The 69,721-nt window shown below is 44.2% G+C and overlaps 1 pseudogene; it reads left to right on the forward strand.

The window, feature by feature from the left end:
• Positions 1-42,156: 42,156 nt before the first annotated feature.
• Positions 42,157-42,622, forward strand: LOC103274060 (annotated as a pseudogene).
• Positions 42,623-69,721: the final 27,099 nt, after the last annotated feature.

A 69,721-nucleotide genomic window follows, 5' to 3' on the forward strand; every position in this document is an offset into this window, starting at 1 on the left:
CACTCACCTCAGCCTCTCAAAGGTGCGGGATTACAGGCTGAGCCACCGAGCCCGGCTGGTTCCTCTTTCTAGGGAAGCAGCTCAGGTCCACCTGCGAAGGCCCTCTGTATCACCCTCCAGTGCTCACACTCAGCATGCAGACCTCCAGCATATGAACGGTACCTGCCTAGGGTCTAGGGTCACCCATGTGTGCCTGGGACCATCCTTGATGAGGTTGAGGGGATAAAGAGCCACAAATCAGGTCTCGCCATCCCAAAGAGGAATGGGTTGAGCAAGCCACTTTATCCTTTCACCGTTGTCACTGCTGGAAGGACCTTGGAGATGAGCAGAGCAACCCTCCCATTTTATGGATGACAGACCTGAGGCCCAGAGGGATGCGTAGAGTTGTAGCAAGAATTAAGGTCTCCTGGTGGAGAACCCAGCTCTCCAAGTGCCAGTCTCAGCTCAGAATCGATGTGACCATGTTCCTAGCAGTACTTCCTTCTCGACAACATGGAAAGGAAGGGGAAGAAAGATAAAATGATGTGATGGAAGGGGCTTCTGAGCCAGGCAGACCTGGCCAGTTCTGCTGCTTTCCAATTGTGCCAACTATGCCTCAGTTCCCTTACCTACAAAATGAGGCTAGTAATGTCTACCTCAAGGGCCAGACTAAATGAAATGAGATGCCTAAGCTGCCCAGAAGAGACTCACCATTACAGCAGGTGCTTCACAGATGCTGTGTCCCACCTGCCCTTCTCCTTCTAGATCAGGAGTCCCAGTGGGGACAGCACTCAGAGCTGGACGCCTCTCATATATAGTGTTAGGTGATGCATCCAAGGCTCGTTGTATTCCCCGATGTACATGGAGCTGACTAACTTCAGGAGGAAATACTTTTAACATGTATACAAATGGGATTCCAACTCCTAAGAGCACACTAGGAGATAGTGGGAGGGGGAATCCACATTTTGAAGCAGGAGAGGCCTGAGGCCACATCAGACACCCCCCAGAAATGTCCAGAACTCCATGAGGAAGGAGGGAACCTTTAAAGAGTTACTGTGTTCAAGCAGAGAGAGGCTAATAAAGTAGTGAGATCCAGGAGTTCCAATTAATGGGTCTCAGGGATCCCTCAAGTTGCTGAGACCAGCAACCACCACCTATGCACTCTGCCATGAGGAAGCCCAAAGAGGTCCCTAAGAACAGGCGGGGGATGCGCTCAAAAATGTTCTGGTTCAAAGGGCAGGCAGTCGACCATCACCATCACCAAAGTCACATCCCTGTTAGCTTCTGACACCTGGCAGGCTCTCCTGAGTGTGGGCTGATACTCCCACCTTGCCTGTTCTCACCTGGCCCTGGTGTCTTTCAAAAACAAGGTGCAGCTGTCAGTGGTTCCCAACGCACAGGCGCTGTCCTTCTGAGTCAGCCATGAGCCCTTACAGAGCTGCTTCCGACTCTCCAGGCACCTTACCCAGAATACCCACCCTCCTTCCCCTTACCCAACCATTCTCAGCCCTGTCTCAGTTCCCCACTTTGTCCTGGACACACTTGTCACATCATCCTGCAATGAGGACAAAGGGTGCTGTGATTCAGGCAATTTACTCCACACAGCTCCCTAATAGTGGACATCTGTGACTTCATTGACCTTTGAGGAGATTGGGGAATGCCCTTTCTTCAGGGATAGTTGAAATCATGGGAGGCCTGGATTCAGCATAGATCACAGTGGTAGAGTAGTTAGAGCAGGCTGTGAGGCCAGACCGCTTTCCAGTCCTGGTTCTGCCACTTACCTGTTTACACAGGTTGTTATACTTCTCTAAGCCTCAGTTTTCTCACCTGTAAAATGGCTAGAACAGCAATCCCTTCTATGGAGGAGTGAATGAGAGGGCTCTAGTAAAGAACTCAGCACCTTTACATGGCACACAGAAAGCCCTCGGTAAACATATAAAGTAGTGGCAGCTGTTCCAGATAATCCCAATATTCTTTTTATCTAGTCCCTCATACAACTGACCTGCAAGATTACAATGGCTTCTTAGCCTGACTCCCTCCAAACACGACTGGGGGGTTTAAACAATAGAAAGCTATTTCTCACAAGTCTGAAATCAGGGTGCCAGCATGGTTGACTTCTGGTGAGGACTCTCTTCCTGGCTTGCAGATGGCCGTCTTCTCACTAGCCTCACAATGGGGAGGGGGAGAAAAGGCTTTCCGGTGTCTTTTCTTATTAAGCCACTGATCCCATCATGAGGGCTCCACTCTCATGACTTCATCGAACCTAACTACTTCCCAAAGGTCCCATCTTCAAATACCATCACATCCGGGGTAAGGACTTCAACATATGAAGTGGGGAGGGGAGACCCTTGACTGAATCCTACCACTTCAGAAATCCTCAGTGTCTACCACATCACCCATGGAAAACCCCCACACTTCTTGGCGTGATATCCCAGCCCTGTGTGATGAGGCCCCACTCCCCAGTTTGTTCTGCCCTGCCTCCTCCTCCTCCACGTGCATTTCATCCTTTCCTACCCTCACTCCTACTGACTCTCAGCTTCAAAGCTCCTTTGTTCCTAGAGACATCCTCTCCTCTCTCAGTGCTCTCCTTTGAGAAGCTCTTCCCACCCCATCCATGGGAGCCTATCACACCTCTGGAGTCCTTCCACGCTGGCCTTGACCTCTCTCCCACAGTAGGCCTCTCCCTGGGACTCGTGGCTCAGGCCTGTCTCTGGAAACAGTGAGCCTTGTGGAAGGAAGTGGTGCTTGCGTGCCCCATGCACATACGGCATTGGAGAGTGCCCCATACAGCATTGGAGAGTGTTGTTGGATCAATGGATGGAATCATTCGGTAACTGTCTAATTATTCCACACATGTGCGAGTCTCCACCCTCTATGTTTCAGACTCAGCACTGTAGTCAAACAGAAAAGGAGGAAGAGAGTTCGGGTGTGCACATTCCTTTGTTGAGAGCAGCATTTTAGGGGCAACCAGAAGGCCGGAATTTCCCCTTCCACCCCTGTATCCTCCACACCCACCAGCAGGACATGCTGCAGAGCCCTCACTGCTTTCCATGAGAAACCCTCACACCAAGCACTCTTCTCTCTTTGCAGTTTTTCTGATGGTTTATGGGGAAGGGAAGGCCGCGACACATAGCTCACACATTTCCCTGGGAAACTCCATCCGTGCAGACCCGCCACCTGGTGGCTCTTCCACAACCCTCCTGACCTGTGTGCTTCCTGGCATTTCCAGCACTTGGTGCTTCCCACGACTGCCTTGTCCTGAGCAACGATCTTCCCAGAAGCTCCTGCCTCTGACCCTATGTACCCAAACCATCACTCTGCTGCTCTAAGGACTCTGGTGACAGAAACACCCTCCGGAGATCCCAGTGGAGGATTCAGAGAACATCTGAAAACGTGGCCCGCAAGGCCAAGCACTGAGATACAGGGTTAGCTGTAAAGACTGTGTGTGTGTGTGTGCTTACACACATTTTTAAAAAGTTTTAAACAAAAGGGGGACATAAGCACAACACCCTTCAGGTGTCATTCCAGCATGAGCCTGCTCCCCTCTACTGGGCCCCATACTCCTGCTCCCTCCTTGCCTCTTGGGCTCAAACATCTCTCCTTCCAAGACCAGCCTTGCCCAACCAGTCCCCACACACCCTTCCCTTCTTCATAGGGGCTCTCAGGCGTCTCAGGACTGCCAGGCCGCAGAGCCCCATAGTAAAAATAACTAACAAAGAGACCGCCTACAGCAGCCATAAATATTCTTCCAAATATCACAGGAAGAATCACCCCTGAGGCTCCCTGGAATCCAACGTGGGCGACTGCTCTCCTGAAGCAATTTCACTTGAGCTTCTGGTTTCTGGATTCTGTCTGGATGACCTTTTATATTCTGGGCTGGTGCACCTAGATCTCAAATCCCCTTGGGAAAGTGGGACTGAAGGAATGAGGAAGAAGGTGAGGAGGAGCCATGGTGGAGACCAGTTCCATGAAAGCCAGTAGAGTTTTCTTTTTTTTTTTTTTATGAGTTGGAGTCTCAGTCTGTCGCCCAGGCTGGACAGCAGTGGCACACTCCCGGCCACCCCAGCGTCAACCTGCTGGGCTCCAGCGATTCTTCTGCCTCAATCTTCCAAGTAGCCAGAACTACAGGCACTCACTACCATGCATGGCTAATTTTTTTTTTCATTTTTGATTTATTGTAGAGACAAGGTCTTACCAAGTTGCCTGGACTGGTCTTGAGCCCGCAGACTTAGGCAATCCGCATGCCTCAGCCTCCCTAAGTGCTGGGATTACAGGCTGAGCCACCGAGCCCAGTCCCAGTAGAGCTTTCATCTCACCAGGCCCCTGACCTTGCTATCTGCCTGCATCGTGAGGGAAGACTTTCCTCAGAGCAAGTCCAAACCAGGGTGTCCTTCAGTTGTTTTCTCTCTGTGTCCTGCTCTTCACACTGTCCCCTTTCTCCTGCTGCATCTTCCTCTCCTTTTTATGAATTAAGAGAATAATCCTCCATTTTGCTATCATCAAAATGAACTGTGGCCACATAATAGTGGGAAAGGTTTTGTTTGTTTTCATAATAGTGTTCTTTAAAACTTTTTCTTTTTTTCTATCTTTTCTTTCTTTTCCTAGAGATGGGAATCTTGCTCTGTTGCCCAGACTGGAGTGCGGAGTGCAGTGGCACCATCATAGCTCACTGCAGCCTCAAAATTCTGGCCTTAAGCGATCCTCTCACCCTGACCTCCTGAGTAGCTGGGATTACAGAGGCATGCCACCGCTCCCAGTTAAAATTTTTGAATGAAAAATAACTGACATAGAGAAAAGTATATAGATCACAGATGTTCAGCTCAATGAGTTTTAACAAAGTGAACAGACTTGTAAGACAAGTGCCCAGATCAACAAATAGTCCTTGGATGGGTAGCTCTCAGCCGTCTTGCCTCTTCTAAGCACACTCACTCAAGGGGGAGTGACCTCCTGACTTCTAACACCACAGATTCGTTGTGGCTGTCTTTGTACTATACTTGAAGAGAATCACACAGTATGATTTCCTTTGCTAGCACTATGCTTGTGAGTTTCACCCATCCTGTTTCTTACAGCTGTGGTTCTTTGCCCTAACTGTTGTATAGTATTCCATTGTGAAACGAGGGTAGCTTTTTTTAATCCACCCTCCCACTCATGAATATGTGGGTGGTTTCACTTCGGGCTATTGTAAATAATGCTGCTATGCTGGGAAGACTTTGGAAGGGCTCTGAGTCCCCAGAAAACTGTTTCCTCCCAGCAAGGGGGAAAAACAATGAGAGAGGGCAAGGAGACTGGTAAAGGGATCTGGGAAGGGCTGACCCATTTGGTGACACAGGATCATCCTGCCACAATCCATCTCTCTCCTAAGAGAGAGCCCCAAATCCCCGGTGTGTTACACTTACTTTTTTGGATTACACTTACTTTTTTGGATTAACTGAATGACCCAATGCAACAGCTAATATTTGGCGAAGGCAGGAGTTAGACTGAGATCTATCTGAGCACAGACAGACTCTTCCCATTTTCTCTCTTGTATTGAGAGACACGTATCCCCAAGGTCATTATTAAAATGAGCCTAGGAGTGGGTAGCACCCATTAAAACCCCAACATAGATTCCTTTAGAAAAGGGAGCTCAAAAGACTGGGTCTGTATTGATGTGATTGGGGGAGTAGGAGAAGGGCTAGAACTGGGACCAGGAGAGAATGAAGCCTCCTGGGAGCAAAGAAAAGGCAGTGAAGCCAGGGGTGGTGACTCACGCCTGTAATCCCAACTCATTGGGAGGCAGATGAGGGAGGATTTCTTGAGGCCAGGAAGTTCGAGACCAGAATGGGCAGCATAGAAAGACCTTGTCTCTACAAAAATTAGCTGGGCATGGTGGTACACACCTGTAGTCCCGGCTACTTGGGAGACTTAGGCAGCAGGATCGGGAGGATCTCTTGAGCCCAGGAGTTCAAGGCTGCAGTGAGCAATGATCATGCCACTCCCTGGGTGAGAGTGAGAACCTGTATCTATGGGGAAAAAAAAAAGCAATGGAGGCCCCTGGATAAAAGGTGGAGTAAAGGGAAGCAGAGCTGATGGGATGCTGTGTAGACTTGGACGTAGGTGATGGCCTGTTTCCCAAACTCCCACCCATGCAGTATCACCAGCATGATTTTTGTTATATTCTAGTGCCATCTGCACTACTGTTGACTCTGTTTTTCTAAAAATAAATAACTTTTAAAAGAAAACCAGTATACCTCTACTCTAAATCCCTACCAGAATCACTTGCCATAAATAGAATGTAACTGTAGAAAATAAATACAATGAGAACAACAGCATGTTGTTAAATTCTAGTTAAGTAGTTGTCTGCCAAAAAACACAAGCCTGAGGCCTCTTTTCTTTCTTTCTTTCTTTCTTTTTTTTTTTTTTTTTGAGTTAGAGTCTCACTCTGTTGCCCAGGCTGGAGTGCAGTGACACACTCATGGCCACCACAGCCCCAACCTGCTGGGCTCAGGCGATCCTTCCACCTCAGCCTTCCAAGTAACTGAAACTACAGGCATGCGCCACCACACCCTGCTAATTTTTTGATTTACTGTAGAGATGAGATCTCGCCAAGTTGCCCAGACTGGTCTCGAATCCCTGGCCTCAGGCAATCCTCTCACCTTCGCCTCCCTGGGATTACAGGGAGGGATTACATGCTGGAATTACAGGCATGAGCCACCACACCTGGCTATTTTCTCTCAATTAAAGAGAGAGACTAACATGATAAATGATTTCTTGATACAATTAGAAAGATTAGAAAACAATGTAAAAGGGAATACCTTTCTCCCCCTTTATTTTATGTCGGGTGGATGCACCACATAAAATGACCTCCACATCACCAGTGGAACATGTCATTGCATAAAGAAATTCTCCCACAGAGCACCAGGTTTTGTCTTGCTTTTGTAAAAAGAGCCCAAAGCTCCACCCCAGGGAAGCTGTGAGAAATGGGACTTGTGGTTGAAAAGCAAATCTGGAGTATTTCTAAGGAGGTATCAAGGAGGACCCTCGGGGATCCGAAGAAACAGCCAACATCTCCCATCCTTCTAGTTAGCCTTTCTAGGATCTAAGGAGAAAGAAAGGGCCATGCAAAGATTGAAGACAGGAAAGGGAGCTCTAGCATGTTCTGCTAAGAGATTTTGTTTTCGGTTGCTCTCTCTCTCTCCCCCCACCCCATCTCCCCACAGCACCCTCCTACTATCCAACTACTACCTTCTCCCCACCTCTGGTTGTAGCCTACCTACTAACATGTACAAAATAGTTAAATAGGAAGGACCGGTGTAGCTACAGTTAAGGAAGATGGCTAATCCTGGGAAAAACAGAACCTAGAAGTCAGAATCAGATGTAAGATTTGACACTCTAAAATTTAGAAGCTTCTTTCTGTAGAGCAAAAAGTACAATTAAACAACATTTGAAAACAAAAAGCAGACACTTCTCAAAGAAAAACATCCGAGCAGCCAACAGACACATGAAGAAATGTTCAACCTCACTAATCATCAGGGAGATGCAAATCAAAACCACACTGAGATACCACCTAACACCAGTCAGAATGGCAATTATCAATAACTCAAAAAATAACAGTTGCTGGAGAGGGTGTGGCGAAAAGGGAACACTTCTACACTGCTGGTGGGAGTGCAAACTAGTGCAACCTCTATGGAAAACAGTATGGCGATTCCTAAAAGCTCTAAATATTGACCTCCCATATGACACTGCAATCCACCTACTGGGAATATACCCTGAAGAACTCAGATTGCTCTATAGGAAAGATACCTGCACATGTATGTTTATCACAGCATTGTTCACAATAGCAAAAACTTGGAAGCAATCATGCTGTCCATCAAAAGAGGACTGGATTAAAAAAAATGTGGTACATATACATGATGGAATACTACGCAGCCATGAAAAAGAATAAAATCATGAATTTCGCAGCAACTGGATGGAACTAGAGTCTATAATACTGAGTGACCTCTCACAGAAACAAAGATCTGAGTATCACATGTTCTCACTCATATAGTGACCTTGAACATCCAACGTAATACTATAAGAAAATGACTGACAGTGGTGGGAAACTATGGGGGGGAGGGGAAGGGAGATGGGATTAACAGTATTAAGTGTCTGTCTGGGGATGGGGAGACACTTCTTACCACAAGGGTGCCCGAACGAAGCATATTTGTATACCTAACCCTTAACTGTACCCCACAATATTATAATTAAAAATATTGATTTAAAAAAAAGAGAAAACAAAAAGCAGTTGGAAAATATTTGCAATATAGGTAACGGTTCAGAGGTTAGTGTCCCTACCATACAAAAAGAGCTTCAACAAGTCTATATGAATACAAACAGCTCAACAGGAAAAAAAAATGTTCAAAAGACATGGACAAGAAACTTCCAGAAAAATAAATGCCTTTCAAGTGGTTAATACAGGCTGGACACAGTAGCTCACACTTGTAATCCCAGCACTTTGGGAAGCCAAGGCAGGAGGATTGCTTGAGTCCAAGAGATTGAGACCAGTCTGGTCAACATAGAAAGACTTCAATTCTAAAAAAATTAAAAAAATTAACCAGGTGTGGTGGAGCATGCCTGTAGTATCAGCTACTCGGAAGGCCAAGATCAGAAGACCACTTGAACCCAGGAGTTTAGGGCTGTGATGAGCCATGATCATGCCAATGCACTCCAACCCGGATGACAAAGTAAGACCCCAACTCAAAAAACATAAAGGTTAATACACATGTAAAAAGGTAATCAGTCTCTCTGGTTATTAGAGAAATTTAACTTAAAACAAGATGCAGCCAGGCTCGGTGGCTCAGGTAATCAGTCTCTCTGGTTATTAGAGAAATTTAACTTAAAACAAAATGCAGCCAGGCTCGGTGGCTCAGGCTCGGTGGCTCCGGCGAAAGGATCGCCAGAGCCCAGCAGGTAGAGGCTGAGGTGGCCGGGAGCGTGCCACTGCACTCCGGTCTGGGTGACAGAGTGAGACTCCAACTCAAAACAAAAAAAAAAAAATTAAAACAAGATGCTATGTTAGACCTCTCATATTGGGAATATGTAAAGGCCTGGTAATATTTAGTGCTGAAAATGTTTGAAGAAAAGAGCACTTTTGTACATTGTGCTTTGTTTGAATGTTTTTGGAAGACAATCTGATCGAGTCTATTAACAATTCAAATATCTATGCCTTTTGACCCAGAAATTCGCTTTTAGGAGTCTACCCTTTGGGAATATACACATTCAAGCATATCTGTACATAGATACTTGTTGCAATGTTACCGATAATAGTGCACAGTTAGAGACTTCCTTAATGTCTACCAATAGAGGAATGCTAATGTACAACACAGAGTATTCATGTTATGGGATACTGAGCATTCTATCAAGGAATGAGCTGGGACTGTATTGAATACGGATATTGCTGAGTGAAAACAACAAAGTTGCAGAACATTATGCATAAACTCATATATACCCAAAATGAGATCCAAGCACTTAAAGAATGGTAAACTAAATGTGTTTTATTTAATAATCAACAGTTACATTGTTACTATTCTTTGACCTGTTTACCTTTGCATATTCACACTGTTCCAGCATTTACAATGCCAGCTGAAGCATTATTTGAACATCCCTTTTGAAATTGCCTTTAAATGGCCTGTTATGTCAGATTTGATAACTTTGATGGTATCAGATCCTCTCCTTTTATGGTTTGTTTCAATCTGGAAAATAGCCAAAAGCCCCACAGTAGCAAGATGATCATAAACTCAGTTTGTTATATTTTTATCTCCCCAAATTGCCAGGTGGTAAGTGATGTTCTGATCTGTATTGAACTCAAAAGGCAAACTTTTCAAAAAACATTAACAGGATAGTCCAATCCCAATGAAGCTCATCGTGCCCTCGAGTGTGATAACCATGAAGACTCGGGATGCTGATGCAGAAAGCTCTCATAATAAGCCAGGCCTCTAGACACCCTCTGTCTCACACATCCGTCAGTGGTGGCCCTGTTGGACAATCTATTCTAGCTGACCTCACACACATAAGAAAAGATGGAGAAAGCACATTGAAATGCCTCCTAGTAGGGGTTTCATTTGAGGCTTGGGAGTAGAAGGAGAGAGGGGCTTGATAGGGACTGTGATTTCATGTAAAAACTTTTATATTGTTTGCATTTTTCTTTTTTTTTTGAGTTGGAATCACTCTGTCGACAAAGCTGGAGTACAGTGGTACGCTCACGGCCACCTCAGTGTTGTTCCACTGGGCTCAGGCGATCCTTCTGCCTCAGCCTTCCAAGTAATCAGAACTAAGGTGCACACTACCACATCCAGTTGATTTTTTATTTATTTATTGTAGAGATGAGGTCTCGCAAAGTTGCCCAGTTTGGTCTCGAACCCGTGGACTCAGACAGTCCTCTCACTTTGGCCTCCCAAAGTGCTGGGATTATAGGCTTGAGCCACCATGCCCGGCCTTGTTTGCATTTTTCAATCACCGTATACCAACTCAATTAAAAACATTTTCCCTAGTTGAACAGCCACTACCACAAAGAGTGACTCACTACTTGAAAGGCTGAGGCAGAAGAATTGCCTAAACACAGCAGGTCAAGGCTGCGGTGGCCGTGAGCATGACACTGCACTCCAGCCTGGGTGACAGAGTGAGACTCCAACTCAAACAAACAAACAAACAAAAAAGAATGACTCAACAAGCACAATGGTAACCATGTTTTGCCTAGTGGAAGATCTGCATTCTGCTTTGACTCAATATGGAAGTTGCTCTTTTTACCAAAGAAACAAGAACAAAGGCCCCACCACCACCACATTCTAGGTATAGCATGGAGTTTAAATTAACGAGGTGTAGGAACAAAACTGCAATGTCACAAATAAAGAAAGGGAAGTCACTGAGAAGTCATAAGTAGTTAGTAGCAAGCAGTTAGCAAAAAGCACATTGAAAGATGCAAGCCGGGGGTGGTGGCTCACGCCTGTAATCCCAGCACTTTGGAAGGCTGAGGTGAGAGTACTGCTTGAGCCCAGGGGTTCAAGACCAGCCTGGACAAAATGGCAAGACCTCATCGCCACAATAAATTAAAAAATCAGCTGAGTGTGATGGTACGTGCCTGTATCTCCAGTTACTTGAAAGGCTGAAGCAGAAGGATCACCTGGGCCTAGCAGATTGCCAGTAGCCGAGTATGCCCCTGCACTCCAACCTGGGTGACAGAATGAGACTCCAACTCAAAAAAGAAAGAAAGAAGATGCAATCTCTTTTAAATGCCAATGATGAAGGCTGCTTTTTTTTAAAGTCAAGATCTCTCTCTGCTGCCCAGGCTGGAGTACAGTGGTCCTCTCACGGCTACCGCAGCCTCAACCTGCTGGGCTCAGGTGATCCTTCCACTGTAGTCTCCTCAGTAGCTGGGACTACAGGTATGCGCCACCACACTCGGCTAATTTTTTATTTATTGTAGAGACAAGGTCTCGCTATGTTGCCCAGGCTGGTCTTGAACTCCTGGGCTCAAGTAATCCTCTTGCCTCGGCCTCCCAAAGTGCTGGGATTACAGGTATGAGCCACTGCACCCGGCTGAGGCTGCTTTTAAAAAGAACTTCAAGCAAATAAAAGTAAATTGTTTCTAAATGCTTTAGAAAGTTTTCTCCATTATTCTTTACATTCATTCCTTTTTTGCTTTTACATGGTATTTATCACAATTTAAAAATTTTCTTATCATTTGTCCACTTATTTTTTGTTACCTCGCCTGTGGAATATAGATCCACAGGAATAGGGACCATATCTGTCAATCACACTTTCCAGCAAATAATAATAGGTGTTCAATTAATTTGTTGGATGAATGAAAATAAGAAATATTCCTTTATACCCTGATATAAGGAAATAACAACGTCAGGAAAAACTGTTGTGTGGCAAAAATAGAATAGAAACTCATTTGGGATATTTTTAAAAGCCCTGCAGTACATAAGAGAAATTTGTACTAGAGATTAGAGAGAATATGCTAATGGTTCTTACCAGTTCCTTAGTGAAGAAAATCTGCAGATTAATACCTTTGTCTTACTGCCCAAGTTAATACCTAAAACTCAGAAATTGTTGTACATACGTATGTTGAGGCTAGTTGTAATATATAGCATATCGATTTTTAAAATCCATAATGTGAGTTGGATGTTTGGAAAAAGCGTGGGTTTGAGGTCACACCAGCCTGGGTGTGAACCTCAGCACCACTTCTAATTCAAACAAACTGTGGGGAAACATTTATGAGACAATTGGGGAGATTTGAAGACAGGTAAAAAGTGGATGATGTTAAGGGGTTGTTCATTTGGATAGGTGCTGATAACATTATTGGTTTGTTTATGTATCGATGGATGCATTTATTTGTTTATTTATTATTTATTTATTTTGAGTCAGAGTCTCATTCTGTGGCCCAGGCTGGAGTGCAATGTCACACTCATGGCCACCACAGCCTCGACCTGCTGAGCTCAGGCAATCCTTCCACCCCAGCCTTTCAAGTAGCTGGAACTAGAGGTGTGAACCACCAGACCCAGCTAATTTTTTTATTTACTGTAGAAATGAGGTCTCACCAAGTTGCCGAGGCTGGTCTCAAACCCCTGGACTCAGACAAGCCTCTCACCTCCGCCTCCCAAAGTGCTGGGATTACAGGTATGAGCCACTGTGTCCAACTGATAACAGTATTTAAAAAGAGACAGGGTATGGTGGCTCACAACTGTAATTCCAGTACTTTGGGAGGCCAAGATGGGAGGAATTGTTTGAGCTCAGAAGCTGGAGACCAGCCTGGGCAACATAGCAAAACCTCGTCTCTACAAAATATTAAAAAATTAGCCAGGCATGGTGGCGTGAGCCTGTAGTCCCAGCTAGTTGGGATGCTAAGGTGGAAGGATCACCTGAGCCAAGGAGATTGAGGCTGCCGTGAGCTGTGATCATCATGATCATGCCACTGCACTCCAGCCTGGGTGACAGAATGAGATCTTGACTCAAGAACTAAATAACTAAATAAATAAAGCCCTTGTCTATGGAGACACATTCATTGTGAATAGGATGATATGGTGTCTGGGGTTTACATTAGAACAATCGGAGTCGGGGCTGGATGGAAGGATGAGTTTAAAAAGACTGGCCATGAGTTGATGGTTGTTGAATCTGGGTGTTGGCTGTACAGGAGCTCACCATTCTTTTCTTTCTACTTTTGTATAAATTTGAAAACTTTTCATAATCAAAAGTTAAGAAACTAACTGGTATGTATGTTTAGGTTAGGATAACATTATTTGAGTGACACAAATAGTAAGTTTCAAACCTTCTTTGGACTTCAGTTTCCTCATCTATAACATCGGGATAATAGTAACAACTACCTTGTAGATTGGTAGGAGGTTTCGATAATGAAAATAGACATAAAACTGAAAACGGTGAGTGGCATGTGGTAAGAGCTCATAAACATTAGTGATTGTTGATATTAATTTTCAGCATGAGGGAGAACATAAACAAAGTCTAGACACATCAGCACCAAAATGTTAACAATCCAAGCGGAGGGGTTATAAGTGGTTTTCATGTTATTTCTTTTGGGGGACCGTATTTTCTGAAATTTTAAAACGGTATTAGTAACAACACATAGGGTACCTGATCCTAAACCAGGAGAAGTGAGGACCCAAACTTCACCTGCACGTGCATTACTTATGTACCTAATCCTGACCTGTACCCCACACCTTGATAATAAAATAAAGTTAAAAAAATAAAAAAAAACAAGATAGAATACTGCCCCAAATTCCATTATGAATTTAAATTACCTATCTAATGAAAGTTGAATAGACATGAGATTGAATTACTCATTAGCAGAAGGCTAGGGAGGATCTAGGGAGGGAGGGAGGCCAGGCCCAGTGGTGAGGACAAGGCTGGGAAGTGTCTGAGAGCCCTGAGCCCTTCGGAAAGAGACCTCAAAAGCCCTTGGGGAGAGCATACCCCACACAGCTTTCTTTCTGCTTACTAGTTCTTTTCTTCTGCTGTGAAGGGTCTATCCTTGTCTGGCCTATCCACTCTGAATATCTTGTCTTAGGAGAAAGTACCCTTACAGTCTTAATGGTCCAAGGACAGCTCCCAAGCCCATATCTTCTGCTTGTGACCACACTGTCTCCCAGCTGCCTATGCAGCAGTTGCAACTTGGTATTTCCGTTTTCACCTTAAATCTCAATACATCTATAATGACATGAATCTGCTCTCCTCCCCACTGGGACACTTATTACTGTCTTTCCAATTCCTCCAGGCCTCCAGTCTCCAGAGTAAAGTCCTCCCGTCCTTCCATCCTCAGATTGATGCTCTTTGACCACATCTATATAGTATCCCAGGAAGTGCCAGGCACTGGGGTTAGTGATGACAATATGTTAGCTATGCACTCAGGAGTCAAGCGCTCCTGCCAATCTTCCTGCTTGGAATGCCCTTTGATTATTTTCTCCTCAATGCACTCCCATTCACCCTACAGCGCCTAGTTAAATGTTACTTCTATTGTGACAATTTTCCCAATTTCTTTGTCTGAGGCCTCAGCTTAGCAATTGTTGCCTTGTATTATGATTACTTTCTGAGGAAGAGGCGTCTAATAGTCCCCCAAGATTTATTATCCCTTTTCTGCCATAACTATAGACTCCCTAGCCAGGTGAAGTAGCTCACGCCTGTAGTCCCGGCACTTTGGGGAGCGGAGGTGAGAGCATAACCCAGGGATTCAAGACCCCAGGGATTCAAGACCAGCCTGAGGCGAGACCTCATATCTACAGTAAATCAAAAAAATTAGCTGGGCATGGTGACTTGTGCCTGTAGTTCCAGCTACGTAGAAGGCTGAGGTGAAAGGGTGGCCTAAGCCCTGAAGGTCGAGGCTGCAGTGGCCATGAGCATGCCACTGCACTCCAGTCTGAGCAACAGAGTGAGACTCCAAATCAAAATTAAAAAGAAAAAAGATTCCCTAAATTTTAGCCCAAGAAGCGACCCCCAAGAATAAAGACTACATTTCCCAGCATCCCTTGCAGCTGTGGGCATGTGACCAAATTCCACCCAACGGGATATGAAAGAAAGTGAGTCATACAACTTGTAGGGAGACTCTTTGAAGGGAGAGTTATGATCCTCTTACCACTCTTTCCATGCTTCTTGGTAAACCATGTTGGTTCAAGCACATGAGGACTCCCAGTGGAGGAAAGCCACCACACCACACCTGGAGTACTTACCTCCTGTCTGTTAAGTAAACATTTTTATTTAAGCCACTGCTATTCTGTGTCTTCATAACATGTAGCTAATCTTATTTCTTAAATGATATACTTGGCTACCTCTGATCCTCACACTTCAAGGTTGTATAGTTCTTGAAGGTATTACATACACATCCTTAGAGTCTCCAAATAATAGGATGAAGAGTACGAGGCAGAAGAAGTAATTGTCTGAGAATTTTTCAAAACTGACAAAAATCCTCAAGTCATAGATTCACGAAGCTGCAGGAACTAAAGCAGGATAAATACAGAGAAAACTTCAATACATGCATTACAAGAAAACTGCTGAAAACCAAGACAAAGAGAAAAATCAGCCAGAAAAAAAAAAAAAAGAAAGAAAAGACACATTAGTATGCCCAGTGCTTGGCACAGAGAAGGTTCTTGAGGAATGTTTTTTGAATGGATAAATGGTGGCTTACATGAGTGTTTTATAGACTACAGTTGTGTTGTTGCCCAGCATGCTGTGGTAGATTGCTCTGGAATGGGTATCAGGAGAACTGAGTTCTAATTCCAGCTCTGCTTTAATTAGCAGTGTGAAATTAGACAAGCCATTTCTCCCCTCCAGACTTCTGTTTCCTTGCTATAAAATGAGGAAGCCAGATTTCTGCTCTTGATAATGACGGGATAGCTTATTGAAGACCAACCCTCCCACTGAGATTATTTGTTTCAAACTATATGATACAAAAGACTGAATACACACACAAAAAAGTTAAAAGGCATTGGAGAGATGACTTGGCAGTCAAGATTCAAAAAGACAGGACCTCAGAGAGAGAAGGGAACCAGACTGAAGTGAGTTTAACAATCTGCCAGCATTTTCCCCACAATGCACCTGCTGCTTCATAACAGTTCAGGGTGAGTGGGTAAGAAGTCAAGCAGAAAATGGTGCCTCAGAGTTTAGGAAGCTCATCGTAGCTTTCAGCAGCTGAGCAGGATTGAGGAGACAAAAATTGAAATGTGTTGTAAAACACTTCCTTTGCCCTGGGTGCAATAAAAATACTAACTAATAGTGAAATCTAGCAAGTCATGGATGTCTGTTGTAATCTCTGAGGTAACCACTAAAAGAAGAGTAAAAGAATGTATGGCTAACAAGCCAATAGAGGAGAAAAGGGAGTGGTAAACATACTTAATTTGTCCATAATTCATGGAGACAGAATGCAGATTTGTGGTTACCGGGGGCAAGGGAAAAGGAAAAATGAGGAGTGATGATTTAATGGGTATGGGGTTTCCTTTTGGAGTAATGAAACTGTTCTGAAACTAGACAGAGGTGCTGGTTGTATAACATTGTGACGTGTCACTGGTCTGTTCACTTTTAGATGGTTAATTTTATGTTGGATAAATTTCACCTCGATAAAAATATTAAAATTTTAAAAGTAATTGATTTATTCAAAAGAAGACAAGAAAGAAAAGGGAATACAGAATTCCAATCTGTTCTAAGTTAGAAAAAAGAAAATAGTAAAAAGACAGTAGAATTAAGTAGTAAAAGATGGTAGAATTAAACTCAACATATCAATGATTATATTAAACATAAATTGTCCCAACATATCAATCACAAGACAGAAATTATCATAAAACCTAACTATATACTTCTTATAAAAAGCACACTCAAATATTAGGGTATAGGAAGGTCTAGTAAAGGAAGGAAAACGATGTATCACATAAACACAAATCTAAGGAAAACTCTGGAGCTAAATGAATATCAGGCAAGTAGACTTAGGCAAGAAACATGACTAGATTCAAAGAGAAACAACTCATGATGATGAAAATTTAATCCACCAGGAAGCCATAATAATTCTAAATTTGACTGTACATATCTATAGAATTTCAAAAATATGAAGCAAAACTTGATAGAATTAAAGAGAAATAAACAATCGAGTCATAGTAGAAGATTTAATATGCTTTTCTCAGTAGTTAGTAGAAAAAGTAGGAAAAAAAATCACAAACAGTATCTAAGATTTAAACACTGTAACACACAAACTTGACCTAATTAATTGTTTTTTTGAGTCGGAATCTCACTCTGTTACCCAGGCTGGAGCGCAGTAGCGTGCTCACCGCCACCACAGCCTCAACCTGCTGGGCTTGGGCTGTCCTTCCACCTCAGCCTTCCAAATAGCTGGAACTACAAGCATGCACCGCCACACCCAGCTTATTTTTTGATTTATTGTAGAGACAAGGTCTCATTATGTTGCCCAGACTGGTCGTGAACCCCTGAGCTCAGGCAATCCTCTTGCCTCAGCCTCCCAAAGTGCTGGGATTACAAGCATGAGCCACCAAGCCCAGCGGGACCTAATTAACTTATAAAGAACTTTGCACTCCATGACTGTAGGATACACACTTTCCCCAAACTTTTCAATTTACCAAAATTGGGCATACATGGGGCCACAAGCAAGTCCCAGCACATTTCAAATAATTGAAATCATATAGCATATATGCTCTGACCACAGTCAAATGAAGCTAGAATCAATAACAAACGTAGCAAGATAAGTTTGAGAGCTATTGTACAAAATGGTGACTACAGTTAATAATATATTATATTCTTGGAAATTGCTGAAAGTAGATTTTAAGTGTTCTTACCTCAAAAAAATGATAAGAATGTGAGGTAATTCATGTGTTAATTAGCTCAATTTAGCCATTCCACAATGTAGACATTTTTCAAAACATCATGCTGTATATGACAAATATATATACATTTTTGTCGATTAAAAAACCAATTTTTAAACATGGGCAAAAGATGTAAACAGACATTTATCCAATGAAGATATATAAGTGGCCAATAAGCACATGAAACAATGCTCACCATCATTTGTCATTAGGGAAATGCAAATCAAAACCACAATAAATGCTGAGGCAGGAGAATTGTTTGAGCCCAGGAATTTGAGACCAGCCTAGGCAACATAGTAAGATCTTGTCTCAAAAAAAAAGCCAACCAAAAAACACTTCATACCTACTAGGATGGCTATACTAAAAAATAGAGAATAAGTTGCAAGGATGTGGAGAAATTGGAACTCTCATGCATCGCTACTAGGAATGGAGATTGGTGCAGCTGGTATGGAAAATAGATTGGTAGTTCCTCAAAAAACTAAACATAGAATTTGCATATGACCCAGCAATTTTATTCCTAGGTATATATGTTCTCCAAGCAATTGAAAGCGGGGACTGGAACAGATACTTGTATGACGATATTCATTGCAGCACTATTCACAATAACCAAAAAGATGGAACAACTCAAGTGTCCACTGACAGATGAACGGATAAACAAAAATGTGGCATATTTATACAATGGAATATTATTCACCCATAAAAAGGAATGAAGTTCTGATACAATGTTACAACATGGATGAATTTTAAAACATTATGCTGAGTGACAGGATAAATAATGGTATGATTCCACTTATTTGAGGTGCCTAGAATAGGCGATTTCGTAAAGCCAGAAGGTAGAATAGACGGTACCAGGGGTTGAAGGGAGGGGGAAATGGGGAATTATTGTTTAATGGTTACAGAGTTTCTGTTAGGGGTGATGAAAAGGTTTTGGAAATAGCAGTGATGGCGGTACAACAAAGTGAATATGACTAACACTATTGAGTTGTATACCTTAAGATGGCTCAAATGGAAAATTTTGCTATACGAATTCTACCACTATTCTTAAAAATTAATGTAACATACCAAAAACATTTACCTGTACATTTCAAATGAGTGATTTATAAAGCGTGTGAGTTATATCTTAATAAATCTGTTTTTGTTGTTGTTGTTGTTGTTGTTGTTGTTGCTTTCTCAGCCTCCTGAATAGCTGGGACTACAGATGTGTACCACCATGCCTGGCTAATTAATTTTTTTGTAGTCACAAGGCCTCATTATGTTGCCTAGGCTAGTCTCGAACTCCTGGGCTCAAGCAATCCTCCGACCTTGGCTTCCCATAGTGCTGGGATTACAGGCATGAGCCACTGCATCTGGCCTAAATCTGTTTTTTTTTTTATAAAAAGAGAATCCCCAGCTGTTTAAAAATGAAGCCACACTCTTCTAAAAGAAGAGCCCAAACAGATGTTCTCCAGGGTCCCTTCAAGATCTGATGGCCTCTGTGTCTGAGAGCCTCATCTGCCAAGTTTCCACTTCCCACCGAGCAGTGCAGGCTTTGTGGCAGTCTTTTCCTCACATCTTCTGAGGCTAATGGGATTGTCAGCCTTTGTCTCATTCTTTCTAAGATGGAGAGAAACAAATTCCCCGGGCAGAGTAGAACAAGCTCCCACTTGCCTTCCCTCCTCCTTCGGTCTCCCAGAGTTCTGCAGGGGACATTCATGTTCCCAGTAGCCATTTTCCCCATCTTGGAGACTCTGTCGCATTACCAGAGAAACATCCACAGACCTCCCAGATTCCCTTGAGGGCCTGCAAGTCCAGTGACAGTAGCCACTCTGTTTCTGAGACTGCTCACAGGAGGGGCTGTGGCAGCAACACGGAAAGTGGTACCTGGACTGCATACAGACTCCTTAAACAGAACCCAGAGAGACAGGGAGACCAGTAGGGGGGACATCATTCTGCCCTGAACACCCTGAGCTGGGCCACTTGTGGTTGGCTTGGTTGGGCTCCTCAAAGTGGCTTAAAGTAAGCCATGTACGGCTGGTATCCTCTGACTAGAGGGGTAGGTAGAGTGATATAGACCCACTCGCAGCCTGACAAAGCTCTCTTAAGTCACCCTATCTGGCCTCTCCACCTGCTTATTTTCTGGGAAAGACCAAGTACGTCTTTGTACTATGGCAAACATGACTGAGAGCATTGTTTTAACAGGCATCCAGATCTCATTCATCCAGCATACATTTATTAAGCTCCTACTATATATGCCAGGTACTCTGGAGCTGCAAGGAGGGATCTTAAGGATCAAAACTAAGAGAATTAAGCTTTAAGGTGTTGGACAAAGTGTTTTCAGGGGTAGCCACTGGAGCTGTCCGACGGATGGCTCTGAAGTCTAACATCTTCCTGAAACCAGAGCCTGGGCTATGGTCAATCCCAGAGCCTAGAGGGGTTCAGATCTTACAGCTCCACAGCGACACTTAAGGAGTGGCCTTCCTTCAACACTGTCCCCAGTACCCAGGACCCTTGCATCCTCAATTACAGGATGCAGACATTTCTGGAGAGCCCATCAGAGTGGACAAGGACATGGGAATATGTGCACTTGGTAGCAGTATGTCAGAGATGCTAGTACGCACTCATGTGCTTGGCATTGTGACAGAGCCCCCTGGTCCCAGGGGCTGTGCTGAAGCCTGGGGAGGGCTCCCATGCCACCCTCAGGCAGCACTGTGCTTGCATTTTCACAAGTAGACAAAATGAGAAGAGGTGGGTCCTGCGGGAGAATGGAGAAGGTTGGTACTTAGAGGGATAGCTATAGGGACGCTGGGGGATAAGGATGGGGGGAATGTAGGTGAGTCCAAATGGCCTGCCTGGAACAGCCAGGGCAGACTTGTGGGTCTCCCTGAAGGGTCTGCTGGCAGCTCCAGTGTCTGGTGACACTCAGGCCGTTGACCCCACACAGCTGCCCTGCCACAGTTCTCTTCCTAAGCCTTTGTCTCTCAAAGTACACTCTGGCACACTCTGGCACACTGTGGCTCGGAGCTCAGAGATGCAGGCCTGCATAGATTAGAGTTGGTCTGACTCCTCGGCTCTGGAGACAGGCTGCCTTCCAGGCCACACAAAGCTGATACACAGCCCTGTTGCCCAGGCAAGGTGGCTGACAGCCAGCTGAAAGCAGGCCTCTCAGGCATCACCGGCTCCCACGTGAGTAAGCTTTTCCTCCTCTTTTTCCCTGCCCTCCACCTGTCAGGTTTCCCTTGGAGCTAAGAGAAACAAACACGCATGTGCACACACACTCAGGCACACACACCAGATGTGGAGCTGAGCCCTGACCACCAGCTGGCAGCTCTGGGTATTGCCCACATGGTAGTGCTCACTTCTGTGTGGCTTCCCTGAAGCCCAAGAAGCACATGGCATTGGGGTCCAGGAGGAGCCACAACATCCCCTCCTCAAGTTTGGTCTGGGGGCGCCCCCAGAGACAAATGGCCAGTCCACACAGAGGCAGAGGAAAATGCTGTGCTCTGGTCCCTGCAGAATATCTGAACATTATTCCCTTCCCTGACAAGACTTGGAAAAACCTGGCTTCTCAGTGCCAGCCTGTGTCCCTGGAATAAAGAGTAAGCATCAGTAATCTAAAACAGATAAAGGAAGAAGGATGGCTGCTCTATGGGAAGAAATCCTTTGGACGCAGTCAAAGGGACAGGAAATAAACATTTGGCTAAATCCTTGTCATTGCATTTTCACATACAATCTGAACAACCAGTGAGGTGGATAGTAGTGCAGGTTTACAGAAAGGTAAACTGAGGCCCACAGGGGCTAGTTGTGCAAGTTGCCCAAAGTCACAACTCTGCTGAGGGGTGGGGCTGAAATTTGAACTCAAGTTTCCTGGGCAGGCAGAAAACAAAGACTTGAAAGCCAAGCTGGTGGTTTGGAAAAGATGATACATATAAAGAGCAGGGTCAAGTGGATAAGAAACAAAACATTCGCGTTTATTTTAAAAGCTTGAATGTTTTTAAAAAATGTGCATACAGGCTTTGTGGCATTTCTGGTAATTTTTTAAAATAATGGATCCCTCCCCTCTGAGCAAATCCATCTCTGGTCTGAGTCTGAAGACCTGAGCCCATAACAGGATTGCCGTGTCACTGTGGATGCGTAGCTTAATCCTTTGGAAAGAGTCAGACTGGAGATGGCTCAGAAGCGAGTTGGCCTAACGAGGAAACCAGAGGCTGAATGACAAATGCGAGGACCGCGGATGTGGAAGGGCAGATGGAAACGAGTAGACAGCTGGGAAGGGGTGAGGGCCAGTGGCAGCAGGCAAGCAGTGAGGACGGCCGAGCCCAGCCACCTGGGAGACAGCGGAGGAACAGTCAGACAGAGAGGCCTACGGACAGGGGAGGGCACCGGCTTAGAGTCTCCTCGCTCCTGGGAGTCCTCCACTGCCCCTAACAGCTCTGGGAGCACAGGAGGCATTTGGTGACGAGGTAGGAAAAGAGCAGAGAGGAAATGGAATCTTCTGCTCCAGCGAAGGTAGAGTCTAGGAGGTTCCTGAAAGGCTGGTTTCTGTGGCGTCTGGCGTCCAGCACAGTTGCTGGCGCAGAGTAGACGCTCAATATCTACTTATTGGATGAATTGATGAGTCAGGGAAGCTCATTTCTGACCCAACTCTGCTTCTCCGTGGATCCAATCAATCAGTTTAGCCTCTCTGATCTCATTTTCATCATCTGTAAATTGAAGAGCTTGGGCTGGATGAGATCCAGCTCAAGTGCTCTATGGCCTCAGGGCTGAGGGCCTCCTGGCCAGAGCACACCCTACACAGTCCCGACCTCTCTCCTGAAGGAGAGAGTGGGGTCAGCGCCAATAGATCAGAGAATCTGTGGACCTGAGGCCAGCCCAGGGGTCAGGAATCTTCTTGGAGTAAGAGGCAAGTCACCTCTTCCTGTGGAGGCTGGAACACAGAAGAAAATGTGTTCTCTCTCTCTCTCTCTCCCCCTCTGTCTCTCTCTCTCTCTCTCTCTCTCTCTCACACACACACACACACACACACACACACACACACACACACACACACACACACCATTCCAGCCTTCCTCTCCCAGCCCTCCCCCTAACCAGCTCAGTCTGACATATCAGCTCAGAAAAGTCTAATCCCTGGCCCCCCAATTCCTCCAAGACTCCCCTGCATGTGACCCTGTGATACATCAGATGTGAGCTCCCTTTCCCACCTTCTCCTTCTGCATCCCCCCTGTATCTGTGCCCGGCACACATCAAGCCTCCCATGGCACCAGAGGGGAAGGTAACAGGCTCCAGTCTTCACCCCTTGCTCTGGCACACACAAGTCAGTTGGCTTTGGACAGTCATCTAACCATCTGACTGCAGTTCCTTATCTGTGAAACTGGGGGATAAGGCCTACCCACAGGCTTTGTGCAAGAATTAAGTGAGACAGTGAATGTAAAGACCCTGAACACTGCCTGGATTCAATAATAGAAAGTCCCTTTCTCAGCTCAGCTCTCCACAGTCTCCATCCCGGCCCATTTTAGGAAGCAAAGATCACCTTTTTATCTCCATGCTAGCACAATTCTCGAAAATTCTCCTGCCCTTCCAGTCAAGCAAGTCTTCAATAACTTTTCCTTGACTCAAATATCCTCAGGCCCCACATGCCCCAGCCTAGCTCCCTCTGAGTCTGGGAAATCTGTGCTCATTAATACAAGAGCTATGACCCCCCTCAAAAGAGAACCTCAGGATAATGAGAGAATGCACTAAGAACCAACCTTGAAGCAACAGGTAGAAGATGGACAGCATCTGCTGACTTCTGCACAACTCACACCTTGGCGATAGCAGGAAGATGTCTGCTGAGTATGCCTCAAGAAGACCATCCTTGCCCTCGTGTGAAGCTGGTATGGCATGTTACCAAAGGGAGTGTATGAGTATGCCTCTCAGACCCACCCCAGACGTTCCACTACAGCTTGGAACACCCGTAGGATCATCAACCTTTGTGTTAGGTTGGACAGGACCCTCAGGCCAGGATTCAAGTGCAAGTAGTTTATTTGCAAGGTGACCCAAGGCAACATGGATAGGGACATGGGAAACGAGATAGGATGGGGAAAGAAATCAATAAAAGGTATTATCAAGCAAGTCATACAGGGACAACTGACACCTGATCCTACCATGGAGAACAAGGAGATGGTAGAGTTATCAGAGTCTCAGAGTTAACCTAACCTAGGGGTTTGGTTAATTGGTTGGAGGCTGCCTCTAGGAGGCATGCGGCCAAGGGTGTTCCCATGCCCGGAAAGCAGCCCTGGGGCAGAGAGTCACAATTGTCTGCAGTAGTGCACACTTTCAGGTGTGTACAATGAGCATGGGATGTGGGCTGGGGGCCAGCAACTGTGCTCCCTTGCTGGGGGTGCTCCCAGCTCACCATGAGCCCCTCAGGTTGTCAATCCAGTAACCCAGGAAATATGACATGGAACGCAGAATCCTGGAGTGCAGTCATAAGTCCTCCAGAACCTGGAAAGGATTTCACTTCCTGGGCATGAACTAATTTACATCCTAGTTTATAGATCGTTTCTTGTGAGTTTGGTGATTAGATTCTATAGAAACTGGTGAATAATGGTTATTTATCTGGACTGCTTAGCTATACCAGGCTTTCAACACATATTATCTCACATCATCAGGACACCCGAAAAGAAGGTTTTATTATTTCTAGGTTAGGGACAGAAAAACTAAGAGTTAGAGACAAAAACCTGACCAAACTCCCTTAACTACTAAGAAGAGTAATCAGCATTCAGGTGTATATGGAACAGGGGTCTTTGTGAGATTTGTACCTTGCAGTCTAGTTCCTCCTCCACTCCTAGGGGCTCTGATAACTTAAACTTCTGAATCTGCAAATATGGGGTTAGGCTCTGGACCCAGGGCAACCTCACCAGATGTAGATATGAGAGAGCCAACAGGTAATTAACCCCAATCTCTCATGCCCACTCTATGCTCATTCTCACCCTTTAAAACAAAACCCAGTCAGGCACGGTGGCACATGCCTGTAATTCCAGCACTTTGTGAGATCTTGTCTCTACAGGAAAATTAAAAATTAGCCAGGCTTGGTTGTGCTTCTGTAGTCCCAGCTACTCAGAAGGCTGAGACAGAAGGATTGCTTGAGCCCAGAATGTCAAGGCTACAGCGAGCTGTGATCATGCCAGTGCACTCCAGTTGAGTAACAGAGTAAGAACCAACTCAAAAGAAAAAAGCAAACTTTTGAAAATTTTTTAAAATTAAAAGAAAAAATTCCCACTGGGTCTTCAGTAATTGTCCCTAACTCACCTGGGTCCTCAGTGTCAACAAGACCCTCTTCTCTTAACGTTAAAGAAAAAATTATCCTGATACTTGTTAAAATGACAAGGAAGACTTTATTCAGGATTATTGTGACAGAGGTACTGCAACAAGGGAGCGAGATCAGGTTCAACTCCAATGCAAGGACAAGTGGGAATTGAAAGCCAGGAGCAGAATGGGAAGGCTGGTGGATATGGAAAATTGCTAAGAGGAGACATCAGGATAGGCAGTTTCTTGCAAAACCAACTAAACAGGATTCTTGCTGAAGGCAGATGAGGGGGATCAGATATCAAGGATGGGGGAGTCTCTTTAAGCTGACTTAGCGGGATTCTTACTAAAACTGGACTCAGCAAAGAAAGACAAAGACACAGAAGCCCAAGGTCAAGGCCTTGTGGAGAAGAGGCTCAAAGGAGCCTCACTAAAACTGTTGAGGAGAGAGACTTTGTCACCTGCCGCAATGGTCCAGATAACAGATATGAAGTCAGTCACTAGGGAAGGCAAGGACCTTTGTTTCGCCAATAAGGAACCGATAGGTTAAGCATCTTTTCTGAAGTCAGATAGACAGCCAATGATAGAGCTGGGATTTGAACCCAGAAAGCCTGACTTCAAACCCATAGCCTTAACCACCACATGACACAGCTTCCCATCTTGTTCATTCTTTAATGGATTTCATGCTTAATTATTCCTCCCACTGCCAATCTGGGGATACAGAGACCCACAGAGGTGGGGCCCTCATACAAGCCTGCTTTCCAACATGCTGTTGCTTCACATGCTGGCTAGTTATTTCGGGGCCTCTAAAGTGAAGCCATTGTAATGGACGCTCCAAAATGTGATTGGACCAACAAAAACATTGGTACACAAAAGAAGAAACCAGAGCAGATTTCTGCATTCGTTCTATTTTTGTTGTGTTCGGCTTTTGTTTAATAATAAGGGGGAGGAGACCGAGCTTGAGCACTCATCCGCGGCAAGAATTTTTTATTATCAGGAGCTGGAAAACAACATGAGTTTTAATTTCTCTCAATTTTATTTCAGTTTTGCCAGTGGACATCTGCGCATGTGGACTTGGAAGCCATAACACACAGCTAATACTTTCCAATAATTTTCTTTTGATAATCCCTCTGACAATGTGAAGAAAAGGGCCTGAACACGGATTAAACATCACATGACAATCCTTTCCCAAATCCATGTGGCAAACTGCTGCTTTTGTTTTTCTACCAAGATAATAGGAGGGGAAAAGCAATCTGACAGAGTAGAAAAGCAGCAGACTAGGCATCAAGGAACTCGAGCTGTTCTCCTGGCTTTGCCACCTACTATCCAGCTGTGTGACCCGGGGCAGGTGACTTTACCTCTCTGGGTTTCTATTTCCACACTGGGAAATGAGAAGCTTAGACAGCACAATCACCAAAGTCCCTCTCAGCTCTGGAATTTCCTGAGTCTCTGGTATACAACAATGCCAAATGGCCTTCATAGTGTCAGTATGTCAGCTTTGGACTTAGTTTGCGTTAACTAAGGCTCACTGACTAACATGGGGGAGGGATCCACAAGTAATTGTGCACATTTAAGGGCATTTTTTTAAAAAGCAGCAATTTATATCAGAACTCTCAAATGACAGGTGGCATAAGCGAGGGCATCAGACTGAGCAAGGAGACATTAGGGAGCAGTGGGGACAGCAGTGAACCGAGAACTCACAGGCTCTCTGAAGATGGCGGCTACTCCTTAGCACCATCCAGTGACCATCATGTGAAAATGCAGGCCCACTGTGACCAGAGACTGATTTTTCAAGAGTAGAAGTTCAGATTCTTATGTGAGATTTCCCAATTTTCAAAACACAGCTGGGGCCAAAGAAAACATACTCAGGGGCCCTAGTTAAAAATCTTGAGTAGCATTTACCGGGTCTCTCTGCCATTCTCTTTTCTCCAGGAGCACCCTGTACTTCCTGTCAGGCAGAACATCAATTCTGTTTGTTCACCTATCTTCCCACTGGCCCAGGGCATCCTGAGGGTCATGGTTTATATCAGAATTGAGAAGCACATTGTCAGTAGTCAATAAAACAAAGGACTTTTGCTACTTACAATTAAAGCCTCACTGTGTCGGTCTGCTCAGACTCCCATAACAAAATGCCGCAGACTGCATGGCTTCAACAACAGAAATATATTTCTCATGGTTCTGGAGACTGGAAAATCTGGGTCCAACGAGGTTTAGCTTTTGATGAGGGCTCTCTTTCTGGCTTACAGAGGGCTTCCTTCTTGCTGCATCTTCACATGGCCTTTCCTTGGTGCCAAAGAGAGGGAGGGGAGGGAGATGGTAGGGGGAGAGGGAGGGGAGGAGGAGGGGATGGGAAGGAGAGGTCTCTTTTTAAATGGACATTAATTCCACTGAATCAGGGTCCCAACCTTATGACCTATTTAGCTTTAATTATCTCCTTAGAGACCCCCATTTCCAAACAGAGCTGCACTGGGCGTTAGGGCTTCAACATATGCATCTGGAAACACTCAGTACACAACACTCACCTAATTCTAATTCATCATAATTTATCAAAGAGGTGGGGGAGGAAGAGGACAAGGAGCTGGGTTTAGAGCTCAAGGGAGACAGGAGGCTCGGAGCCTCTAAGCCCAGGCTTGTTTCAGCCTCTCTCCTCAAGAGACAGCCCTCATTTCTCATCTTGATGATGTTTCTTGCTCCTCCATTACCCACTGAGCGGAGCAATGGCCTGTTACCAGAACCAGGACCCTGAGCTTTCCTCTAAGCCGATATGCATGCAAAACTGACTGGGCCACCACATGCATCGTCTCTCTTCAACAGTCCCAGGTAGGGGAAGTGACAGGTCCAAGGTCACACTTGTAGTAAGTAGCGAAGCCCAGGTTCAAACCCTTGCCGCACCCCCTGAATATCACTGCCTTCCCACCACCATCCTCGCCTCCAGGTGTCCTGTTCCTGACCTAGAACTTTCAGATGCTAGGAGCCAGCAACTGAACCCCAACTAACTGATGCCTATTAGGAATCAACCCTCACATTCCCCAGACTTCACCCTTCTAAGGAAGATGTTTCAGGCCCCAGCGGATCATCATTTCCCCCTCAGAGTCAGTCTTAGCCCACTCCAAGTAGGTAGTGATTCATAGGGCGTGACTCCTAGGCTCCCAGCAAAGACCCCTCACTCAGAAATGGTCTCCTAAAACTCTGATTTCTGATATCTGAAATTCCACTTCTTCGGCACTTCTTCAGCTTCCTAAGTCAAACCCTGGTAATGAAACCTGATTGATATCAGAATCATTCAGGAAGTGCTTTTATTTATTTATTTATTTATTTATTTATTTATTTATTTATTATTTTTTGAGTTGGAGTCTCACTCTGTCACCCAGACTGGAGTGCAGTGGCCGCCCCTGGCCACTGCAGCCTCGACCTGCTGGGCTCTGGCGATCCTTCTGCCTCAGCCTTCCAAGTAGCTGGAGCTACAGGCACGCACTACCACACCTGGCTGATTTTTTAATTTATTGTAGAGATGAGGTCCACCAAATTGCCCGGGCGGGTCTCGAACCCGTGGGCTCAGGCAATCCACTCACCTCAGCCTCCCAAAGCGTGGGATTACAGACTGAGTCACCGAGCCCGGCTATTTATTTATTTTTTGAATCTGAGTCTCACTCTGTCCCCCAGGCAGGAGTGCAGAGGCACGCTCATGGCCCCTCCAGCAATGACCTGCTGGACTCTGGCAGACTTAGGCAGAAGGATTGCTTGAGCCCAGCAGTTTGAGACTGTGTTGAACTGTGACCGTGCCACTGCACACCAGTCTGGGTGACAGAGTGAGACTCCAACCCTTAAAAAAAATGCTCAAGCTCCCTGGTACACGGAAATGCCAGAAAACTAACCATGGGCTTTCATTTTCCAGTCAGGTTGGCAGAAATTCATGGATGATAGCACCTACTACTGGTAGGAAGCAGGAGAGGGTATACTTGTATACTTCCACTGCTGGTGGAAATGAAGATTGCTACCACATTTTGGAAAGCCATCTGGCATTAGCAATTAGAATTAAACAAACATCCTGTCAACCTGGCAATTCCATTCCAGGGAATCTCTCTCATGGAATAAAAGCAGTGTGCATGGCTAGATATGTCCTGGGATAGTTATTGCAACATTATTCTTAGTGACAAAAATAGAACATCAAGGGGGAATCATTTAATGAATCTGATTATCACAATTATGGAATTTTTGCAGTTTTTTTTTTAAAGTGACTAAGAAGTATTCCCATGAGATATTATTAAATGAGAAACTCAAGAGTCAGAGAAATGTATATGATTCCTTTTTTTAAACAATGGTAAGTCAAGGGCTAATCTCTCTTGCCTTTTAAAACTTCTTTCTTCGTCATCACTATCAATCTACGCATGTCTCTATATCTATGTATGATTGATGACCATAGAGAGAGGTTGCTAACATAGGTGACCTGGACCAAGGAGTTTGTAGGTGAAAGGGAACAGAGGAGGAACAGGAAGGTAACCCCTCATACTGCATTTATTTTATTATTTATTTATTGAAAATTTGTTTTGGGTTGGCATGTCACTCTGTTGTTCAGGCTAGGGTGCAGTGGCATGCTCAGGCTACCGCAGCCTTGACCTGCTGGGCTCAGGTGATCCTTCCGCCTCAGCCTTCCAGGTAGCTGGAACTACAGGCACACCACCATGCCTGGCTAGTTATTTTATTTATTGTAAAGACAAGGTCTCGCTAAGTCACCCAGGCTGGCTTGAACCCCTGGGCTCAGGCAATCCTCTCACCTCGACCTCCCAAAGTGCTGGGATTACAGGCTTGAGCCACCACGCCCGGCTAGGCCTAGCATTTTTTAATGTTCATTAGTCATTTGGATTTGTGCTTCTGTAAACGGTCTGTCTTTATTTGCCCATTTTTAATTGGATTGCTTGCCTTTTTGTTAACGGGTTGTAAGATGTTAATTCTTTAAGGTAGAAGTAGGCTAGTGGTTCGCCTAACCTGTTTCTTCATACTTCTAGGGGCAGCCAGACCACATATCTCAGTCTTCTTTGTGCATTAGTATATCAATAGACTGAGTTCTAGCCAATGATGTATAGGTAGAAGTGGTGTATTTTACTTCTGGGTCTGGGCCACAAAATTGCCCACTGGGAGCCTCCCTATTCATTTCCCTTCCACAACAACCTTGGAAGCCACATATTAAAGATGGTGCATAAAATGCAAGGAGCCTGGATTCCCAAATCACTGCCTGGAGGAAAGCTGCCGGCCAAACAGGATCCTCCATCGTGGACTTCATATGAGTGAGAAATTCAGTTCTATCGTGCTAAGCTGTAGAACGTGAGGGGTTTATATGTACAACAGTTAGAGCCGCCCTAACTAACACACCTACCAACTGCTATATGTGTTACAACTGTTTCCACCAAACTATCATTAGTGTATTGGTTGTACTTGCAATAAAATTTAAATTGCAAAATATTTATATTTTCTTGTCCTCCTGCATTTTATAGCCTCTATATTTTGCACCTAAAATGGTTTCTTGGGAGCTTCTTAGAAGTCCAGATTCTGAGATCCACACTGGAAATCCTGCTATAGGCAGCCTGGAGTGGAGTCAGGAAATCTAGATCTTTTTAAAGCTCCCTGCCTGGGTCATCCTGCTACATTCCCAGGAGAGTGTTGCTTAGGTCATTCGAATGGCAGCCCTTACCATGATGTAAGTGACTCTGGGGTAACAACCTTCCCTGACTCCTAGGAGTAGATTCCTAGAGTCTAAACTGCAAAGAGCCTAAACTGAACTGTGTTATCCTGTCATTGTGAGAAGGTCCTGAGTTCAAATCCAGACTCTTCCACTTCCTAGGGTACACCATTGGGCAAGTGATAATTTCTCTGGGCCTCCTTACCCCTCTCCCACTAAATGGAAGTAATAATAATTTTTACATTGTGATAATAAACACTTACTTAACATTCAGGGTCAAGGCAAAGATAAAGGTATGTGTAAAAATATTTAATCCTAAACCTGATACATAGAAATGGCCCAAGAAACTATTAATTACTAACATAACCCTGTACTATTTAACTAAATATAATCTAAATACATATTAATAAAAGTACAACCTTGCTTAATTTACAATTTTGCCTGTGGATAGGTCTGTGGGACACCATCAGACTCTAAGTCCTTTCCGTTAAAGAAATGTAAATTAGAGACATTCATTATGCTAGAGACACAAATATAGATATAGATTTTTTATTAGAAAATATAGTTTATTTAGAAAGTAAATTAGAGAGAGAGAGAAAGAGGAGATTCACCTCCCCAAGGTAGGGGAAGGGGCCAAAGCCAGAAAACATAACGACAGCCATAGCTCAGAGCACATGACCTTACCAGAGCCTAGTAAGGCAATGGCGGCAATGGTCTGGCAATGGACGGTATAGATATAGTAAAAGAGCAGATAGCCTTACAAGTTTAGAAAAATTAGGAAACTTCTCTGAATTTCTCAAAGTTTGCTTAGTTTTACGTGTGTTGTATTAGAGTGTTTGTGCGTATGTGTGAGATGTGTGGTGTGTTGGCATATTTGTGGTGTGAGACAGTGTGTGTAAAAAACCATCCGGCTAAGTGTAAGGACTATGAGCTCTTCAGAAAAGCTTTGGATGCTGTGACAACGCCTCATGAATAATTACTCAGGGTGATTCCCGACTAAACCACAGAAAAGCAACTGCCAGCATTAATTTAGGAAAATGAACTTTATTGAGGGCCTACCTGGTGCCAGACACTGTGTGAAGAGTGTTATTTGCTGTCTCATTGAATCCCTAACTAAGCCTATGAAATTATATGTTATTGTTCCCACCTACACGATGAGAAAACTGAAGCTCTGAGAGGCTAAGTCACCCACAGTTACAAAACTATGAAAGGGTAGAGTCAGAATGGGCATCCAGATACAAGGTTTCCTTTTTTTTATTGTAAAGATGTGGGGTACAATTCAGGGTTAGTATACAAATATTCACTATGCAGGCACCCTTGTTGATGAGATGCGCCCCCACTGCCCTGGCAGAATCCCACTACTGCCAATCTCACCTCCCACTACTGATAATCCTTTTCTTATAGTATTATGATAATTGTTCAATGTCCACTTATGAGTGAGAACATGTGATACTCATTTCTTTGTTTCTGTGATAGATCACTCAATATTATCGACTCTAAGTCCATCCAAGTTGCTGCGAAGTTCATAATTTTGTCCTTCTTTGTGGCTGAGTAATATTCCATTCAAATACAAGGTTTCTTATGGGGATGATGAAATGTTCTACAATTAGATTATGGTGATGTTTGTGCCACTCTGTGAATATGCAAAAAAGTCACTGAATAATACTTCAAACAGGTGAACTTTATGGTATGTAAATAATATCAATAAAGCTGCTTTAGGCCAGGTGTAGTGGCTCATGCCTGTAATTCCAACACATTAGGAGGCAGAGGTGACAGAATTGCCTGAGCCCAGGGGTTCAATACCAGCCTGGTCAACTTGGTCAGATCTCATCTCTACAATAAATAAAAAAAAATTAGCTGGGCATGGTTGTGTGCACCTATAGTCCCACCTACTTGGAAGGCTGAGGTGGGGGGATCGTGAGTCCAGCAGGTTGAGGCTGCCATAGCAAAAAAAGCTGCTTTAAAAAATGTGCAGCCAGGTCTAGCTGACTCTAAAACCAGACTTGTGTAAAATGCTTCTGGTTTAAAAAGTACTCTTAAATGCATTACCTTATTTATGTCCAGCCCCTGCCAGCTACCCACATAACCCCAAGGTTGTGGGAACCCCTCTCCCTCCTAAGCAGAGGGAAGAGATGGGTAAACAAAGCCAAAACTCATGTATGGCCTCTCAAGCCAAATAATCTGCAAAACCACAGGGTCTAGAGGTGGTTGTCAGAGTCAGGAATCAGAGACAGGAACGTATGGGAGTGGGTGCTTTTCCACACTCACCAAACCTCCATAAAAACTCCTTCAGCTATTTACAGTACAGGCTTGCTAGCCTTTGTTTAAAACCCAAATATGTTCTTGTGGATCCTGGTACAATCACTCAGCATCTCACCTTTGCCTTTAGGGTTACACAAGAAGCCTTTAGCACAGACCCCAAATCCCTCAAGACCCTCCACTGCCCCATCAACCCTACACTCTAGCAACACCAGAGGCTGCACTGTCCCCTAACTACCACTGATGTTCATGGCCTCATGGTTCTGCCTTCATTGGTCTTATCCCCTGGAAAGATCTTTCTCAGTAGCAGAGTTAATTTTAACATCTTCTATGTGGGTCCCCTCTACCCTCTCTTCCCCACAGCGCCACCTCCTAGTTCTCCACTTACATTTTCTTCATATCCTTATTTTAGCATTCTTCACACTACGTTGTCACCATTTGCTTCTTGCCATCTTCCCTTCTCTCCACAGCCCTGTCACTACTGATCACACAGCCTATTACCCACTTAGTCACTCCATTGAGGTGCAAAGGCCCTGCTGAGGATTGAATTATCCACCCCCCAAAAAGATATCTTGCAGTCCTAACCCCTGATACCTGTGAATGTGACCTTAATTGGAAATGGGCTCTTTGTGAATGTCACTAGTTAAGAGGAAATCATACTCATTAGGGTGGAACCCAAATGCAATATGACTGATGTCCTTATAAAATGAGGAGGAGACACAGACACACAGGGAGAGTGCTGCTTAATGATAGAGGCAGAGATTGGAGTGATGCGGCTACAAGTCAAGGAATGCCAAGAGCCTTCAGAGGAAGCATGACCCTGCCAACACCTTGATTTCAAACTTCTGATCTCCAGAACTGTGAGAGAACAGATTTATATTGTTTTAAGCCACCTCATTTGCTTTGTTACAGCAGCCCTAGCAAACTAATACAAACACCTTATCCCTACCAAGATCAAATCTGATTTCATGACCTTATCATCCAAACCACCCTCTTTCACTACTTTTAGTACAACTTCCATCCTACTGCATCAGCCAGAAACCCACAAGCAGTGCAGGCAACTTCCTCTCCCTCCTATCCCCATTTATTACAGGGTCTCATTGATTTTGTCTTCTAAATATCTCCAGAACCCACCTCCTTCTGTCCAGCTCTACCACACCAATCTAGTTGATCATCTTGCACTTGGATTACTGTCCTCCTGCACACATTCTTGTCCTGGTCAGTCTTTCTCCACATGGCAGCCACAATGACATTATTAAAAATGAACTCTGATTATGGGTTCTCATCCTGCTTAAAATACTGCATGGGTTTCCACTGCTCTTTGGAAAAAAAAAAATTCATTTCTCCAGGCACAGTGGGTACCACCCTCCCTCCTACTCTGAGTTCTAGCCACAATGTGACCTCTTTGGGGTTGTTTTAATTTACCACACAGCCTCCCACTATACAACACTGTATAAATTATTTCTTTGTCAAAAAGCTTTTTACACTATCCAGGCTCCCACTTAAATAGTTACCTCTTAATCTTCCTTGAGATCCAGCTTGGTCCTCGATTCTTCAGAAAAGACTTTTCTGACTTGATCAGGTAATTCTCCCTAACCACTGCTCCCCTGACTCTATATCCCTTTTCCATGGTATTGGTTAAGGGTATTCAGTCAGGATTAAATTAAGCTGCATTTAACAGACACATCTACAGTGGTTTAAGCAAGATAGAAATTTATATTCCTCTCATGTAATCAGAAGTCCAGGTGTCCGAAACCCACGGCTGGTATGGCAGCTCTATTTCAGGGACCTGGGCTCTTTCTTACTCCCCATCCCCCATCCTAACCAGAGGTTTCCAAAGTTACCTACGGCTCAAGGCCTGCAGAAGTCCCAACCATCATATTAGCATTCTAAGCACCAAGAAGGAAGATCGGCCGAAAGAATATCCTCTCCTTCCTTTAAAGAGACTTTCTGGAAACGGCATGTGACATTTTCATTGTTACATTCTTCTGGCTCATTGGCCAGAACTTAGTCACATGACCATACCTAGCTGCAAGGTATGCTGGGAATGTGTTATTCACCCAGATGACAATATGGCCAACTAAAAAGTAGAATTGTGTTACTGAAAAGGAAAGTGAACATTATGAGGCAATTATTGTGGTTATTATTAGACAGTATTTGGTTCATTTGGGGCTTTATGTCTATCTCCTCAACTAGACTGTAAAAAACACATGCGCAAACTGCATATTTTTGCTCAGAATTATATGCATAGGCCTTAACAAATATGTATTGGATGGATGAGTGAATGGATGAGTAACCCTAATCAAGTAATTCCTCTGTTTCCCCATTTGAAAAATGAACATAATAATAGTATCTATCTCAGAGAGTTGTGAGAATTAAATTAAATAATGGATGCAAGATGCTTTGCATAAAACCTGAAACTTGGAAAGCACTCTATAAATGTTAACTATTATGATTAATCCCCATTGAGCTGAACTCCCTGGAGGCAGGGTCTGTCTGAATAATCAGCATTTAGGTGCTTAGTAAATGGTTGTTGAATGAATAAGTGAATTAATAAATAAGATAAATTGGGCAGGATTATAATTATAAACATTTTACAAATAAGAAAACTGAAACTGAGGGGGTAAGTTAGTTAATAAATGAGATCACTACTGATTATGATTCTACCACACGTTAATAAAAAATGCAGAAGCAAGAAGACAAAGTTCAAAAGCAGTGAGCAGATTCTGGAAAGATGGCAGCAGCAGTGGCAGGCTGGGAATCTTTCTGAACCCTCACATAAAAATAGAGCAATTAGATAACAAAACTGAAACCTATAAACAACATTTCCAGAAAAACTAGGTAACAAGGGATCCCTGTGAAGCCCAAAACACAAGAAGATGGAACAAGTCACCAACAACCTCAGATCTGTGTGTTACTGATGGAAACAGAAGGAAGAATCAGAGCTTCTGATAGACCTGAGAAAAAAGAGAACCCCCAGATAGCCAACAGATGTTCACTGGGAAGCCTGGTAGAACAAAACCTGAAAGAAACTGTGTCCAATCGGGGGTTAGGTTAAGGATTGAAGGGACTGGAGCAGCCTAGCCCCTGGGAACTTTTAAACCTGACATGGCAATGTTCCCTTCGAGGTCAAAATGACTCAGTTACACGCTGAAAAGAAACTGCTTATCAAAGAATAAAAATAAAGCAAGGCACAGACAAAAGAGTTGAAGAGTAAACTCAGGTAGAAGCAGGGAAGTGAACACAGCCAGTACATCTCAGAGAGTGAGTTTTATATGTTTTAAGACCACCTGAAATCAATGAATAGAAAAGCTATCTGAACCAATCTTTTCCTCAAAGTTCAGACAAACCTAAATTTATATACAAATGAGCAAAAGACAAATAACAAAGCCAAATCCCATCCACAGTTACAAAAAAAAGAATAAGCAGAATAACAATCTTTTAGAAAACAAAAGCATACAAGAAAAATATGCTAAAAAATACAAACTCTTATACACTATTTCAAAACAAGCTTAGAGACATTAAGAAAATGATACAAGATGTAGATGGACCGGGCATGGTGGCTCACACCTGTCATTGCAGCACTTTGGGAGGCAGAGGCAAGAGGATTGCAAGAACCCAGGGTTTCAAGACCAGCCTGGGCAACTTGGCCAGACCTCATCTCTTCAATTAAAAAAAAATTAACTGGGTATGGAGGCATTCACTTGTGGTTCCGGCTCCTTGGAAGCTGAGGTAGAACAATTGCCTGAACCCAGTGTGCCACTGCACTCAAGCCTGGGCAGCAGAATGAGACTCCAACTCAAAGAAAAAAAAGAAAGAAAACGATATAAGATACAAAGGGAGCTAGGCTTGGTGGCTCAGCCTGTAATCCCGCGCCTTGGGAGGCCGAGGTGAGTGAATTGTTCAAGACCCGCCTGGGCAACTTGACGAGCCCTCATCTCTACAATACATCAAAAATTAGCCGGGCGTGGTAGCGTGCACCCATAGTTCCAGCTACTTGGAAGGCTGAGGCGGAAGGATCGCTGGAGCCCAGCAGGTCGAGGCTACCGTGGCCGGGAATGGGCCACTGCGCTCCAGTCTGGGCGACAGAGTGAGACTCCAACTCAAAAAAAAAAAAAAAGATACAAAGGGATAACACAATTAAGAATTTTAATACTTAGAAATAAAGTGAAAGAACTAAGAGAATCTTAAACATAATAAAAGGAAAACGTTTTATATTTATATAAACACATTTTTTACATCTAAGATATATTTTTATATATCCAAGTAGCACAAGAGCAAAATAGACACAATAAGCCCTCACAAAAATAGAAGGTGAAAAGAATAATTTTTTTTTGAGTCACAGTCTTACTCTGTCACCCAGACTGGAGTACAATGGCATGATTATGGCTCACTGCAGCCTCAAACTCCTAGGTGCAAGTGATCCACCTGCCGCCGTCTCCTGAGTAGCTGAGACTACAGGCGTGCATCACCATGCTTGGATAATTTTTTTATTTTTTGTAGAGACGAGGTCTCTCTATGTTCCTCAGACTGGTCTTGACCTCCTAGGCTCAAGCAAGCCTCTAACCTCAGCCTCCCAAATTGCTGGGATTATAGGCATGAGTCACTATGCCCACCAAAGAATAACTTCTTTTAAAATTTTAAAGTGAAGAGACAAAAAAGATTTGTGAGAAAAGAACATATATTGAATCTGTCAAATAAGATCCAACAAATTGATAATAGACATGTCTAAAGATGAAACTAAAGCAAGAAAACGGAATAAATGCTAAAAACTATAATTCAAAAAATTGTCCAAAAATTAAAATAATTGAAATTATGTATTGAGAAAGTATACATATAGATCTAGAATGACCAAGACCAAGACATACCTTAGTAAAATTACTGGACTCTAACATAAAAAAGAAAAAATAAAATACTTTGGTATCTAGGCAAAAAGAGCAGATGACTTATAAGGGAAAGAAAATTTAATTATGATCAATCTTTTTAACATTTTATTCCAGAAGAAGATGGAGTATCTTTGCAACCTTATTGCTAGTCCAAAACTAACCTAAAATAAAAATTTATTTAAACATTTTGAAAACCGGTTTTAATTTGAATTGGGAATGTCAAAAGACATCACAAGGTGTTTTATCTTGAAATAAATGTGTGTGTATTTTTTTCCTAACTCTGCCTACTAAAAAGATTTGAATAATGACCCATTGACCAATCTAATCCCAAGATTGTGGCCTAGAAATATAATTTCTAATAAAAAATAATGAGTATTTTTTTGAGAAATGGCAGGTTTTAATTCTGGTACAGAAAATACATACAATAAGCCTGATACACCTTGTCATGCCAGATAGCAAGGAAACTATAAAAGACTATGAAGTTCAAGACACAGCAACCAGGAACCAACTTGGAAAGATACCCTTTTGCCAAATATGGGACATTTTGAGCTTCGATAAGGATAAAAATTACAATGGATTGAAACCAATCAAACATAGTTCATAATTACATTAAGAAAAAAATTAGTCATCTTCAGTAGATGATGGAGAACCTATTGGTTATTTTGAAAACTGAGTACATAAGATTGAAACATTTGTCCTGCCTTTCTTATGTGAACTGTACCACTAAGTATCCTAATAGTAGATGAGGGGCAGTCTCTTTTTATAAAATTATTCCAGTAAATGAATGAAAATAAAATGACAGAATCTCACCATCTTGCAACCCCCCCCAATGAATTAATGAATCTAGGCATTGAACGTCAATGGCAGCTAATATATCAGAAAGGAGTTAAAAACAGATATTGTGCGCCTCCTAATGAAAGAACATATATCACTACCAATCCAGGTAAAGGTGTCAAATATGAGTTTGATCAATCCTCTGGATACAGCTGCCAATTTGGATGAAATATACAGGATGGAGAAACATATTGAACTTTACCGCAAAAACACAATTAGCAAATCAAGACTGAAAAACTCTGTAAATCAAATAGATCAGATTCTTCAAAATATAAACTGCAAGAAGCAGGAGATAGAAGAGAATCTGCAATTTAAAAGATGTTTAAAAGACATATCAGAGTTTTTTAAAGAGCAAAATTAAACTTTAGTGTCTAGGGATGCACAATTGGGGTAATAAAACTGTAAAGATATGCAAGAAAGTGATTACCATAGAAGTCAAGATCATGGTTACTTTTGGAGGGATGGAGGAGGTTGTCACTGGGACAGGACATAATGGAAGGACTTCTAGGGTAGCTGGCAGAATTCTATTTATTCACCTTGGTGGTTAGAAGAATGTTGCCTTATTACAATCCTCTAAGCTATGATTTGTTTTGTGTGTTTTTTTCCTATGTGTGCTTTGCTTTACAATAAAAGAGTTGAAATGAGTAAAGAAATGTTTTTCCAGTAAAAAGCATTTCAATCTTCAACTAAGAAAGATGCCAGAAGAAAATATTAAAGGGCAGAAAATACCCACTATAATCAAAGAAATAAATGAATTTTTTTCCTAATCTGAAGGCACATTCAACAAGGCTATGGAAAGGATACATAGGCTGCTATGTAAGAGTAATCCTTACAGAACACATTTTCTAGAAGGCCTTTTGACTAAGAAGGTTGAGAGCTTAAGCCATTGCCAAGGAGGTGCTCTGATCAACATCAAGTGGAGCCAGGAAATGTTCTGTTTCCTGGTAAAGAGGAGGTGGTCGCCTGACATAGACAAAGTCACCCTGTGAGTCAGGGAACCCAAGTTCCCATTTTAGCCCAGCCACCGCCTCCCTGTGTGACCCTGGGTGAGTCACCTATACTCAGTCTCTTTATCAGCAGAATGGGGAGTAGGTGTTGAATGAGATAATCTAGAGTCTCTTCTGGCTCTATCTTTATATAATTTTATGATTCTCAAGCAGGGTCTCTCAGAGTGTGATCTATCAACCACTGTATTAGAATCACTGGCTGATCAAAAAGACAGATTTTTTTGGCCCATCTCAGGCCGAATCAGACTCTCTGGGTATGGAGCCCTGGAATCTGATTCCCCCCCCCCCCCGCCCCGCAAGGATCCCATGTGTATCTTTTACATGCTAGTTTGAGAGCCACTGTGCTAAGATATTGTTCAGGTGGAAGGAGGGGGAGGAGAGGGGGAGGCTGGAGCTCAGGACATGCTACTCCAAAATACCGCACCTTGGCATTGGAGAAAACAGCAGAAGCAGGAAGGTGTCTCTGACCTTGTTCCACTCTTTTCCTGTGAAACAGGTCATTTAAAAAATTATCTGATCTTCTAAAAGTAGAAGAAGCTTCATTCCAGAGGTATCCTCTCTATACCTGAAGAAAAGAAACGTCACACAGAAAGACAGAGAAGCAGCTGAAGAAACCGACCTTGCTAAATTCCCCCCCGGTTTATTACAAGCAGACCTTACCTTTTCGTCCTCCAATCATACTTTTGCATGGCTGTCCATAAAAATATATGGTTTCTCCCGTGCCTTTGGGAAGCTGAGGTGAGTGGATTGCCTGAGCCCGCGGGTTCGAGAGCCGCCTGGGCAGCTTGGCGAGACCTCATCTCCACAATAAAATCAAAAAATTAGCCGGGCATGGTAGCGCGTGCCTGTAGTTCCGGCTACTTGGAAGGCTGAGGTGGAAGGATCGCCGGCCACTGCACTCCTGTCTGGGCGACAGAGTGAGACTCCAACTCAAAAAAAAAAAAAATTGTTATGCTTTTCCCTTATTAATCTGTCTTTTGTTATAAGATTCCCAGCCACGAACTTAGCAATGGGTAAGAAAAGAAATCTCCTCTTCTCTGCAAGAAAAAAACCTCAGATCTCTTAAACTCCTCTTTTGCTAAGCACCATGCTAAGAACTTTGACTTTACATCTATATGTGAATGGTTATATTATTAGATTATATATCTCATTTAATCTTTAGAGCTACCTAGTAAAGAAGGTGGTCTCCTGTCTTACAGATGAGGAGAGGGAGTCTCAGAGTTTTGGTTATTGAGCTAGTAGGTGATGGACTCATCTGAAAAAGTTAAGAAAGGTGGGAAGGAGTCAAGTTCACTGAGAAAATGTTCCAGGTTTGGAAAGATCCTAGTGGAGCGGCACTGTTCTACTTTCAGCACAGGCACACTTTTAAAAACAAACTTTCTGCCTTTCCTTTCATATTGTAGAGAGAAGGGTGGAGTAACAGGAAGAGATGATGTGGAGAGAGAGGAGCAAAGTAAGATCTTTCATTTGATTAACTTGGAAAATTGTAGAAGATACTTAAACACTTGAAGTTTCTGGTGTGGAGAAATGAGCAGCCCAAAGAGATCATAAAGCCAAGTAACCTGAAGCTGGGGAACAAAACAGCCAAGAATAGCTTTGACTCCTGGAGGTGAAGGAGGAATGTATAAGAAAGCAATATATGAGTACATTGCTTTCTTTAAAAGTTACTGTAAAATACAATCTTTAATTATAGGGATTATTTAATGTATTTTAAGTGTCTTACTAAAGAAGAATTTTCGTAAATAAGGTCTGAAGGTGTCATGACTGGAAGCAGATCTCAAGCAGAATGTGCCTTAGAGTACAGATCCCGTGTCTGAGGAGCAACGGCCCATGTCCAGCATGTCCAATACATGGAAAAAGAAGATGATAACTTTCTTTTTTTTTTTTTTTTTTTGAGTTGGAGTCTCACTCAGTAACCCAGACTGGAGTGCAGTGGCCACTCCCGGCCACCACAGCCTCGACCTGCTGGGCTCTGGTGATGCTTCCGCCTCAGCCTTCCAAGGTGCTGGAACTACAGGCGCATGCTACCACTCCCAGCTAATTTTTTATTTATTGTAGAGATGAGGTCTCATCAAGTTGCCTAGGCGGGTCTCGAACCCTCGGGCTCAGGCAATCCACTCACCTCAGCCTCCCAAAGCGCTGGGATTACAGGCTGAGCCACCGAGCCCGGCGATGATAACTTTCTTAAAGGTGGAATCTGCGAACAAAGTGAGCAAAATTCTCCAATGGCACAACCATGAGAGAAAGAAGAAGAATCTGCTTCCCAGTACTGTTCGAATTTTTTAAAGTAAATCAAAGAATTGGAAAGGGCTGCAGTGCGGATAGCGCCTGGCTCTCTGGACAGGGAGAATCAGAGCCCAAGAGAGCCTGTGTGCTTTGTGGTGCCAGAGTTGCTGTATCCTTATCCAGCTCTGTATACTATAATGGGTGGCCTTCTGAAGGCACAGTACAGCAACTCCTATGTGGAACTGAGCCAGTACCAGGACCAGCATTTCCGGGGTAAACAATGAAAAACAAGAAAAATTACTGAAGAAAAGTTGTATATTTTATGTTGGAAATCTTTCCTTTTATACAACTGAAGAACTAACTATGAACTTTTCAACAAAAGTGGTGACATAAAGAAAATCATTATGGGTCTGGAAAGTGAAGAAAACAGCATGTGGATCCTGTTTTATGGAATACTACTCAACAGCAGAAGCAGAAAATGCCATGTGGTACATAAATGGAACTCATCTGGATGACCAGATCATTTGCATGGATGGGGATGCAGACTTTACGGAGGTCAGACAGTACGGATGTGGGCAATCTGGCAGCCAGGTACAAGAGGAATATCAGCAGGCCTATGATGCTGGGAGAGGAGGCTGTGGAACACTGGCACAAAACCAGTGAGTTGTGAGAGCTCCACCAGTGAAAAACACCCCTTTGGCCTGTTGAATTTGTTGAAAAAACATCCAAACTCTGCAAAGCAGCCTCCCCCCTTTTTTAAAATTTTAAAGATGCAGGGTACAAGTCAGGATTGGGTACATAAGCAGTTTACATACAGGTGAAGTCTGGGCCTCCCATTGAATCTCACTTCACCTGGATTAGGATAAGACACCTAAAACAACTTTTTTTTTTTAAACCAAATTTTGATCGATGTCTCTACTGAACCAGAAACGCTTTCATTGTTTTCCACTGAAAATCATTAAAGGATGAAACAATAATTTTTAAAAGTCAGGGTGTGAGATGTGGTTTAGTCAAATGGGGTAGCTACTAAGATCATGCAAGGTTGTGGCAGCCTATCAGCATCAGCCACTAGACACTGTGGGGGAGGTACTCCTGCCCTCAAGGAGTTTGTCAAGCCTGAGGGAGGCCATCACACACAGGAAAAGTGACCAACAAGAAGAGATGGCCAAATGACAACTACAGGGCAAGCTGCACAAGAAGTGCCATAGGAATAGAGGAATGAGACACCCTCGTGGCCTAGAGCTTCCAGCGAAAAGACTTTTCAAGAAGAGAGACTTGTAAGCCATGGGGGGAGGGGGGCAGAGGGAGCAAAGACCCAGAGTCAACACATCACAAGGCATGGGGAGAGAGTGAGTGGGTCAGTTTCGTTGGAAGGGAAGGTGTTCCTACAAGGGATATCAGGTTGCAAAGAGCCAAACCAGGATGGACACAAATGACAAGACTAAGTAAAGAGTTTGCAAGCTACCTTATAGGCAATAGGGAGTTACTGAAGGATTATGAAGAATCTAACCATTATAAATCTCAGATCTACATGTCCAATCTCTATACAATAAAAATGTGCAGCCAAAATTAACCCCCAAATTTTTGTCTTTTACTTCCATCTTCCAATTCATATCTCCCAGCAATTTTTAATTCCTTTGCTGTCTCCCTCTTCCTCCGAACGTATTACTCCTGTTATCTATTATCTGCTAATATGCTAATCTATTATCTGCTAATATGACTAATTGCCTTTTCTACTTCTTTATTTCCTTCTCTCTCACTGTCCTTTATTATAAAAATTAACTTCAGTTTTCTGGCTAAGTTGTTCCCCTTCCACCCCAGCCTCTCTTTTCCAATATTTCTACATCCCAGAAGTCCTGGAAACTTTCAGATAAATGAAAATGCTCCTAATTGTGGAGATGGAGAAGGGAAAGGCAGAGATGGGACCCAGAGAGCAAAGGTTTAAATATGAAGACAACATTCTCCTCATCAGAAGGAGAGATGGGAATATTCAAGTCTAAATATATTTGATTGCATCACTGTAAGATAAGGAAGAAGTGGAGTATTAGGAAAATGTCTACAATTACTGATCTGACCCAGAGAAGTTGAGTATTCCCAAAGATCCTGTCTGCTTTGATCCACACAGAGAGACTCCCACACAGATACTTACAAAACCATGTCAGGTAGATGAAATATGACACAGCATTTGATATTGAGAGGCCAGTAAATGGATGGACACGTTCAGAGAGAGGAGGGCACGTGAGGGAGACAGTGGTGAACTGATAGATTGTGTGTCATCAGGGCTGGCATGAAAGATGGTGAGTGATCAGCAACACTGACAAAGAAAGAGAAATTTCTGTGATTTTTCTCAAAGTTAATGAGTCACGAGTCGTCCATTTCCAAGTCAACCATTTCCAAATGTTTTAAGCTGTGTGTCTAGGTCTTCTGAGAGGAATTAAAGCAAAAGAGTTTATGTTTGTATTCTCATTAAAATTTTTTTAATTTTAGATATAATTTCAGACTTACAGAAAAGCTGCAAGAATAGCCAGTTATTTTGTAGAATGTCCCAAATTTGGACTTGTCTGATGTTTCATCATCATTAGATTCAGATTATGCCCTTTTGGCAGGAACGCCAGCCACGGAGTGATGCCATCGAGTTCTCCTCAATGCCTCATATCAGGAGGCAGTGTATTTTCATTTGAAAATAAATTATATGGAGAGTTTGTTCTGAGAATGATTCGGCAGAAATTATGTTTAGATATAAAAATGAGAACAAACAGCTCCTAAAGGAACCATGGTAGGAACAACTAAACAATAGAGTTATTTTCCAAAATGACACCAGAGTCTGGGGCTGTTTGTTTGTTGCAAAATGTTTCTGTGTGTCTAGTGCTGAGTGCATGCAACCCCAGTTAGTGGTTTAAAACTTTAAAAATCATGTCTTATAAGGAAGAGAACTTTGTATTAAGATTGTAATGCTATATCCATAAAGTGAAATGTTATGCAGCCATTAAAACAGTGATATCTAATCATACAAATAGTCATGAAAAGATGTGCAGAATAAGGTTTTAAAAGCAGGGTGGGTAGCAGTAGGCAAAATCTCATTCTTGTAACAAAACCACAAGAGAGAGAAATAAAGAAAAAGACGTATATTGAGAGAGAGATCTGGAAAGATAGATAACAGTGGTTATTTCTGGGATGTGGGGTTATGGATAAATTTCACTGTCATTTGTCTATATTTCTGAATAATTAGAATTTTAATAAGTATCATTACTCATAATCAACACAAGCAATAATGCAGCTTCCGTTTTTAAAAAAGAAATCTGCTTGTCAAATGAGTTGGCAGCTGTGCGGCATCTCCTCAGAAGCACCCCCTCTCACACACCCCTTCTTCTTCTGTCTCCTGCCAGACGCCCTCACCATCTACATTCTAAAGAGAAAGGGAACTCCCTCCATTTTCCTGCCTTACACCTCACAATTTCTCCACACTACTCTCAACATTGCCTGCTGCCCTCCTCTAAAAGGAAGGGGCTTCCTTCCCTTTCCCAGACCCCTTTGCTCTTGTGTCTCTATCTCCCTCTTATCCCGATGATGTCCTCTCTACAGAGGTTCAGGACACTCTCCCCTGAAACTCTTCCCAGTTCCCTCCCCATCCATCCAAACTTCCCAGAGAGACATCAGCCTTGTTGCCTTCATCTCCTTAGTAAGCCTTGAGGTTGGTTTCTACTCCCCACCCGTAACACTCTGCTATTAAATCCAGGTCAGATCCAATGCTGGCTTTTCCTTTCATTTTCCAGAGGACTCCTCTGAAGGATCTGACATCTTCAATGGTCTTCTAGAAACACCCTCTTCCTCAGCTTCTGGGACATGCCCAACCTCTCTCTCCTTTCTGATCGCTCATCTCCAAACCCAAATGGGTTATTCTCCAAGACTCCGCCCTGGTCTTCTGCTCTCCACTTTTACACCCTTTCCCTCCAAGCCTCCAAGCTTCCAAGCTTCTGCTTTCAGCATTTAGCATCTAGTTTTTTCTATCACACAGGATAGATAGATAGTATTTCCATTTCTTCTGCCACTTAACTGGTAAGTCCAAGAGATTCTACCATTAAATGCTTTTATTTTGTCCAGCTTTATTGAGGTATAATTGACAAAGAAATTTACAGTCTAGTCCTTTTCCCACCCCACAGTCTCTCTCTGCCCTGGTTCAGGTGATCATTTGCTTGAATTATGACGAAGCTGCCTCCTGGGTCCAATCACTTGCCTTTGCAAACTACCTCTCAAGCTTGTTGTTGAAATTTCCTTCCTGAAACATGGGTCTGACCATGTCATTCCTTTGCTCAAAACCAACATTTAGATGTCCCACAGGATGCTTGTCCCGTGAAGATGTTAATAGCTGATAGGGCAACATTTTTAAAAAGCAGAAGTCAATGCCCACAAAAGTTTGACCTACTGATAAACATTGGGTTTATCCAACAAGTTTCATTACAACAAAACTCATCAGAGTCCTTTGTATACTAATGGACACGTCCCAAGAAAGAGTCTGTAAGTGTATTATTTCTCAAATCTATTTGACTTCAGAATTTTTTTAATTTTCACAGAACATTCACACTCTAGGAAAAGTCCTAGATGGCACAGGGCCACAAAATGGAAGGAGCCTGGGTCCCTGAGTCGCTGCTTGGAGCTGAGCTTCCCAGGAGAGCAGACCTACCAGAAACACCTGTGATGGACTATTGGTTGGGTGAGAAATAAACTTTTATTGTACTCAGCTGCTGAAACTTCAGGGTTGTTTGTTTTTTTACAATAGGTAGCCTAAGCTGCCTAATTCAGAACGCATACAAGTTATTTGCTAAAGAACAAATTTTTTGTTTTTAGCCTGAAGAGTTTTTGTCACAAACAATAATGGTCACATGAATCAAAGCCTTTTTTTTTTTTTTTTTTTTTGTCAAAGTCTCACTCTGTCACCCAGGCTGGAGTGCAGTGGCACACTCATGGCCACCACAGTCTTAACCTGCTGGGCTCAGTTGATCCTTCCACCTCAGCCTTCCAACTAGCTGGAACTACAGACCTGCATCACCACACCCAGCTGATTTTTTTTTAATTGCAGAGATAAGGTCTCACCAAGTTGTCCAAGTTGGTTTCGAACACGTGGGCTCAGGCAGTCTTCTCACCTTGGTCTCCCAAAGTGCTGGGATTATAGGTGTGAGCCACTGTACCCAGCCAATAAAAGCCTTTTAAGGTACTGTGATAAGGCGTTGCAAAAAATATCTCAGTTAATTCTCTGACCACCCAGTAAAATAAGTACTATCATTGCCCCATTTCATAGATGAAGGGGGAAAAAAAGCTTGTAGAGGTTGATAACTTACAGATAGAAGATTCAGGATTTGAATGTAGATCATTTGACTTTTGGGTCCTTGATCCTAATCACATCAAGGTCCTGTCTCCTAAGCACAGTTTTGAGTCAGGAACACGGGAGTTCAGGGGCAATTGGTTAGTTGCTAACAAGACATCTGTGTGACTTCCAGTCTTTTCACTTAGACCAGTGGCTCTCAACCAGGGTTGATTTTGCTCCCCCAGAGCACATTTGGCAATATCTGAAGACAATTTCAGCTGTCACAACTGGGAAGGTGCTACCGGTATCTAGTTAGTAAAGGCGAAAGATGAGACACTAGACAATGTAAAGGGTAGCCCCCACAATAAAGAAGTGTCTGCCCCAAAATGCCACAGTGCCAAGGTTGAGAAATTTTATATGTTTTATTAACAGAGCCCAGAATAAATCCACACTCTTGTTTGGAATAAAAAGCATACTTTAAAACTCTGCTTTGTGCTTTAATACCCAAAGAGCAGGAAAGACCACAGCCAACAAGCAGCATTTGGTGCCCAGAGATATTGTGGCCATTTTTGGAGGGAATCCAGCCTGAAGAAGACTTTACCACGGATAAAGAATTTGGTTTGGCAGGAACCTTAGGAACAATATATGGTGACAATAGACATTCCTCTGGAAAGAATGCCAAACCTTTTTTGGTTTCCTAGTAACGTAATTTTCCTGAGATTTCTCCCATATTTAAATCTGCAGCATCCTTACCTATTTTAAATCAAGGCCACAAAAGAAAATTTTTATAAAAAGATGACATAATAGAATCTGATCTTCTCTGGGAGGGAAGGAAACCTAACAGACATCTGGTCCATCCCCTTGCCTGCCCCTCCCTGTTTCAACAGTTTCATTTCCAGAATGTTCTCTCAAAAAGTTCTCTCTTTAAGGGACAGAAATCTGCTTCTCTGAACTCTCTGTTTGCTGTTCCTAATCCAACCCACTGAGGGAGGGTGGGAGGAGGGATGGGGAGATGGCTACAGAAAGGAGGGACAAAGAGTGCTCTTCGGTGAAAGCTCACTGAGTCCCAGGTGCTGTGCTCACTGCTTTAATGCACCTCATTTCTAATTCTCCGACAGTCTCTCATAGCAACCTCAGGTAGCAATCAAGCAGCCTCCCCACCCCTGCCTGTTGTCTCTTTTCCAGATGAAACATCACAAGATCTGCTTTCACATAGAAATATCTCTTTGGTATCCTGCTCATTCAGCGCGTATTTACTGGGCACCTGGAATGTGTCAGCCTTCTGCTAGGTACTAGAGATATAACAGTGGGCAGAATGGCTTCTCAGGACAGCAGGGCTGCTCATACTGTCAGCAAGGGAAGTCCTCAATTCGGGGGCTATTATTATTATCTACAGACACATATTTCCCATGCCAGTGCCCTGACTAGGACATCAAGAACATATCCCAAAGAAAGTCATCCCTAGCTGGGTAAGGGCTGAGATGCAGACGTTCTCGCCAGCTGATGGGGAGTGTAGAGTGTTACAGGCAGAGGGAACAGTCTATACACATACCACAGGGGCACCTAGGCACTGAAAACAGGTTGGCATGGCTGATCTCAAGGAGGCAGAGTGATGCTAGAGAGGTGGGCCCAGACCCATGTTATGTAACAAACATGGGTCTTTAGCTGAAGGACCACTGAAGCTGGGAAACAACCTGATTGGATTCAGCTTTCAGAAAGTCACTCTTGGGCTGTGTGGAGAATGGGTCAGAGGAGCAAAGAGGCCAGGGACTCTGGGTGGGAGGCCATGTAGCCTGTTCCTGTTCCCTCCGGGGGCAATGGGGACACAGAAAAGTCACAGTGCAGGCGGAGGGGTTGGCGATTTTTAACCATTTCTCCATCAATTCACCTCCAAAACTCACCCCAATAAACAGAAAGTCAAATTTAAAATAGCACATTGGCAATGCCCCTGCAGCTAGAAAATAACTTCCCAGCCATGTGCTCCTTCCACCAGCAGATTATTCCCTGAGACCCCCAAGTTGAAATTCAATATCCAGCCTGAAGAAATAGGGGTATTTAGGGCAGACAGGACTTAGTATCTGGACAAAGGCCACAGAGAGAGACAAGGAAGCAAGGATGACTGGTGCCTGGCTTGAGCAGCAGGTAGATGATGGAGAACTATGTTTACTTGAGGAAAGGAAGAGGAGGGATTCACTGGAGCCAAGTGGAGCTGGGGGTACTTGCAGGTAAAGTGATGCAGAGAGAGCAACTGGAGCCCCAGAAGAATCTGGATGTGAGGAGAAGTCAGAGGACAGCAGAATGAACTCTCCTGGGATTCCCATAAAATATTCAGGGACCTCTGTGAAAGTCACAAAGCCCTTACCACGCTGGGTGCCCCATGGAAATGGGGATATGGCTAAGCTCTGCATCAGGGATGATGTGAGAGAAAATGGGATACAGAGGGAACCACAGGACTGTCACACCCCAGGACTTCATCAGGCTGTGGAAATAGATGGGATGGGGAGAGGGAGTTGTCTCTAGACAGTCCCCTCTAGACTCTGAAGGAGGTGTCTCTAACCCCCAGAACTCGGTACCAGTCTATGGCCTGTTAAGAACCTGATTGCACAGCAGGAAGTGAGCGGTGGGCAAACGAGCAAAGCTTCATTTGTATTTACAGTTACTTCTCATTGCTCACATTACCACCTGAGCTCCACCTCCTGTCAGATCAGCGGTAGCATTAGGTACTCATAGGAGCGTGAACCCTATTGTGAACTGTGCATGTGAGGGATCTAGATTGTGCGCTTCTTATGAGAATCTAATGCCTGATGCTCTGAGGTAGAGCTGAGGCAGTGAAGCTAGCACTGGGGAACGGCTGCAAATACAGATTAACATTAGCAGTGAGGTTTCACTGCACATCCTGCCTTTTTCCCCCATCCCCATTCGTAAAAAAAATGTCTTCCACGAAACAGGTCCGTGATACCAAAAGTTTGGGGACCACTGACCTAGAGGATCTCACCTAGAATGCAAGGCAAGGACGGCCCCTAATTTATTTCTGAATTATGCATATCTGGGTCTTTGGTACAAGAGTTCGTTTGCAGAAAGAGCTTCATTGCATTACCATCACCCCCTCCCCCCAAAAAAAGTTGGAAAATGACATCATCAGAGGGGAAAAAAACCCTAATGATGGAATTTTAGGTACTGTAGCAGATTATTGGTAAACGTTGTGACAGAGAGGACATTTTGGTATCTTCTAAATCACACAGTGTGATCGGAGCTGTTCCCTTGTGCCTACAGGTGCCACTTGAAGAAACGATCTCCCAGCAGTGTCCAATAGCTTGCACTTCTGGGGACAGCTGGACCCTCACTTGGGCTTGTTGGGAGCCTCACTAGATCTCCCTGAAGATGTGTAGAGACCAGAATGAAACAGCAACAGAAAACAAATAGCACTTTCTGAGATAAGGGAAGTTGTGTATAGTCCTATGTTTCTGCCATTGCTCCTGGAAATGAGTGTGGACTTTCCCGATGAGTTTCACATCTGGAGACTGAGTGAAAATTAACCTGACCAATTGCGCAGGAGCTTCCTGGTCTGCTGGAAATCTCTTGAGAAACCATGTGAGGTAAAAGTGGAAATTTTTCAGAATACTAGTTTCCTGAAAAATTTTCAATTTGAATGTTCTATGATATCTACAGTCATACCACCCTGAACAGGTCCAATGATGTCTGAATGTTCTATGAAAATGGCTAAATATTATTTTCATTTTCTTTTCAGGCTCATCTTATTGGAACAGTATTTTTTTGGTTACTTTTTGTTTTGTTTCTAAGCACACAGCTCAGCACAGCTCACCCATACCAAATGTTGCTACTTACCTTCTTAAGACCGAGGGGGTGGTCTCATTTCTCACTGTACCCTCAGCAGGCCCAAGACCAGGTGACAGGTGCTCAGGGAGAACCTGCCGAGAACTGTGGGAGAAGGTAGTAGCATGGCCTTTCCCTCAGGAAAACAGGGCCATAAGACAGCCACCTCAAGAGAGCACTTGGTCCTCTCTGTTCTGGGTGCCTCATGATGGTAAGGGTCAGGCTGTAACTATCTTTGTGTCCTCAGTCCTCGGTACCCATGAGGCACTCAACAAATGTTAGATGTAAGAAGTCAGGCATTGTCGGGCGTGGTGGTCCGTAATACCAGTACTTTGGGAGGCAGAGACGAGAGGATTGCCTGAGCCCACAGATTCGAGACCAACCTGAGCAACTTGGTGAGACCTTGTCTCTACAATAAATCAAAAAATTAGCCGGGCATGGTGGCTTGCGCCTGTGGTTCCAGTTACTTGGAAGGCTGAGACAGAAGAATTGACTGAGCCCTGCAGGTCAAGGCTACAGTGGCCATGTGTGTGCCACTGCATTCTAGCATGGGCCGTAGAGTAAGACTCTGACTCAAAATAAATAAATAAATAAAAGCCAGGTACTAAGGCCAGGAAAAAGAATATTTATATATTGGGGGAAATACTACAAATGCAGGCTTTTTAAAAAAATCTAGACTGGACATAGTAGCTCACATCTGTAATCCTAGCACTTTGGAAGGCTGAAGTGGGAGGATTGCTTGAGGTCAGGAGTTCAAGACCGGCCTGGGCAACATGGTGAGATCTCATCTCTACAAAAAACATCAAAAAATTAGCCAGGCATGGTGGCGCACACCTATAGTCCCAGCTACTTGGAATGTTGAGATGGGAGGATAACCTGAGGCCAGGATGTTGAGGCTGCAGTGAGCCATGATTGTGCCACTGCATTCTAGCCTGGGTGACAGAGTGAGATCCCAACTAAAAAAAAAATTGGAACTCTAGGCCAGAGGAGCAGCAACGTTTTGGATGGCGGAAGGATGGCAGGAGAGTTTCCAGGATCCTTTATCCTGGTGGGAAAACAATGTGGGCAGGATACACTGATAGCTCCTTGGTCCCTGGAGTCACAGGGCTGTCCCTGTTACAACCCTCAGTTCGGAATCTCTTTCTGCACACATGCAACGAGGAGGGGCTCTGGGAAGACAGGTTTGGGTTTCAACCAGAACTTCACCACTTACTGGCTGTGTGGCCTTGAACAAAGGACTTAGCCATTCTGGGCTTCCATTTCCTCATCTGTAAAATGGGGATAATATGTAGTAGTATCTATCTCATTAAGGAGTAGGGAAAATGAAATGAAATCATATAAGGCACAGTGCCTGGCACATACCAAGCACTTGGTGGATTTTCCCAGGGTGGGACAGGCTTACTCAGCGTGGACCTTGGCCATCCTTGCCAGGCAGAAGGTGTTTGTCCACAACCTCTCTCACTGCTCCTTTGGTGGTTCCATGCAACCAGGCCCAAGCTCAAGATTTGGGGTGGGAGGATGGCTGGGGGAATAGGGGCTAGCACAGAAGCTGGGACAGGAGGTCTGGGGCGAAGGGGAAACACCTTCAAGGTACCTGCTCCCAAGGGAAGGTGGGAGATGGGAGGAGGGAGGTGACCAACCCAAGGAGGGCCCTGAAAAGTAGCCTGGAGCAGAGAAGGTACAGGTTGATTCAGAGGGGAAGGATAGGTTTACAGCCCCAAGGAAATCAACAGGCAGTGTCCAGGGCCTCATCCAGGTCACTAGGGCTCTGGATGGAGCCCCTGAGTTGAGTGTTCATGTACCAGGGCTGAATCTTGGCCACTGCAGCCTTGACCTGCACTCAGCCTTGGGAATCAGGAGTAACTGCTCCCGCTCGCCCCACTTCTCTGGCTCCCTTACTACCACCTTCCCCATGCCTCCACCCAGCCACCTGGGCCTCCTGCTGTTCCTCAGACCCACCAGGCAGCCTCCCCACTCAGGCCTCAGTGCCAGCTCCCCCCCTCCTGGCACACTGGTCTCACAGAGCTCATTCATTGCTCGTCACTCTCGGCCCAGTTGTTAGCTCAGCCGTGAGGACCTCCCTGTCTGCCATCTAGCATATCACACACATCTTTCCCCATCCCTATCACTCTCCAGCCCCCTCATTTTCTTCACAGTCCCCATGTATTCATACATTTTTAGTGAATTTGTCACTCTCTACCTCCTATGCCCACAGTAATGTAGGCTCCATGAAGGCAGGGATTTTGTTCACTCCAGTATCCCAGGGTCTAGCCAAATGCCTGGCACCAGAGCACGTCTCAGCTCCATAAATATTTGCTGAATTAATGATGAGCAAGTGAACGGCTAAACCTCATGTGCTGATGTGTGAAGGAAACGGACATTCTGAATTGGTTCCAGAACTGGCCAGGGTTGAATCAGGATGTCATGAAAGTCCTAGGTGCTCGTGGCTGGAGGGCTGGGAATTGGAGAGGCGAGGACTGAGTTTAGAGAAGGTAGTAGCTCACCTTGGTCCCACAGACCTGCTTCAAGTATATTTCTGGGAGTATTTTTATTAGGGACTCTTATACACTGACAATTCCTTTTGATTCAGTGGCATGAACCACTGATAGAACTTCAGGCACCGTGACCAGCAGGGGAGAAGGTGTCGAGGTGCTTGGCTCCCCCAAATCACCCTCGAGTCACTTCATACTTCCTTCTGAGGTTAATCCCAATAGAAACCAAAAGATCACTTACGCAGACAAGCCATTAGAGACGTTTGAGAATTTAAGTCATGGTTTTGGCAGTATTACACAGATGAGCAACCGCTTGTGGTCAGATCTTGGATGGAGTTCTTGCCCAAAGGTCAGGATTTGTCCCCTCTGGTGCTTAAAATCACTGTCTCGCCAAGAAGGCAGCAAGCAGGGTATCATTACAGAGAACAATTTATGACACAAAATGCACTAATGTCCATGTCCCACCCAAAAGCCCACGGTCACGCACGATGCTTGCCTGATTTGCTCATGACTGAATCCCTTGAGAGGAATTATTTTGGTGCCAAGAACACATTTCCCAGTTCCCGTCCATATGTGGGAGAAATGGCATGACTCTGTGTGACAGTGCCCAGACACAAGCAGGCTCTCAGACCGGGGAGTGACAGAAGACTCACCCACAGCCCGGCCGACATCTGAGAGGTTTCCAGGGAGCTTCCTTGAAGAAGCAGTGAAATTTTCCAGAGATGGGTGGGGCACAGTGATGATCATACAGAAGGAGTAAAAGAAAATGGAACACCCCGCACTGAAAGTTTGAGCTCAGAAAGCAGTGGTTGTGTAAAGGGCTGTCCCTTGCAGGAGTGTCACCGTGCCCTCTCTTGTGGCTCTGCCTTCCCTGCCTGCCACAACCAGGGCACTGAATCCCTCCTGAGCCATCACTAGCCCATCTCCACAAAAGTGTCAGTTACATCTGCATGGTGTTCAGATGAACAGGATTTGATCTATGCCTTCAGCAAAACAAGGTGGCCGTATACCCATGGAGCTGTTTTATTATGATTAAATGAGACTAAATAAAATTGTGTACCAAAGAACCTAGAAAATCGGTGCCTGGGAAATAGTGTGTGCTCAATAAATACTATTTTTCCTAAGTACCTCATTGTTTTGCAAATGATGTTATATTACCTTGTAGTCATTACTCTTTAACATCTGGTTTAGACTGTCCCTTTTAGCTTCTTGCATTTTTGTTCTAGAGAATATAAAATATGTATCGGTTTTTAGTTATAATAAAGTTATGTGTTGGAACTAGCTCAATCTAATAGTAATCTTAAACATTAAAGTGATTTGAGGGGCTGGGATAGGTAGCTCAGCCTGTAATCCCAGAACTTTGGGAGGCCAAGGCAAGTGTATTGCCTGAGCTCACGGGTTTGAGACCAGCCCGGGCAACTTGGCGAGGCCTCGTCTCTACAATAAATCAAAATTTAACCAGGCGTGGTAGCGCGTGCCTGTAGTTCTGGCTACTTGGAGGTCTGAGGCGGAAGGATCGCCAGAGCCCAGCAGGTCGACGCTGGGGTGGCCATGAGCGTGCCACTGCACTCCAGCCTGGGTGCTGGAGAGAGACTCCAACTCAAAAATAAATAAATAAATAAAGTGATTTGAGGGATGTTCATTCCTCCCATTAATTCATTTACCCCACCATGTTCCAAAAGTATTTTGAGGGGCCTTACAAAGGTAAATACAGCCAGGCATAGTGGCTCATGCTTGTAATGAGGAGACTGAGGCAGGAGAATCACCTGAGCCAGAAGTTTGAGGCTACAGCGAACTATGATCATGCCACTGCACTCTAGCCTGAGTAACCAAGTGAAACCATATCTCAAAAAAAAAAGTAAATATAGCAGTATACAAAGAGATAAGATTAATTATTACAAATTGGTTCCAAAGTTGGTCCCAAGCATTGTAGAAGCCAAAGCAAAAAGAGAAAACTGAGCAATTATAAAATTCACAGTATTTGCAAACTATCAATTGCTTCATGAAAACATAATCTTTTATTTTTTATTTTATTTTATTTTTGAGCCAAGGCCTCACTCTGTCACCCAGGCTGGAGTTCAGTGACATAATCACCACTTACTGCAGCCTTGACCTCTTGTGCTCAGGCACCTGAGTAGCTGTAACTACAGGCGTGCACCACCACAGCTGGCTAATTTTTTTATTTTTTTGTAGGGATGAGGTCTCCCTATGTTAACCAGCCAGGTCTCAAACTCCTGGGCTCAAGCAATCCTCCCACCTCAACGTCCCAAAGAGCTGGTGTTTTCATCTGGTCTAACAAACCAGCTGCTATTCCTCACAGTCAATCATAGATGAGAGGCACAAATTGGGAGAAAAGAGGTTTTAATTTCTGCCACAAGGTTATAGGGAGACAGGTTGGCATCATTACCAAAAATCCACTCAAAGCAACACAAACTTATTCCAGTATTTATATTCAAAATTCATAGCTGTTCACCTACCCCGAGTTAAGATTAAGAAGCCTATGTACAGTTTCAGCATGACTCAAGATCTATGTTAACTTTTTCTGGTACGTGTGTACCAATATGACTTAAAGTCTCCTGGTCATGCTGACATTTTTGGATCACATTCTGGAATTTACAACATGTTCTTTTACAGTTTTCCAGAGGAAGAGGTAGACAATTGCAACATTGGAAGGAAGGGAAAGTCACAACATTTAAAATAATAGCTTTACATTGTTTTAAAACACAACTGTAATAATTCCCTATTTCCAGAGCCCTGGCCTATAACACTGGGATTACAAGCATGAGCCACTGTGCCCAGCCAAGAAAACACAATTTTTTTCTACACTAAGGTCTAAGCAAACTCCGTTCCATTCTCAACAGTATCTCTGCAGAATAGCTGCCTCTGATCCTGCCTGTTGATACAAGCCACACCTGAGAACAACTCAAGAAAAGATCCAAGCAAGATAGTGTTCTGCTGGTCTAGGTAGATCCAGGGGTGGGATTTTAGTTGCAGGAAGAATAAATGAAATGTACATTTGTTCCAATTACTATAGATGCATAACAAATTACTCTAAAACCTAATAGTTTAAAACTACCCTTTAATTTTGCTTACAATTTTATACAAAAGGATTTGAACAGGGCACAAGAGGGATAGTTATGTCTGCTCCACGATAATTGAGGTTCACCTAGTGGCAATGTGAAAACTAGAATCTGGAAGCATCTTCACTTATATGTCTGGTGGTTGGTTGCTGATGAAGATCAGGGTGTCAGTATGGTCGGTTTCTGGTGAAGGTTCCCCATTGGGTAACAGAAAGAGACAGAGCACTCTCTTGTGTCTCTTCTTTGAAGGGCATTAATCCCATTATAAGAATCCCATCCTCATGACTTTATCAAACCCTAATTACCTTCCAAAGGCCCCATCCTCAAATACCATCACATATGAGCTAGGACTTTACATATGAATTTGGAATCAGCCATAACACTGTGGTTAGAGATATGCCAGCATTCAGTGGACATGGCGTCAACCCCTGAACATTTCCAAATATCTGGAGTCTTTACTCAAGTGGACAATTCACCCACCCACATGCATTTTTCACTTTCTTTTCAACTTAGTCTTATAGCTAAAATTCAAGCCAGAGACTATGACATAGATATAAATAGACCCAGAGCATCATTATATATAATTTGAAAAGGGTGTCACTGGCATACATCTGTAAGCAGTTCAGAAACACTTTCAAGCTGTGTTTACATGATATCAAACATCTGGATGAAAATTGAAAAAAATGATCAATTTGGATTGGAAACAAAACAGAAGTACAAATTTCAATGCACTGACCCTTGGAATACTGAATGCAGAGCTGATCCCCACCCCCCAGGATGAGATCATGTGCCCAAGAAGAGCCACTGAAATGGTCAAGGGGATAAAGGGGCTTCCATGGGAAGGCGGACTTTTAAAAAGTTGCATTATGCAAACAGGGAATGAGAAGGGATGAAATCAAAGACTGGAAAATGTGAAGAATATGAATCTTAAAGAATCAAAGTGCTGGAGCCAGGTGCCTTGAAGCTTGAAGGCAATGATTTTAGTTCAAATGGAAAATCCAACAAATCCTGGCTACCAGGCAAAGGGGCATTCAGGAAACTCATGCTTCTAGATAGCCAATGGATTAGGCCTTTAAGCATCACAACCTATGTTCGCTTTTTCAGGTAAAATCCTTTCTAAAATGTGGTATTTATTCCAGGGTCTCTTAAAGAGAAAATATTCTACCCAGACCACCACTCAGCTCTCAGAAACTATGTCTCATACCCTCATGTCTTGGTGGTCCCTGTTAAAGGACCCCAGGGCCTTAGAATACTTTAGGTCTTGTCTCTATTTCTTCAGAGCTCTGCTATTTTCTCTTTCCATCATTCCTCAGCCTTTATGGCATGTCTTAGGATAGGTTTCCTCAGATGCAGACCCTAAGATAAGGATTTGAGAGCAGGTTGTTTGGGAACTGAGCCCAGGAGGTACCAGAGGGCCTGGGAGTAAGGCAGGAAAGGGACAGCAGTCAATCGAGGTTCATTACTGAGAGGTTACTTACCCCTGTGGGCAAGTGGGACTTATTCCTGTGGGGACTCCTATCAGACTATGCAGAGCTGTCCTACACAAGGGGCAGGAACCTAGATTTTTGTCTCCAAATCTATGAGGGTGCTCCCCTTAGCTCCCGGGCACTTTCAAAAGCCTGCAGGTATTTGCACTAGGAAGCCATTAGGTGAGAAAGAGACAATGCAGGCATAGACAGAGGCTGTGGTGCTGCCTGGAGAGGGCACTCCACCTGCCCTCCTGTTCCCGCACCTGATAGAACTTTGGGAACAAGAAAGAAAACTAGAGACCATGAGAGCCTAAGGGACTTTCCCCTGAGTGAAAGATAACTTTTCAGATAGCTCAGGAGCCTTTACTTTCTGATTTCTCCCAGGTTCTTAGTAACAATCTTAAAAGGTGCTGTAAGGCATTTGGTAGTTAAAAAAATTTTTTTGGTCACTCAAAAAAGTCCAATCAAACTAATTTTTGAAGCGAAGTAAGAGTCCACTATATGGCAGGTTGCATTCAACAAACTCTCTAAAGATAAAACTGACTTATTGTTGTTCCCTTGAAAATGAAAAATGGGTAGACCTCAAAGTTAATGTGCAGGTTGGGGTTACTGTCCCAAGAGGGAGACCTGGGTCCAAATGGGGAAACTGAATCAAAACCCAAGCACACCAGCTTATTCTGTGGAGCAGAGCCAAAGGGGAAACTGTGGGTCAGTGGATAAGCAGGGGCCCAGGGCATGAGGGATGCAAGTCATAAACAAGACCCATCTCCTTTTTCATCTTCCAGGGGAAAAGGGACTTGGTCAGGATTACTCAGGAACTAGCAGGGGAGGGCAGGGGTGGCATGGAGGCATATGCAAGGCACTCAAGATGACAAGATGAGGGTGCTCAGAACTGGCATCTGAAGAGGACTGGCACAGGCAGCCCCTAACTTATTTAAAGCCCTATATCAAGTTCATGAATAGAACAAAAATCCAGGTGTCTTCACTCCAACACAGCAGAAATTACTCAAGGCTGAGTCGTCCAGAGGCCAAGCTAAAAGGATGTGGGTTCCAGGAACAAAAGGGCATGCTGGCCAGAAGGTCCCACGAGGATAATTCAGAGGAGAAGTGTCTAAGACCAAGCCAGAGAGCTAAAGCCTCCAGCCATCACAACAAAGCATCCTGCTGGCAGGGAGAAGACAGCCTCAAGCTTGGGGGGGAGGGGAGGGTATGCACACATCATGGACTGGGCTGCAGCAGTCAGAGAAATGAAATGTGGGGGCAGGGCAGGACTGTGGCTAGTTCTTTGTTTTGATATGAATTCAGGGTTCTCCTGTGGGTGGGGAACAAAGCAGGATAGTAAAGAGGATCTCAGACTAAAAAGAATGATGGCTGAGAAAGCTTGAGCTCTGGCTTTAGTGTCGCTTTGGGCAAGACTAGAGATGGTGAGACGAACCAAGAGAGTGTTGGGAGGCCAAGCTGAGTGGATTGCCTGAGCCCGCAGTTCGAGACCTGCCCGGGCAACTTGGCGAGACCTCATCGCTACAATAAATAAAAAAAAAATCAGCCGGGTGTGGTAGTGTGCGCCTGTAGTTCCAGCTACTCGTAAGGCTGAGACGGAAAGGATCGCGGGAGCCCAGCAGGTCGAAGCTGCGAGGCCAGGAGTGTGCCACTGCGCTCCAGTCTGGGTGACGGAGTGAGACACCAACTCAAAAAAAAAAAAAAAAAATAGACACGGGCAAAGAGCTGGGAGGAGGGAGGCTGTGGATAGGGAAAGGAAAGGGTGAAGTCAAAAGACTCATGGCAGAAGTAGCATTAGAAGTTGATAGGGCCAGGCACGGCGCCTCATACCTGTAATCCCAGCACTTTGGAGGCAGAGGTGAGAGTATTGCTTGAACCCAGGGGTTCAAGACCAGCCTGGGCAAATTGGTGAGACTTGGTCTCTACAATAAATCAAAAATTAGCCGGGAGTGGCGGCATGCCTGTAGTTCCAGCTACTTGGAAGACTGAGGTGGAATGATTGCCTGAAACAGCAGGTTGAGACTGTGGTGGTCATGAGTTTACTACTGCACTCCAGCCTAGGCAACAGAGTGAGATGCCAAAAAAGAAGAAGAAGTTGATAGGACTTTGGATGCCACTGTGGAAGTAAGACAGAAATAAGGGCACTGACCTGAAGATGATGAGCCAGTTCCTAGGGAACTGGGAGGTTACCGGCACCTTTGATACAATGGAGATGTAATTGTTGAAAAAAATGTAATTGTTTGAGCTGAAAGTCACTGACTCCACCCTCCACTCTATAGTAGGAGAGAAGCCCATGATGGAGTTGTGATTCCTGATTTCTGAGGCTGTCTGCTTTCCTGCCAGTAACTCCCCATTCCTGTTAACTCTTGCAGCAATGTCATCAATACTCAGGAAGAAGGCAGGTGCACCATACTCTTGTTTTCTGGGACAGAACCCCAATATTTGATCCTTGGACTTCTTGCTTTCATCGAGAGAAATTAAAATATGAGTTACAGGAATTAGAGGGATGAACCAAGTTCCTGGGTTCTCAACAATCATGTGACTGAGACAAAATCCACATTGGAAAAAAGTAACACAGAATTTGGAAGCGCAGATCACAATGAAGCCATATGGTGTCAACGTGTCTGTTTTGGGGGAGGACCAGTTCACTTGAACAAGGTCAGTGTGACTCAAATATTATACTGCAATGATGTTATCCTGAAAGAGCTTTAATAAATCTAACCACTCATGAATGTCTAGATAACACAAACTTGGCAAGATCTAGAAATCTGCTCAAAGCCAGACACAATGGCTCACGCCTATAATCCCAGCACTTTGGAAGGCAGGAGGGTTGCTTGAGGCCAAGAGTTCAATACTAGCCTGGGCAACATAGCAAGATCCTGTCTCTATACATAAATAAATAAAAATCTGCTAGGATTGATAGTGACAGCCAAAGGAGAGAGTTGTTGAAACATTAGAAACTCTCATGGGATGACATATGTTAATGGTTTGAACTAAAACTAATTTGATATCCTTAGCCATGGAAGAATTCGCCATCTCTGCAATAGTGTTTGCCGTGTTAAGATACTCACCAACCATAGTCTAGAGGCCAGGGAAGTAATAGAGATGCCCAGGTATCCTGCTAAGGGATGACATTAACTTGAGCCTTTCCTCAAGTTAGGGATCAAATTCAGGGCTTGAAAGATTCTTCCCTCAGAAGTATTGATGGCTTCAACCAGGCAGATTGGCTTTGAGCACAGAAGGCAGAGATCGGTTTAAGTGCAATACCAAGGGAAGACTTCATGGGAACAAAAACATTGGCTAGAAAGAAGAAAGGAATGGAACATTAGCAAACGCAGAAAATATGAAGAAAGGAGGGGAGGGGAGGAAGAAACTGAAAAGAGGTGTTGGCCATCCCCTGCTTTTGATAATTACATTCCAGAAGGAAAAGGGCTACTACTAGAAATCTGGCATTCCGGAGGCCAAAGAGAAAAGGCCAGAGTCAGGGAGAAAGATCTGAGAACTAAAGAGAAGCAGACTGAAAACTGGGTGTCGTGAAGGGGAATGGAAGGGCCATAAAGGAGCATGGTGATATGCTGTAATATCCTGGACTAGGGCCAGAGACCTGGGTTCTAGCCCTAGTTCTGTCTAACTTTTGGCAAGCCACTCCATCTTTCTAGATTTGTTTCTTCATCTCTAAGGTGATAGGGTTGGACTAGGTGACCTTGGACATTTCTTCCCCCTTCTACTGCCGTCAAGGCAAAATAGATGTTATGAAATCAGAGACTTACATAAATGGAACCTTCCAGATTGGAACATGTATTTAGCTTTTCGAAGTAGAAAATGCTTTGAAGGAGGAATAAAAGTTTCCACGCAACTCTTGGCGTGCAATATTTGTTCTGGAAAATAATTAGCGAGTAAGCATTATTGAACTGGGTTGTCACACATAATTACAAGAGAATTAAAAGAAAAAAGTGAATTTAGGAGACTCGGTTTTCCCTCCCATAGATCAGAAGGTTGATTAACATAAACCATGGGAGGATGGTTAATACAGAAATATGCAGAAGGGGAGAGCCAACATCAAATGAAAACAGTGCTGGGCTAGGAGTTAGGAGCCTTGAGTTCTAGTCCTACATCTGCCACTTCCAGGACTTGGAATGCCATTTCCTTTCTGTGCCTCAACTTCCAAAAGAATCCTGAAGATCATAGTGTCCAGCCTTCCACAATACATTTGTTCATGGTCATCTAGTTGTCACCATTAAAAAATGGGGTCTCACTCTATTGTCCAGGTTCAAGTGCAGTGGCACATTCACAGCTCACCATAGCCTCAACCTCCTGGGCTCACGCAATCTTTCCTCCTTAGCCTCCTAGGGAGTAGCTGGAACTACAGGTAGACACCACCACACCAGGCGAATTTTTTTACAGACAAGGTCTCACTGTGTTGTACAGGCTGGTCTCAAACTCCTGGGCTCAAGCGATCCTTCCGCCTCAGCCTCCCAGGTGCTGGAATTACAAGCATGAGCCACCACACTCGGCCTAAAAAACTTTTTTTTTTTAATTTCTGTGTGTCTGTACCAATAAGGTCCAACTAGGAAAGTATTTTATATATTTTCAAAGGAGACAATACTGTAACCCGGGAAACTGGCTACACAGAGCTGAGAAGCCAGAGGACAGTGAGACAACCTAGATATTAGCAATAGCAGGAAATCACTGCCACCCTGGGCTGGAGGACAAAAGGGAGGAAGTGCTGTTACCACGGCCCAGGGCCTGGGGTCACCTCATGGAAGCTGGAGCCACAGTGGGTCCATCTGGTGGGAGCCGGAGCCACAGATGTGGCACAGCCACTGTCAGTGGTGCCAAGCTTGAGGAACAGAGGACTGAGGAGAATATCCTGGCTATTTCTTCCCTCCTCTGCCAGGCTTCTGCCAGTGCTCCTATTGGCTGGCACAGGGGCCTGGCAAACGCAGCCTGCAGGGGTCAGCCCCTCTTCCACACAGAGGAGGGAAAGGGCGAGGACTGGATCTGAGGATAGGCAGGCCAGGATAGGCACAAGATCCAAATTCTACTTTCTTACAACTTCCGGTCATCAGTCTCGCATCAGCCTAGAATCTAAGACTTTACACTTTGAGGACATCCATCCAGTCATGCTTTGTTTTGTTTTGTTTTTCCAGCCCTAGTTTGACACTCAAACATCCTCATATAAAATGGTTTCAAGGCCAGGTGCGGTGGCTCATGCCTGTAATCCCAGCACTTTGGGAGGCTGAGGCAGGAGGATTGCTTGAACCTAGGAGTTTGAGACCAGCCTGAACAACATAGTGAGATCTTTTCTCTACAAATAATAATAATAATAAAAAAATAAAATTAGCCAGGCATGGTGACATACACCTATAGTCCCAGCTACTTGAGAGGCTGAGGTAAAAGGATCATCTGAGCCCAGGATGTTGAGGCTGTGGTGAGCCATGATGAGACTGCTGACTCTAGCCTGGGCAACAATATGAGGGCCCAACAACAAAAAAGAGGTTTCCAAACCTCTTTCTTCATCCAGGTTCCCCCTCCTTAGGGAACTCCCTGGGATGCCTCTTTAAAATGTGGCTCCACATGTTCATAAGACCCTAGGTGTCCATGAGACCAGCTTCAATATAGAAGAACTAGTCTTCCCTTCTTGTAGCAGTATAGCTATTATCCCCTCTGTTGACTCATGTTGATCTTATGGACAACTAAGCCCCACATGTCTTTTCCGCATGTTTCCAAGTCTGCTCTGACTTGTCCTAGGAGGGTAATCTACACATTTGATAAGCACAACCATCAAATTCTTTCTCTGAATCACTATTGTTGTTGTTTTTTTACAAAGCACTGCAGGGACTGTGAGCGTGTCACTGCACTCCAGCCTGGGCGATTGAGTGAGACTCTAACTCAAAATAAACAAACAAATAAATAAATAAGTAGAACAGACCAGAGCCCAGGGCAGAGCTCTGTGTCACTCCACTGGAGCTCTCCCTTGAACCATGAATCACTGGGTAGGATTGTCCAACCAGCTCTAGATCCACCTAGCAGCGAGGAAATTGTGCAAGACCTCATCACATTCTTTACTTAAGTCACAACATATGGTATCCATGACAGTCAGTTCCCTTTACTCTGCACCTGAAGCACAGAGTTGAGTTGGTGCTCAACCAATACTTGCTACATTGAAGTAGAATAGAATTATCTTGATTTATACACTTAATGACACTGTTTAAAGAAGGTTAACGTGGTTATTTTAGCAGGATATGATAAGGGACCCATGTTATCTACTGGTGATCACCATGTTCCCCTTTAAATGTTTATAAACCTGGCTGGGCACAGTGGCTCATGCCTATAATCCCAGCACTTTGGGAGGACAAGGTGAGAGAATGGCTTGAGCCCAGGGGTTCTAGACCAGCCTGGGCAACTTGGTGAGACTTCATCTCTACAATAAATCAAAAAAAATTAGTTGGGCATGGTGGCGCGCGCCTGTAGTTCCAGCTGCTTGGATGACTGAGATGGAAGGATAGCCTGAGCCCAGCAGGTAGAGGCTGCGGTGGCCGTGAGCATGCCACTGCACTCCAGCCTGGACGACAGAGTGAGACTCCGACTCAAAAAAGAAAAAATTGTTTATAAACCTGTTTATTCCAGATTTTTTCTAGAGAGCAAAAAATATCACTCATCGGTTATTTCTGGAATTCAATCCTTTCTTCCCTTTGAAAACTGGGGCAGCTGGGCATGGTGGCTCATACCTATAATCCTAGCACTTTGGGAGGCCAAGGTGAGAGGACTGTCTGAGCTCACGGGTTTGACACCAGCCTGGGCAACTTGGCAAGACCTCATCTCTACAATAAATCAAAAAATTAGCTGGGCATGGTGGCATGTGCCTGTAGTTCCAGCTACTTGGAAGGCTGAGGCGGAAGGATCGCCGGAGCCCAGCAGGTAGAGGCTGTGGTGGCCATGAGTGTGCCACTGCACTCCAGCCTGGGCGACAGAGTGAGACTCTGACTCAAAAAAAATGAAAAAGAAAACTGGGGCAACATAGACCCACTCTTTGAATATTCTTTTACCTTCCTGAAATCTGTAAAGACTCTGGTTATTGCTGAAGCCTTGTGGGTCTTGACTTTGTCTTCTCCCCATTGGGAAGAGTATTGACCCTTTCCATGCCACAGAGCTGTGTGAGGACCCTGGAAGATGGCGAGGCACTGAGCAGTGCTAAAACAGTCAGTGGGGTGCCCACAGAAGAGCTGTGTGGATCCTGGTAAGAACAGCTCCTGTTCAGTGGCACAGTCAAATTCTGTAGCCCCCAAAGTGAATGTCATGAGCGAGACCAGGCACCATATGCCATCAGGGAGACTCACAGCAGGGCTGAACCCACTATCCTGATACTGCTGTTTAAAAGGCTTACCAAGAACCCCATAGGAAGCTGGTCTGGGGCACAAAAGAGATTGGGCCCATGGAGTTTTATTATCTCTCCCTCTTTCTCTTTTCCCCTTCTCTTTCTCAATGTCCTCCTCCCTCTGAATCAGTGCTTTAGAGTCGCTATCACTGCCTTAACCACTCAGGAAGCTGTCCCATAGACAGCTCATGAAGCAGAAGCTAAGAACCCGAGAGAACAGCTGAATGCCCAAGTTGCCAGCCTCATCCACCCTCTGCCTCCTACAAGGTGTCTGGACTTGGATGGATGCAGAAGACATGTTGCCCACAAAGAAAGTGTGGAAGGAAACTTCCCATTCCTCTCCAAAACCTATAGGAATCTCCTTTGGACTCAATTAATGCTTGACAAACACGAGAGGGAATTCAAATAACCCGCCCTCTGCCTAGCAGAGATCATGCCCGTGAGCATTCTTAAAGTCTCGGGATAGATACAGCAATTATTTTGTTAGCTGCAAATTTCTGTCTTGTTTCTCTCTCCCAAGTTAAACCAAGGAGGCTGCTGAAGGTTCACAAACATTGATTAAAGATATGTGCAAACATGTTCTCATGCGGATACTTACTTATGCTATTATAGCAGAAAATTGCAAACAACCTAAATGCCCAAATAAAAGCCTGTTTAAATATATTACAGTTCACCCATCCAGTAGACTACTGCACAGCTATTAAAAATCATGCTGTCAAAGAGTAGATGGGATAATGTTCACAATATGCTGTTGAAAGGAAAAAAGTAAGTTATAAAAGCAGAATGCTCTACACATAAAGGGGAATTTTTCAAAAGATATGTTAACCGTGATTGCAACTGGGGGAAGTATGAATAAATATATTTTCTTCTTTTTGCTTATATGTATTTTCCAATTTTTCCACAGTGACATGCAATACTTTTGAAATAAGACAGAAACAATAAAAGCTTTTTTTTTTCTTTGCTAGCAAGAAAGAGGAAAAGCCCCCTCTTTCAAGGCTGTCTTCCAGCACTTTGTTGTGTCGGATGGATACAAAACCAGGTTGGACCTGGCCTCCAGCTTGCCTACAGAACCTTCTTGAGGCCAGTGTCTGTTCTGAGACAAGTTATTAAAAATGGGGCTAACCACTTACCCCAAAGGGCCAAGGGCCACTTCAGTCTAGAGAAAACAGTCCTTCTAGAGCCTGTGCGTTTTCGAAGCAGAGCAAAGGCCCTAGCATGTGAAAGGTATCTCCCTCCCTCCTCCCACTGCGGGAGGTTTGCCGACAGCTCCCTTTCCATCCCACAAGAGGAGACAGGCAGATGAGTCATAGCACTGGCTCGGATTAAAGGAGTATTATTGTGTTAGCAGAAATGGATCTATTTTATTATCTACTTCTTGACACCTTACAAATAGACATGCTTTTCCCACCAGAGGAGCAAATTTCCTTAAAAAGCCAACGATTTTGTTCACTGAAGTTAAGAAATGACCAATGAGAGTTAAAAACTCGTATGTCTGAAGAACTGCCAGGCTGAAAAGATGTAGTGGAAACACTGAGGAAGGTGGTTTATAACCCTCAGACTCTAGATTCGAGTCTGCAAAGTGATGCCATTCTTCTAAAAATATACAGAAGAACTACAGTAACCCTTTTTCTCTTTTTTCTTCCCTAGGAGCTTTTCTTTTCCCCCAAGAAATATGCCAGAATTTGTTTTTAAAGAGAGATTTACCACCTTATATATTTCACTGTTTGTAATGGGGATGATGGTTATGGGATACTATTTTAAGGACTTCCTTCACATACTCAGATTTTTCCATACTGGAAGACTAGATAAGGTATGTCCTACCAATGTTCCTCATTAAACTCACACACGTGCCAGTAGCCATTTCCCTTTGTCTTGCTGTCCCATGACAACAGATTGCATATCATAGGAAATTGGAATGAAGACCTTATTTAGTTTGGATCTCGCTTCTCCATTGTTTAATTCCACATCCAATTTTTCATTCTACGCCTGCCTGCTTTTGCAGAAGCATACGATGAGTGAATGTGGGAACCACTAAATGAATAGATGTTGTTTACCAAAGGACTGATTTCAGAGATTTACAGGGCACTTTGACCAGTTCATCCTCCTCCCCGCCCACCAAGTATTTATCTCTGGGCCAAAATGTGCTAGGTATTCAGTAAAGATCTGGCAACTGATGGGCATATATGGGTTCTAATGTGCTTTGTTTACTGCTGATCAAATTCCTATACATGAGCCTCCCTGTTTTCTTTTCACCGTTATACATAGATGTCTCCATGATTCTTCTGTCTCCCTCACCTGGCAACCTAGACCACCTGTCCACTAAAACATACAAACAAAACCTAAAAAAGCTTCCACCAAGTGCAAGGAAACAGAGAAAGTTTCACACTTCCTGTTGCTGCATCTAGGCATGGTCTTATGAAGTATCATCATTGTTTTACTTTACGACTGCAGAGCTATCATGGCAAACTTTTTTTTTTTTTTGAATTGGAGTCTCACTCTGTAGCATAGGCTAGAGTGCAGCATTGACCCACTGGACCCAGGTGATCCTTCTGCCTCAGCCTTCCAAGTAGCTGGAACTACTGGCACAGGCCATCACGCCCGGCTAATTTTTTTTTTTTAATTGTAGAGATGAGGTCTCACCAAGGTGCCCAGATTGGTCTCAAACCCCTGAACCCAGATGGTCCTCTCACCTCAGGCTCCCAAAGTGCTGGGATTACAGGCTTGAGTCACCACGTCTGGGCTACTACTCTTTTCTTTTCATTTAAAAAATGCAATTTAAAAATCTTATTTTTCTAAACAGGATCCATTAGATCTAAGAATTAATGTCTTTTCCACTTATACTAACATTAACTGGGTGCCAGGCATTGGGTAATAGCTTCCACACTCATTATTTCATTTGCTCCTCTACAACCACCCTATGAAGGTGATGCTAACACTTGAGGAGACTGAGGGAGGAGGTCAAGCCATTTGCCCAAGATCACACATCTATTGTGGGGCTCTCTTGACCATTTCACTGAAATCCATCCAACTTTTATCGCTAACATCCATGAGTCTGGCCATCCAGAAAACTCCACTTCTTCACTGAAGGAGGTAGCCCTGTGGTAGGCCAAAAGCTAAAACTCACTTATGACACTACCTCACAGCAGTTAGGAGCAGGAAGGGACATCAGACAGCCCTGATTTCAAGGCCCAGTTCACCCATTTATTGGACCTGAAACCACAGGGAAGTTACCTACACTGAGACTCAGTTTTCACATCTGTAAAATGGGAATGACAATACATTGACATCTATGAAATTGTCAACTCTCAATCTTTTTGTTTTAACCTCCACAAAATAATTTTAAGTAACCCAACCCAAAGTCTTCACTGGGTCGTTATGCAGATTACAGGAGGGCGCGTAGGAAGCAGTGAGTAAAATGGTGTTTTTTAGCAGACTTTCTCTTCCTGATTTCCTTCTGCTCAGGTCATCAGTTCGCATTTTCTGAGAGAAGCCTGCTTGAGGTTATGTGAGAGTTAGAGCCTATAACTCAAGGAGACAACAAAATAGCCAGGATAATCCAGTGTTCACAACAGAGACCTTACTGCTTCGTGCATCCCTCCCCAAACCCCCCTCCCCACGCCATCCCCGTTTGGACCCGCAATAAGTAGGTTTACAGATGTTTGCTGTTTTGCTAGAACGTGGGTTGGGGGACATTAAGGAAGTTTAACACTGTGTTTAATCCTGTCGACACAAAAAAGGCTTTGAAGATCCACGCTGGCCCCTCTGGTCGCGAAGCAGCCCGACTTGGTGATACCGCGGCAGGGCGGGTCCAGCCTTCCGGGCGAGCCAGGGCTCCGACTCGCCGATCGCTCGGAACCGGCTCCACCACGCCCGGCCCCACCTGCCACGCCCACACGGGAGAGCCCCGAAACCGTGCCCGCGTGCTTCCCTTCCTCGCGAGGTGTCAGGCCCTGCGCCGTCACGTGCGCTCCCCTCTGTGTCCCCCAGCAACAGTTCTGCGAGAAAGAAACTCATCCGACCCCTCTCCCCGTTCCCCAAGCGAGGCGGCAGACGCACCGCGGTCTCGCCCACGGTCTCCGAGCGGCGGGATCGCCCTCGAACCCAGGAACCCCAGGACTCGGAGCACTCGGAGCCTCTTCTTCCCTGCGCGGGTCGGGGCGCTTTTCCACCACGACTCGTACGCACGCGGCCTCTCCCTGGGGCGGGG

Source organism: Carlito syrichta, unplaced genomic scaffold (assembly GCF_000164805.1).
Source record: "Carlito syrichta isolate Samal-C Ts95f unplaced genomic scaffold, Tarsius_syrichta-2.0.1 Scaffold314363, whole genome shotgun sequence".
Classification (NCBI taxonomy): Eukaryota; Metazoa; Chordata; class Mammalia; order Primates; family Tarsiidae; genus Carlito; species Carlito syrichta.